Source organism: Polyodon spathula, chromosome 1 (genome assembly GCF_017654505.1).
Source record: "Polyodon spathula isolate WHYD16114869_AA chromosome 1, ASM1765450v1, whole genome shotgun sequence".
NCBI classification, from domain to species: Eukaryota; Metazoa; Chordata; class Actinopteri; order Acipenseriformes; family Polyodontidae; genus Polyodon; species Polyodon spathula.
This window is the reverse complement of record NC_054534.1, coordinates 8,706,732-8,778,820: the sequence shown is the minus strand read 5'-3', so window position 1 is coordinate 8,778,820 and position 72,089 is coordinate 8,706,732. Positions and strand designations below refer to the sequence as shown.

The 72,089-nt window shown below is 39.0% G+C and overlaps 2 protein-coding genes and 1 non-coding gene across 5 annotated transcripts in view; 1 reads left to right on the top strand and 2 right to left on the bottom strand.

Annotated features, from left to right (window-relative positions):
- LOC121313606 (high affinity cAMP-specific and IBMX-insensitive 3',5'-cyclic phosphodiesterase 8B-like) overlaps window positions 1-10,242 on the bottom strand; it is a 43,934-nt gene extending 33,692 nt beyond the window's left edge. The window contains exon 1 of the mRNA XM_041246314.1: window positions 10,196-10,242. Within this exon, the coding sequence (XP_041102248.1) occupies window positions 10,196-10,222 (27 nt within the window). The 5' untranslated portion in view covers window positions 10,223-10,242. The remainder of the gene's footprint in view (window positions 1-10,195) is intronic.
- Window positions 10,243-49,613: 39,371 nt separating this feature from the next.
- On the bottom strand, window positions 49,614-66,683 carry LOC121313588 (angiogenic factor with G patch and FHA domains 1-like). Of its 3 annotated transcripts, none has more exons than XM_041246283.1 (17): window positions 66,635-66,683; window positions 66,447-66,523; window positions 65,810-65,947; window positions 65,047-65,237; window positions 63,738-63,840; window positions 62,672-62,868; window positions 59,316-59,447; window positions 58,665-58,850; window positions 54,711-55,017; window positions 54,343-54,454; window positions 53,985-54,036; window positions 53,480-53,581; window positions 52,379-52,544; window positions 51,919-51,998; window positions 51,674-51,801; window positions 51,398-51,497; window positions 49,614-50,822 (listed from the first exon to the last, which is right to left on the bottom strand). In XM_041246283.1, exons 4-17 carry the CDS (start codon window positions 65,221-65,223, stop codon window positions 50,619-50,621), a joined length of 2,046 nt encoding a protein of 681 aa, XP_041102217.1. In that variant the 5' UTR covers window positions 65,224-65,237; window positions 65,810-65,947; window positions 66,447-66,523; window positions 66,635-66,683; the 3' UTR covers window positions 49,614-50,618. The 3 variants fall into 3 exon arrangements, with proteins under 3 accessions (XP_041102217.1, XP_041102234.1, XP_041102227.1); XM_041246300.1 differs by having other exon boundaries at window positions 65,810-65,944; XM_041246293.1 differs by lacking the exon at window positions 65,810-65,947 and having other exon boundaries at window positions 66,447-66,677.
- LOC121326037 lies at window positions 49,783-49,914 on the top strand. The gene has a single exon (XR_005951412.1). It is a non-coding gene; the product is annotated as a small nucleolar RNA SNORA47 (small nucleolar RNA).
- Window positions 66,684-72,089: the final 5,406 nt, after the last annotated feature.

The window sequence follows — 72,089 nt, the reverse complement described above, 5'->3', positions numbered from 1 at the left end:
TAAAATAGACATGTGATTCCCAGCTGCTGTGTCAGAAGCTGCTCTACTTGCCAGTGCTTTGAAATATGTTGATTCACATGAGAAGTGAAAGTGGCAGTGAAACTGACGGGATGTAGTTTCTCATTTATTTAAAATCTTTACAGATTTGTCACAGATCTCCACCAGCAAACTGGAAATTATTGTCCTTGTTTCTTTTTAAACACTCTTGGGTAGTGTTGGTGTTGAGAGTCCCCTACCCACTTTGTACTTCTATTTGAATCACACTAAATGTATTCAGCATAGCCGGGGGGCTGTCTATGTCATGGGACATGATATTGATGTTCTCCCTAGTGAAAACCGATATAAGAGTATTCATTTGTTTTTGCCTTATCAGCCTCAATGGTTCCCCTGTTGGTTTTCCTCATATATGACCCCAATATCAGAGACAGGTGTCTGCACAAAGCCTGAACAGCTACACTTAGTGTATGGTTTTATCTAACCTGAATCCCGGGTTATGCATATTCATGTTTCTAGAAAACACAAGGAGAGAGAGGAGAGAGCCTTTCTGAAAAGACTGGCGCGAATGTAAATACAACTTCATGACATAGTTCAGTAACTTCTAGGATTTTTTGTTTGCTTGTGTTTGTTTATTTAGTAAAAATGCATGTTCCATTTGATCCACTATGCTTTGCGTGGATCAAACGTTTTACAAATAGAACACACTGTCCGTTTGCCAGCTGGGTCATGCATGAGTATAAAGCACCAGCTACAGACTACATCCTGTGGATTATAAATGTTACAATACAAGTAAACCCCAATAATTATAAAGTGATTGAGTGCTGTCAGCCAGGCTTCTTCAGGACGGTAGAAGCTGTGATGCCAGCACACCAGCTGTGATTCAAATTAAAATTAAGCATGCCAAAGAATCTGCTTTTTTATTTTCACTTTCCTGCTCCTCAAGCCCACAAGGGAAATGGCTTCCATATGATACCGCAATAGAAGCACAATAACAACTCAGCTGTTGGGAAGAGAAAACAGTAAAAACTTCACCCAAAAATATAAAGAGAAAACAAAAAGATCTTCTGTAAATGACAAGGGACTTTCCAGGTCGTTGACATAACGTTACCTTTAATTAAAAATTAACAATTTTGCCGTATAAACAAATAATGCACATTTAATCCCTTACAAGTGACTTTAAAAAGCATAAAAATAAGTATAATGTTTCCCTGTGAAAACAACCTTTCCAATGAATACATATCTTATGTGTACTCAGTCCTTCTTAATATCATTTGTATGATGACTATTGTGCTCTAATGTTCTGTGTATACTGGAACTGTTTATCCATCTATCCATCTTTTGTAACAGACTGTGCCAGGGAATTCTCTCTATACTAAACGAAGGAATGCGATACCCAATGCTTATTCAATAACAAGGTTTGAACCTGTACTGGCACGGCTACCTGTTTAGAGAAAGCAGTTCCTTATTTGCCGGGGTGCGTTCCTGCTGAGAGAATGCTAGTGTGCGATTTCGATTTTAAACATGCATCTTGATAAAACTTTGCAGTGGGATAGCGAATGCCTTATCACTTTTTTGTTTGCACCAATCTCTTACTTGCAGGTGGCACAGCCACTTTGATTAAGCAAGTTCAACAGGGTTGAAACGGATCAAAAAAAATGTCTCACTGAAGACCGTGAAGTTGCTTGTCTGGCTAACTCAATTATCCCAGTTTTTACTCTTCAGTTTAGAATGTCCAATTGTGTACACACATGATATTACAAGCCGATTGCCTCTTTACACCCAGAGACAATGTCGAGCTACTGCCCCCTACAGGACAGGTGAGTTGACGATTCTGCCACGCTAGTCCTCTGTATTACCAAAGCCAGTAAGACGCTCCCTCTCTTAAAACTGTTCAGGACAGTGTGACTGCTATGTTTGCTGTAATTTAATAGTTTGCCTCAGTTTTGTGGTTTCACAAGCCCAGATTGGTGCCTTAGGCAAGGTAATCATTAGTGGTGATCAGGGTTTGCGAAACTAGACATTAGTGTCTGAAAGTTATGGAGGATCAATTAACAGAGCAAATAGCTTCAGATAGCATTGCCATGGTTCTTTTTCTCGTCCTTTAAACTTTTTAAGATGTTTGCAATCATGCTGAGTGGTACTTAATGCAATTACTCAAATACTGCATCGTGTTTTCACTGTGTATAAGAACTGCTCTTCAATTCTACTTTCCTGTCATAGACTTTAGTCACTCAAGCTTCTGTACAGCCGATCAGTCAAAGTGTTGTTCTTTTTTGTAAGTGGCAGCAGCTTTTGTTGTACAGCTATAGGGTAACACTTTAGTTTAGAAATACGGTGTAAGTGATTATAAATAAAGCTACGATTTTGTCAAGGTGGTCACGGAAATTGTGAAAATCGTGAATCTGAAAAATGTCTGAAATTTTAGAAATGGGTGTTAAAACACTTGATTAGGTGCATTCTTTATTTCCTTTAAAAAATGCATTATGCCATCACTGAAAATACAAATCTGCGAGTATCTGTACATTGTTTGGTTGTGAACAGACGCAGCACTAACGTGTAGCTATGCAGGTCAGCGGCTGAGACAGAAGCAAGCATGTCAATCGGCGAGAGCTAAAATGCCAAAAAAATTGTGAGTGAGCTGTTTTCTGTAAAGACAGAAGAACAAATGCATCGGAGGACAGAAGTTTACCAACTTACAGAGGCTTTCATTACAACATGCTGCTTGTTTCCAAGTCGTGGAAAACTATATTGAAGCTTAGTTTGGTACAGAGAATCTGCAATATGGATGATTTAAATTGCAATTGAACAAACAAATTAATGATGATAAGGAATCTGTCCAGAGACCTTATCATGGGTGCTGACGCTATCTGCAATGTAGAAAAAACACGATGACATCAGGTAGCCTTGTGCCACGGATAGAAGCAAGTGGCTCGTAGGCGACATCAATGCAAACCACAGAGTTTTTATGACGCTTGGATATGATGAGTTGATTAGTGGGCAGATTCTCCTTCCAGAAATAGAACCAAGTTTTTCCATTCATACAGTACTTATGTCGCAGATGAATGTGATACATCAAGCAGTGATGGCTCAAGATTTATGCACAGGGCTTTTGTCCTGTGTAGTTAAATAATTAATTTCGGGGAGGGGGTTCAAATCCCTAAAACCACCCCCTAGCTACGTCACTGTCTGAACTACAGAGTTACCAGCTACAGTATGTATTGGAGGCAAAGCGAAGGGAAAGTTGATCCAAAGTCTCTGATCACTCGATGGCGCTGGATCTTACTCATATAACTACTGCACAGTTATGGCTAATCTAGAGCAGCTGGGTTAGAGCAGTGAATTGCAGGTACATAGAACTAGAATGCTTAGATCATTAGAATACTGTAAGTCCCTTTTTCAGAGTGCGATGGGATGACTGTGCGAATACATATATTTAAATATAAATATCTGTATCTTTAATACATTTGTGTATTGCGTGCATACACGTGTGTATATGTATGTTTTTACTGATATTGCTTGGATGTATAATTGTTGTATGGTTTATTATTGAGTATGGTCTACTTAGGTCTTTGTATTAGTAATGCACTACTGAGGTGTACCTGTGCTGGCCCAGTGGGCACAAAGTGAAGAAACTAAACTAAACAGTTCTGTAGCTATAATCAGACTTGATTTAAAGTATACTGGTTACCATTTCAATCCTTTCTTCTTAAAGAAAATCCAGTAGTTTATTTCAGTTGAGTGATCGTGTATTAATAATCACTAATATCAGCCATAAGCTTCCGTTTCCATAAGCATGACAGCACCAATAACCAGAAGTAGCGAGAAAGATCTGTAATCCTAAAGCACTAAAGAAGCTTGCAATGTCTGCTACTTTTTAACTGATCAGTTACAACTACAAACTCCTAAAAGCACACAGGGGCCAATTCATAAAGCTTTAAAAATGTGTTTAATGTAATGGATGAAATAAGTTCTTGTAGGTTTTGAAAGTGTTCTAAACTAGTGTTAAAGAAACTGACAATAGTAGAACAGTTCCAGGCATGTGTTTATCTTTATTTAATCTATTAAACAGACTTGTATTAAATAGCATCTTAAGCTTTGGGCCCATTGCAACAACAGGGATGGAAATATGAGTCCAGGATTGAGAATGCAATGCATGTAGTGCTGAGGGTTTCAATGGTGCAAGATATTCACACCAAAAGTTCACAGGTTGAATAGTACATTTCATAACATTAACGCAAAGGAAAAGAATCTCAGCAAATTCAAACCTCTGGCTTCAACAGTGGTCTCGTTTCTACTATCAGTATCTGTTTTCTTTTAGGCCTGAAGAGAAGGAATGCATATGGAACCCCATAACCACCTCACTATTTCATGTGAATGAATCTTGAAGCACATGTAACCCACAGGCTTTCCTGCGTGTGATAAGCTTTAATCTCAATTACACCAGCTCCCAGGGCATTAGTCTAAAGCACCTTTAAGACCAGGGATGTGGCACCACTGCACCCTGAACTAGGATTTCTGAAGCCACAGTCCACAATGTTACTTTAGTGATGTTGAAGTGACTTTTCCTCTGAAGTATACCCTTTTCAGATGGTAACACACTGTCAGTGCTGCATTTCTTTTAAGAAAATCAGATGATGAAAAAGGTTATCCAATACCTGGCATTAGTGTAAATTGCTCTGATGACTACAAATCTGTCATATACTGAGCTTCAGCATAGCATCACTGATTTTGGCTCTGATGACTACAAAACTGTGAGTGTTATTTATATTCAGAAACGATTGTGAATGCAGTATTTTTTTTCATTTCGTTTATTTTTCTTCCAACAGACATTCATGGAAAATACTGCTTGGGTTTTTAGAGAGGTAATTGAGTTCCTATGCATTCGGAAACATGTTTCTTTAAGTGCACCTGATTGGACAAACAGACAGACTGACAGCATCTATTTAGACCCTGTGACAGAGATCTCCCTCTCGACCTGCGAGGGCACTGTGTAAAGGGAACAGAGTACCCTGGACTAAATGGCATGACAGTTTATTCTCAGGGTTAGGTAGAAAGGGGGCAAAGTTATGGCGCATGAACTCAATGACCCGCCGGGAAACGGTGTGGCATCAACGGACTGGAGGAGCAGATGTGTTCGTTGACCAAGGGGTCATGGGTGACATTATAAAAAGGGGACGTGCTAATGTGATCTGTTCCTTTGTGAATGGTTATATTAAATTACCAGAAGGAGAACCTGTGTTGTGATGTGAGTATTTTGTTTGTTTTTGTTTGTCATTAATTATACTGTTTGTAATTATCTGGACGGCTAACACGATCCAGAACTGTCACCAAAGGCCAGCACTAAACCCGGATCAACAACACTGCACTTTTGTTTACACTAAAGAACTGTATTCACCACAAGCACTAGAGCACGCACTGTGGACTGGTGTTTGTGTTTGTGTTTGTGTATGTGTTACGTGTGGGTGAACTACAAATTGGACTGTTATAATTTTGGGGCCAACCCGTGGATTACCAATAAGCAATACACGCCGCTCTATTGCTTCATTACCATTGTTATTATTTACTGTCGTTTTGCCATCAGGCCACTGGATTTAAAAACCATTAAACAACATTGCACCTGGATTATAATTGTCTGTCTGTTTATTAATCACTGCTGCATTACCTTCACCTGCACAAAGTTAACCCCTTTGCCACAGACCCATATTCTGATCTATCGATAACTTGAGTGCAAAAGGGTGGACATGCCTCATTAGTAACAGAGGAGATTTACACAGCAGGTAATGTATACTAGATTACTGTAACAGCTAAACATATACCTGTTCAGCACTGAACACTTTCCATGGTACTGATTCCCACAGACACCTAGCAAACGCACAGCTAGACCAGGACACACAGACCAGACACACAGCCAAACCACGACACACAACCAAACCAGGACACACAGATCAGGCACACAGCCAGACCAGGACACATAGCAAGACACACAGCCAGACCAGGACACACAGACCAGACACACAGCCAGACCAGGACACACAGGCAAACCAGAACACACAGACCAGACACACAGACCAGAACACACAGCCAAACCACGACACACAGCCAAACCAGGACACACAGATCAGGCACACAGCCAGACCAGGACACACAGCAAGACACACAGCCAGACCAGGACACACAGACCAGACACACAGCAAGACACACAGGCAAACCAGAACACACAGACCAGACACACAGCCAGATCAGGACACATAGACCAGACCAGGACACACAGACCAGGACACACAGCCAAACCACGACACAGCCAAACCAGGACACACAGATCAGGCACACAGCCAGACCAGGACACACAGCAAGACACACAGCCAGACCAGAACACACAGACCAGACACACAGCCAGAACACACAGCCAAACAAGGACACACAGACCAGACACACAGCCAGACCAGGACACACAGACCCGACACACAGCCAGAAACTCAGACCAGACAAGGAAACACAGCAAGACACACAGGCAAACCAGGACACACAGACCAGACACACAGCCAGACCAGGACACACAGCCAAACCAGGACACACAGACATGACCAGACACACAGACCAGGACACACAGACCAGAACACACAGCCAAACACACAGGCAAACCAGAACATACAGACCAGACACACAGACCAGAACACACAGCCAAACCAGGACACACAGACATGACCAGACACACAGACCAGGACACACAGACCAGACACACAGCAAGACACACAGGCAAACCAGAACACACAGACCAGACACACAGCCAGACCAGGACACACAGACCAGACACAAAGCCAAACCAGGACACACAGACCCGACACACAACCAGACACTCAGACCAGACAAGGAAACACAGCAAGACACACAGGCAAACCAGAACACACAGACCAGACACACAGCCAGACCAGGACACACAGACCAGAACACACAGCCAAACCAGGACACACAGACATGACCAGACACACAGACCAGGACACACAGACCAGAACACACAGCCAAACCAGGACACACAGCCAGACTAGGACACACAGCCAAACGAGGACACACAGCCAGAACACACAGACCAGACCAGGACACACAGCCAGAACACACAGCCAAACCGGACACACAGACCAGACACACAGACCAGACACACAGCAGGCCAGGACACACAGCCAGACCAGGAGACATCCAGCCACCAGCCTCCACATCCTTAGCAAATTATATGCAGCCATCTGTCTTAATAAATTATAAATCTTGAGCCCATTTAAGATTTGTTGTTGTTGTTGTTGTTTGTTGTTTCAGTGTGACAGTTGCTACAAAACCTAATCTACTGTATAACTTTGAACCCCAAATTATGAAATCTGACTAAAATGGAAGAAGATGTCCAATGTCTGAAAACAACACTGGTCTGTCTACTAGATCAGCTATAAATAAACTACGAAACCATTGTAAAAGGTATCCTCTTTTAAAATCCTGCACAGGATGAAGTGTAAATCTGCCCGCTCTTTATAAAAGCATTCTAATGTTACCTGACCCCGTATAAAACAGCTGCTGAACTGAAGAAGTCCATGTCATTTCTGAGGCCAAAAAAAACGATGTAAATCAAAATATTAAGGCTGAGCGAGTTGTAAATTGCCCCAAACTTGGCTAATTCGGCTAATAAATTGTCTCAAATAGCAGACGGGGCAAGATATAAAGTGTGGTTGTGTGACAGGCTGGCGAGTGGATAGAGGCCCAGTGACAGACTGCAGTTCAAAAAAATAATACTTTTATTATAAATAAACACAAAATAAAAGAGCACAAGGGCAAAAACAAAGATATTTAAACACAAATAACAAAACACAAAAGCAAAATTACAAAAATAAAGGTTCCCAGGCTGGGCAATGCCTTCACTGGATTAGAAAATTCAAAAACCCACAAAACCAAAAACAGAAAGCACAACCATCTGCTTGTTTCCCCAGCTCCCTTCTCTCCTAATGGGAAGCTGAGGCCTCCTTTTATGTCAGGTAGCTGGGTGCTGATTGATCGTTAATTACTCCAATCAACCCCAGCCACCTGAACACAATAAACCCAGGCAGGTAGGGGTATTTAACCCCATAACTGCCAATTTATAAAGGGCAGAGCTCTGCTCTGCCACAAGTTGGTTTTGTTGTGTTTGAATACCATCTCCACAGGACCTTTGGAGCCTCATATTTTACACTTTCCTAAAATGAACACATTCCATAGCTTGTATTCTGCTATAGCTAGCATAGGTCCTTGCACTTGTAGGTCCCCACAAGCACAGACACATAATAAATACAAGCACATACTGTAGCCAATATCAATATCATGCTATGGGGATGCTTCTCTGCATCAGGGCCTAGAAAGCTCATAAAGATAGAGGGCAAAATGGATGCAGCAAAGTACAGAGAAATCCTGCAGGAAAACCTGCTGAAGTCTGCAAGAGAACTGGGACTTGGGAAAAGATTCATCTTCCAGCAGGACAATGACCCCAGACACACAGCCAAAGCCACACTGGAGTGGCTTAAAAACAAAAAGGTCAATGTCCTGGAGTGGACCAGTCAAAGCCTGGACCTCAATCCAATTGAGAATATGTGGAAAGAGTTGAAAATTGCTGATCACCCAACTTGATGGAGCTTGAGCAATTTTGCAAAGAAGAATGGGCAAAAACTGTAGTGTCCAGATGTGCAAAGCTGGTAGAGACTTATCCAAATAGACGCATGGCTGTAATTGCTGCCAAAGGTGCCTCTAACAAATATTAACTCAAGGGGGTGAATACTTATGCAATCAATTATTTTCTGTTTTGTATTTGTAATTAATTTAGAACAATTTGTAGATTTTATTTTTCACATTGACATTATGGACTTTTTTTGTGTTGATCAGTGGCAAAAACTCCTAATTAAATCCATTTTGATTCCATGTTGTAACAAAATAAAATGTGGAAAAGTCCAAGGGGGGTGAATACTTTTGAGAGCCACTGTAGTTCCCTGTGAAAATTCCCATATCTGAAAGAATGCATAAGCTGCATAATTTCTTTAAAATCTCTTAAAAATAGAGACCAGCTGTTCCGAAGATAATAAATATTTCTGCTAAAGATCGTTCTGTGCAGGGGACAATGTTTTTTAATAATGACTTTACATTTTTTCAATGGGCTCATCCAGTTGCTATTTCCCATAATAACTGCCCAATTATTGCAAGAAACACATGCTCTTTAACATTAGCAACAGAGCGTGACCCAGCCGAGAGTCTAACTGAAAGCAATTCCAACTCTACCTCACATAGCTGAACTCTGAAAAAGAAATTCTCACCAGAGATTATACAAAAACTGCATGGGGTAGTGCGAGATAAGTGTGGCAACATTTATTTGTATGTAAATCTGCTCAGCAGTAAAAAATGAAAACCACATTCTACAGATGGAATTCAGAATGTGTGAAGTTACAAATTGTTAATTACAGAAAGTACATAATGTTCAGAAAACTACTGACTTAGGTATTGCTGAAAACATTCAGTATACATATTACTGTCTCAATTGTGGAGAAACATGACCGAAGTATGACTTCAAACATACAGTACTATATATATATATATATATATATATAGATATATATATATATATATATATATGATGGGAAACTTTCAAGTTAATCCTGTGTTTAAATTTTAAAATCATCTTGCCAGAATGTCACTTAACATGAGGGCTATTTAGTAGGGGCAGGTGATCTTGTGAGTCCATGTTATACAAACAAGATTATGAGATACTGGCTAGCAGCCAAAATACACAAACAAAGATGGTCTTCACAGAGGTAGGGAGGGGTTTCAATGTGATATGCAAACCAGTTGCTAGTCATCTCCATGCTTATTTTGCATATCCCCATGCCTGTACAATGTTTATACCAAGGGATTTTACCAGGCTTTATCATTCTGGGGATATCACAAGCTTGCCTGTGTTTTCAGTATGCTATATAATACGTTGCTATGATTTCACTACATTATACTGCAGTAAACATTTACAAAAACAAACATTGCATCTTTGATATTCAAGGTAGCATTTCTAATTTCCATAACCCTGAAATAGACAAAAACATTCTGCTACAAACATACTGGCTGGGAGGAGATACTCTGAAAAAGAAGGCGTGCCACATCTCATGTAGCACCTTCACTACCAAATGTACACAGAAGAGCTTTTGCTTACCTGAACAGGTTCTTGTGTCAGTTTCATGGGTCCAAAACGTACTTCTGTTGCTGAAACCTGTAAACAAGATCAAAAACACGTAAGAGTTCAGTGTCCATACCAAGATCCAGACTGGTCTGAATAAAAAGTGTAACATTGAATATCTTGATCAGTTCCCGTCACCTGAGACACCTCCACCAACATTGCTGGACATACTACTGCAGACTCACCACTGCTCAAATCCCTTCAGGGTTTTTCCCTGTTCATTTGTACCAAGTACTTACTATAGTTGGCTATAGCGCAACCCATTAGACACATTAAAAAGACATTCAATCCAGTGAAAGGGATGCGAAGTCAAGAGATTTGTGTTTTACAGGTTTCACTCCCTACACTGTAACATTTAGCCTTATTTCAATGATGAGTCAAGAAAGGTCCTATTATTCTGCACTTCTTGTCCCGTACACGTGAGGCAGCATGGCTAGCAGGCTGACGCACATTCTCTAATGTGAAGACTGATGCGTTTGTCTTAACTGACATTCTGTAATGTGAAGACTGACGCAGAAGTCTTTACTAACATGCATCACTGAACATCTGTTTAATTTCCTCAACAGGGGATCCAGGAATGTCACAAAGAGGTCACAGCGCACCGCTACACCACCGCTATGAATCCTGTCATCGGAGACTAGGTTGCATTGCTGTTACGCTGATAAAAATATAGCATGAGGTGGATGGGAATAATATGAAAAGCATAAATACTGGGATTTCTTCATGTAATGTATTTAGAGGCTTTCTATTAATTTAAATCATAGGCCAGCCTTTTGACCTTTTTGAAAAATTCTCTCTAACCTTATAGAATGTTGACAAGCATAAGTTAAAAAAATATATTTTAATGCAGGTTAGCAGTTGTGCATTCAGGTGAAAAATATGAACGATATTGGATAGGGAAAGCCAGGATCATGCTTTTCCTTTTGAACTCCTAAACAATGAACCTGTGGATGGTACAAGAAAAATAAATTAAATCCTAAATGGGGGAACTCCTTTGCAATACATCTAATGTTAACTGTCATTTAGAATCCATCAGGGTGCTTTAAGTGACAGCTTTGTTTCAACAACTGGATTCAACTGTCCTGCAAAATATGAAATAATTCAGGGGTGCATTGGTAAAATGCTTATAGACTTAAAATGGGCTATAGCACATTAATAATGCATGAAGCTATGTAAGGAATGCTTTGATGTTTATGAAAAGGCTGGAATTTGAAGGTTAATAAAAGCACAGATTAAACTCCCTTCAAAATCACAAGACGAAGGGGACAGCACAATCCTGCACAGGTGTAAAGCACTTTGCCTTTATGTTTAACTGTGTTTCACCAAAACTGACCCTATAGGTATAGTGAGTTCCATGATAATTAGAATGTATTGCACTTTTTTAGAATACTCTGAAAAAACTCACCAAACTGACATTGCATGCTATATGGAAAAGACTTAAATATTCACAAGTATGGATGAAAATAATGAAAATAATAGCCTTATATTAAGGCTAACGTGTGAAACATGCCTAATCATTCAGATAACAAACAGTGATTCTCAGGACACACCATTTCAGCAGCTTTTAGCAGCATTTCTTCAAAAACTCTCCATCAGAAAATGGTTTTGAAGAAACATCTATTTTGTGAACAATCACATAGCTCACCTTAACAGCAGCATCACATGCTACAAGCATTAATAAACATTGATTGATGCTTTTTCAATTCAGAATATTTATCTTCACGTAACTTTCCCACATATTTATCGCCATGATTTGCTTCATTGTGTCTTTTAATCTTGTATTATTTCACAAGAGACATGTTGCTTACAAATTAAGCACATTGGCTTTTCCGTTCATGTTCACAAAGAAATACAAAATTCCCCATTTCCCGTGAAACACACAGCACTCTTGTTCCATTTTTCTCTTCATGGATAAAGATATGATAACACTTGTCACCACAGAACTTACAAATTAGAACTGAAAACCTTTTTCTGGTATCACTGGTATTATAACTCAAATCAGCTGAGGTACTGCCGTCACACCCACGTGATTGAGATTGACAGCAATCACAGCAACATGACAATGTGTTGTTCATGCGAAGGAACTCGCTGGAGGCATGTATGCACATGTTTACAATAATAAATATGTGCTATTTAGGGGAATGTAAATATGCTAAGTATTATAATTTTTGTTAAATACCATAATTTTGAGGTTTTGGGTTCGTCTTTGTATTTTTATAACTGTCACTGGGCCCGCACAAAGCACCAGGGAATCGGATCAGGCCCGCGAAAAGAAACGAGTTTGACACCCCTGATTTATAGGCACCTGGCTGTGTTCTATCATTTACTTTTTTATTTTTCAGAGTGGATAATTATTATTTTTATTTATATTTATATATTATGTTTTTTCTCCTCACTGTAGTGAGTCCCTACACAGCACAGACGTTCTGATGGTGTGTGAGTGTCCTCCGATCTCACAAGCCTAAAGCCACAGTCACTTTTTTTACACCGAGCAATCCAGAGCAGAGGTGGCGGGCTACCGATCCCGGAGAACAGAGATCAGCCCTGTTTTTTTATCCACTCTGAATGCGCTTGCTGTCTGGCCAGTAGGGTTCGCTGTTGCACGATGAGGAGAAGCAATCTCTGCCAGTTTCCCATCTACCACCCCAGGAGTGTCAGAGACAATGTGACGCCCCCTTCGGGGATCCCCAGCAAAGTGTGGCCTCTTTGCATAGCCTGGATGCGAACTGGCTCTGTCCAAGCTGTGTGACTCATCCTGTGCTCTCAGCAGCTGCGCTTTAAGTGGATAAGCCACTCGGGGACTGGCTGTGTTCTATCTTGACATTGGAAGTAATAGGTTGGTATGGTGCGATACTGCTCTGCTAGTGCGTCTATTGGCGCAGCTAGTGAATGCCATTCTGAATGCCCCACCTCCCAAACAGATAATCTGCCCTTTAAGGGTTTCTTGGTTGTAGCAAACACATTATTCAAATTGCTTTTCAAAGAAATCGCTGCTAGCCAATGTACTAAAGAATCATTTTTTTGAGTAATGAGTGTTTATCAAAGTAAATAAAGATGTTATTTTGAGTACCCCAACTAACCTCCTGCTATATATTAAACACAAAATAATGTTTTTGCAATTCAATTGTCCATTATACTTGACACAGAACAGTGGTACAGTGTATGTGCTTAATCATCGACAGATGCACTCTGATAAAAGGTGATAGGGCTCCAGTGATGCTCTCTGATAAAAGGTGATAGGGCTCCAGTGATGCTCTCTGATAAAAGGTTAGTGTTCCAGTGATGCTCTCTGATAAAAGGTTATAGTGTTCCAATGATGCTCTCTGATAAAAGCTTATAGTGTTCCAATGATGCTCTCTGATAAAAGACTATAGGGCTCCAGCGATGCTCTCTGATAAAAGGTTACAGTGCACATTTTTATTAAGTTACTCTTAATTTTGTTGTTGTTGTTGTTGTTTTACCCTGAAACCTATATAAACTGCAGTGTTATAATATTTGACACAGTAAAGGTTACATTGCATGCAAACCAACAGAAGAGAACACTGAATGCAGCCAATTCTCTCAAGTATGTCAACTGAATGGCTTCCAGGCTCACTCAAGGTCGTAATTAAAAACAAGGCTGCTAGAATAAGATTTATTATTATTATTATTTATTTATTTATTTATTTATTAGCAGACGCCCTTACCCTAGGTGATTTACATAAAATACATATTAAGAAAATACAATTAAGAGCAAAATACAAAATACATTGACTTCAGTCCTAATAAAAGCAAATACAAAACACAGTACAATCTGATATAAGGGCAATTCAAGAGCAGACAACGGTTGATAGTTACATCAGGGTAAGACATAAGTGCAAGTGAAATACAAAATACTACAGATTGGGTTAAGTGCAGGATTAAATACAGTAAAATGGGGAGCAGATAAGTGCAAGTTAAAGTGCATTAAAGGCAGAGTGCTGTATTGTCCAGAAGAGAAGAGTTGAGTTTTCCAGGTGTTCTCTGAAGTGTGTATTGAGGAGGCGTCGGAAGGTGGTCAGGGACTGGGTAGTCTTGACATCCATAGGAAGGTCATCCACCACTGTGGGGCGAGGGTGGAGAAGGACCGGGCTCTGCAGGCAGGGGAGCGTAGAGGAGGTACAGTCAGTCTTCTTGTGCAGGCAGAGTGGAGAGGTCGGGTGGGGGTGTAGGGAGAGATGGGGGTCTGGAAGTAGCTGGTTGCAGTCTGGTCAAGGCATCAGTACAGAAAGTTTGTCATAAACTAGCAAATGTCTGTATGGCTCAATATTCACATGTTACACTGCCTTCCAAGAACTGGGACAGTACTGTATGTGACTATATACAGTATGAGAAGATCATAGTGGATAGTTACAATGGGCCAGCCCTAACCCTATATGAAAACAAATACTGTTTAAATGTAAAATTAGAAAAACTAAAATAAAAAGCCAGTTTGTAAAAACAGAACAATTCAAACAGTCTATTAAACAAAAAACATTAATCAAATAAATTAAATAAAAGTCCTAATGGAGAAGTAGCCTGCTGCATGTCTCCTCGGCCGCTCCAATATGAATTGATGTTTACGGTTCACTCAGTGTTTGTGCATTCTGTGGTTTTTGTGTGTATTGAGCGATACCTTTCAGATATCATAATCCTAATGCAGCTGACACTTTTCTCTATCAGTCACCAGTAGCTTCCGACCACACACAGGCAGATCAGATGTTGCTGGGACATTTGCCATTTATTAAATACATGGCTGTTGATTTTATGGTCACAGCTGCAGTCTGGGATGCAGGTGCTCAAAGCAATCCAGCATCCACTAGCATGCAACTCCAGGCAATCTTTTGCTTTATTCGTTTACTACAATTGTTTGAAATCTGCACAATGGAGTGGAAATATTTGCACTTTATATGGGGATTTCACATTATTCAAGCTGAATGTATTCAAGCCAACAAATTTCTGAAAAACAATACATTCATATTGCTTAACTTATCTTTTAGATCATAAACCGTTAATAGTGAAGCTTTTAAAGTAAAAGTCAAACCCCAAACCGACCATACTGACCGAGTGCGGTGTTCACTTGTACTTTTAAGTTAGGACATAACCAGATTTTGCAAAGCTTTTTTTAAAGTTTCTCAATTGTGGTGTAAGAATAACATACAATGCACTTAATGGTAAAGTAGAATAAATCTCAATAAACAAAAATATGATCAGTAAATTAATGGATCAATGAATAATTATCATGTGTGGCAAAGTGGTTAGAGTGCGCAGGTATAGGGGTGATGCAGTGCTCAAGACAATGACAGACAACAAGTACTGGTGAAATGGAGGTTTATTTATAATCCAAAATCTGATGGCAAAAACAGTAAACAATAACGATAACAGACAATACAATGGGTTGCATATTGCTCTGTTGTAATCCGCAGGTTGGTCCCGATATTTAAACACCCACACATAACACAAACATGATCACAAGTCCACAGTGAGTGCTATAGTGCTCGTGGTGCAAATACAGTTAAGCGTGACACAAGTGCAATATTGTACGGGTTTGGTGCTGGCCTTTAGTGACAGCTCTGGATCGTGTTAGCCGTCTAATAACAACAGACAGTTTTTAGACACGACAAAAAAAAACCCACTCACGATTACAATATGGATCTCCTTCCGGTTTAGCGTTAACCATAACAAAGGAACTGATCACCTCGCTACGCCGTCTTATATACCATCAATCATGCCCCCTTGGTTAATGATTCAAACGGCTCCTTCAATCTGGGGCTGCCACATCGTTTCCCTTCCGGGTCGATGATGTAGTGTACCGTAGCTCCACCCCCTTTCTAGATGGTCGACTTACGTCTAACCCTGGGAATGAATTGTCTGGCCATCCAGTCCAGGGCACTCTGTTCCCTTTACACAGCGCTCCCACATGTTGGGAGGGAAATTTATCACCAAGAAGCATTCTGTTTCTGTTACTCATGCCATTTGTCATAAGCCTTTGTTGTTGCTCATATTGACACGGACGCACTTGCTGACCAGTATGATGTTTTATTTTGACAAAAATAAATACAATTGTGTTATTCTTTTTGTTTGTGTTTCATTTACACAAATAGGTGCATTCACTTTCTTAGAAAACAAAACAATCTATTAGAATTCCAAAATGATCTGTTAGAATTCCAAAATGATCTGTTAGAATTCCAATAACAATCTATTAGAATTCCAATAACAATCTATTAGAATTCCAAAATGATCTGTTAGAAATCCAATAATGACCTGTTAAAACTCCAATAAATTTGTGAAACCCACTGTCATGGACCATCTAAAATGCTATTGTAACATCCCACAGCAGGGTTTCACAGATGCAGACATCGCTCCCAAGAGCTCCTATATCCAGGTTACGGAAGCAGAACTAATAGAATCTGTCAGTATAGAAACAAATGTCTTAAGGACGTTTCCATTTGTGCGGAAAGTACAAAAAGCACACGCTGTTCTTCTTAAAATAGACACTGCTTGCTGAACTGCAGGTTTCTTGTGTGACCTTTCACTGCACTTAGTCAATGGTTACCAGAAATATGTTATCATTGACACACCTGAGGGGATCAAAGTGAGCTCTAATTGGTCCTGCAGCACACAAGCTCAGGTAAGTCAGTGGGCTTGTAAATCAAAAAAATTGTTCTGAAATATACAACAGCATCCAGTAGCATTTTTCATTAGTAATCACTATACTGACAGAAAAAGAGGAATACTACATCCTACTGACAAGCTCCATGCACTCCGGATCAGTGCTGACCTGGCTGCCTAGGCTTGTCCTACATCCTATTGACAAGCTCCACGCACTCCGGATCGGTGCTGACCTGGCTGTCCTACATCCTACTGACAAGCTCCATGAACTCCGGATCAGTGCTGACCTGGCTATCTGAGGCTATCCTACATCTTACTGACAAGCTCTGTGCACTCCGGATCGGTGCTGACCTGGCTGTCCTGCATCCTACTGACATAAGAACATAAGAACATAAGAAAGTTTACAAACGAGAGGAGGCCATTCGGCCCATCTTGCTCGTTTGGTTGTTAGTAGCTTATTGATCCCAAAATCTCATCAAGCAGCTTCTTGAAGGATCCCAGGGTGTCAGCTTCAACAACATTACTGGGGAGTTGATTCCAGACCCTCACAATTCTCTGTGTAAAAAAGTGTCTCCTATTTTCTGTTCTGAATGCCCCTTTTTCTAAACTCCATTTGTGACCCCTGGTCCTTGTTTCTTTTTTCAGGCTGAAAAAGTCCCTTGCGTCGACACTGTCAATACCTTTTAGAATTTTGAATGCTTGAATTAGGTCGCCACGTAGTCTTCTTTGTTCAAGACTGAACAGTTTCAATTCTTTTAGCCTGTCTGCATATGACATGCCTTTTAAGCCCGGAATAATTCTGGTCGCTCTTCTTTGCACTCTTTCTAGAGCAGCAATATCTTTTTTATAGCGAGGTGACCAGAACTGCACACAATATTCAAGATGAGGTCTTACAAGTGCATTGTACAGTTTTAACATTACTTCCCTTGATTTAAATTCAACACTTTTCACAATGTATCCGAGTATCTTGTTAGCCTTTTTTATAGCTTCCCCACATTGCCTAGATGAAGACATTTCTGAGTCAACAAAAACTCCTAGGTCTTTTTCATAGATTCCTTCTCCAATTTCAATATCTCCCATATGATATTTATAATGTACATTTTTATTTCCTGTGTGCAGTACCTTACACTTTTCTCTATTAAATGTCATTTGCCATGTGTCTGCCCAGTTCTGAATCTTGTCTAGATAATTTTGAATGACCTTTGCTGCTGCAACAGTGTTTGCCACTCCTCCTACTTTTGTGTCGTCTGCAAATTTAACAAGTTTGCTTACTATACCAGAATCTAAATCATTAATGTAGATTAGGAATAGCAGAGGACCTAATACTGATCCCTGTGGTACACCGCTGGTTACCACACTCCATTCTGAGGTTTTTCCTCTAATCAGTACTTTCTGTTTTCTACATGTTAACCACTCCCTAATCCATGTACATGTGTTTCCTTGAATCCCAACTGCATTCAGTTTGAGAATTAATCTTTTGTGCGGGACTTTGTCAAAAGCTTTCTGGAAATCTAAATAAACCATGTCATATGCTTTGCAATTATCCATTATCGATGTTGCATCCTCAAAAAAATCAAGCAAGTTAGTTAGGCACGATCTCCCTTTCCTAAAACCATGTTGACTGTCTCCCAGTACCCTGTTACCATATAGGTAATTTTCCATTTTGGATCTTATTATAGTTTCCATAAGTTTGCATATAATAGAAGTCAGGCTTACTGGTCTGTAGTTACCTGGTTCAGTTTTGTTTCCCTTTTTGTGGATCGGTATTACGTTTGCAATTTTCCAGTCTGTCGGTACCACCCCTGTGTCAAGAGACTGCTGCATGATCTTGGTTAGCGGTTTGTAAATTACTTCTTTCATTTCTTTGAGTACTACTGGGAGGATCTCATCCTGCCCAGGGGATTTGTTTATTTTAAGAGCTCCTAGTCCCTTTAACACTTCTGCCTCAGTTATGCTAAAGTTATTTAAAACTGGACAGGAACTGGATGACATGTGGGGCATGTTGTCAGTATCTTCCTTTGTAAAAACTTGCTCCATGCACTCCGGATCGGTGCTGACCTGGCTATCTGAGGCTGTCCTACATCCTACTGACAAGCTCCATGCACTCCGGATCGGTGCTGACCTGGCTGTCCTACATCCTACTGACAAGCTCCATGAACTCCGGATCAGTGCTGACCTGGCTATCTGAGGCTGTCCTACATCCTACTGACAAGCTCCATGGCAGCTGTTTCTATGTTTTTTCTCCATACATGTTTTCAGAGGATAAAAGGTCTTTCATTTAGCCTTTTCTAGTACCAATGAGTTTTAAAAGCCATGGGGTGCTGATTTTAGGCTAACCCTTATAAAAGTGTCACACAGTGCAAGCATAGTAAAGTTTAATAAAGCACAGTGAAAGCATGGTAAACCATGCAGGTAAGCCTTGTAACATACAGAGAGCGATAGTAAACTATATTAAAAAAAAACATGGGCAATCCATGATAAATGCATAGTATAAAGGAAAGGCATAGGAAAACTGCAACATGACAATGGAGATTTACTGATGATACAGTGAGATGATATTTTAAAAACATATTTTGAAGAAAAAAAAAATCAGTAAAGATATTACTTTCACATAAAAATCAGAAGACCAATACTAGCCCTATATCATTTGTAAAACATAAGTTACTATAGATTAGTTTAAGAGTGACCTAAAACTTAACAGCTTCTCTCTTGCACAATTAAAAATAGTTTCTTATTGCAAATCAATAAAGCTAAATTCAATGTTTACAGTTCTGTTACACAACACACACTGTTAAATATTGTATGTACAATACAGTGATGAATTAGTAAAAAATATTTCAATCCGAACTGACCAACGAAGGGTTTTTTAAACAATGATTTATACTGTTTCTGGGAGTTGTAACAGAATATTGCAGTGTATATTTGACCATGTGCAATGCATACAGCTGTTTTGATTACTTTCTGGGGTGAAGGACAACAGTAGCTGGTAAAGCCCCATTAGTCTTAATTGCAGCTGCCAGGTAGTTCTAATTGCATTGCTAATTCACACAGGATGGCAGGAGCATTCCCTTGCCTGGGTAACTAGAGCTGTGACTTCAGAGTGCCGAATGCATTGCCTTGTCTGAGGAAGCATTAAGGATGCACTCAAGAAATCATAAATCCCAGCAGTACAGAACACTGCAACTGTTTAAGAATGCTGCTTCTGTAATAATACAAAATATTTAAATATGTTTAAAATTTGATCAAATATATCAAAAAATGGCAAAATGCATGTACAAGTGCTGATTTGCACGATATATTATTTCAATTAATTTTTTTAGCTTATAACGTGTGGCGTCATTCTGGAGTGGTTTTCTCCTTCAAAGGTTGTTGTATTGAAGCAGCAGCAGGTTAAAAATCACTGTATTTCAACTCACTACAAGTGATCAAGGAAACAAACTTGACTGTTTCTGTTCCTTTATAAGAGATGAATCTCACTCTAAACAGCTGATCTGTCGAGAATCCAAGAAAGCACATTGCAAGGCAGCAATTTCCTGTAACACTGTACTTAACTCTTTACTGTATAATATATTGTATTAGGACACAATGAACCAAAAGCCATATCAGAAATCTGATTAAAACTGAGCTAGTACCCACCTGAAAAATCAACAATGCAACTCACACTGCATTACACAGATAGCTATATACAGGGACTGTATCAATCAGGAACTAAAAGCAGAGCGCTGACATCCCTTATGTAAAAGAGTAACAATGTGCATGGTCATTTTACTGATTAGAATTTTTACACTACACATTCAATCTTGTCACTTAATAACAATGGCATAACTCTGTTTCCTCCTTAACAGCGTTTGCACCGCTAACAAGCAGGTCACCATGACATGCAGTACTGGTCAAAAGTCAGATTCCAAAATTAAAATAAATGTTGCTATAAAATCCCTTCGAGGATGGGAACTTCTGGTGCCAAAGCAATACAGCAAAAGAAACTGTTGCAACAAAACTAGGTTTCAGTCGCCTTGAGTTTCTGTTTCTGCTCATCGTCCTCCATATGTACAAGTACAAATGTAAGCATTTCATATTTACAGACAGACATGTTCTCCCATATAACCCCAATGCTGATACCCTTAATAACTTATGGTAAAGATTGACACAACCAGGAGATCTAACTGATTACAATTGCATAAGCAGTTTTCTAGATTTCAGTAAAAATGTGAAGTACAGTACGGATAAATGTAAAGACAGACAGCCTATGCTAGAGTATGTCTAAACCAAATGTTATAACAACTATATAAGCCAGTGGTTCTCAACCTATTTCCATTTGTGGGCCGCATATCCAGCTATCTATGTGTTATGTGGGCCGCCCCCACACAATATACTTACTACCTGTATATCTATAAAAAATATGTTTTGTGTCTGTTATCTGATAGCAATGCCATACAAATCAATATAATACCTTCCATTTTAAATGAACAAAACAAGTAAAAACATAACTCTTAAAATTAATTTGGTTTTAAATTTACATTAGTGGGAGATCTGGCAACTTCCTTTGTTTGAAGCAGTAACTGCTTCACAGTCTGGTTGCAGATGGGTGCCAGCACACCGCAGCTCTGCATGAAGGTTTGCATCAGTCAAGCGAGCGCGATAGCGGGACTTATTCTGGCACAAATGCAAGTCGATCCAAACATAGACTGTATTTTTGGCACTCAGAAGAGGAAAATTTTGTCCAGCAACACATTTCCATTATTCCTGGTCAGAACTTGCATGCTGTGCTGGGTAAGTTGCTCCCTGCCCCTGCAAATCTGACAGCTCTTCTTCCAGTTCATGCCTGTGAACATAAAACACTGTGGCAAGGTGTTTAAGTTGTAAAATGGGAAAGGTGTAAGGATCCCGTAGAAAAGCACTAGCAGACTATACTTTAACGAAATCAGCAAAATGTGACGAAAACTCTTCTTGCAGCTGCTGTACCGTAGAACAAATTGTTCTCTTTTGTCACTTTCCAGAGAACCTTCACCTGCTTCATTTAACATTGGGAAATGTGTGAGGTCTCCTTTAATTTGACCGATGAACATTTGCTCTTAAAACTGGCAACAGCGCACATTAACTCGTCAATTGCTTTTCCTTCTCACTGCAGTTGCAAATTCAGCTTATTTAGATGCCCAGTGAGATCGGCAAGAAATGCCACGTCTTCCTTCCAGCTGGCATCTTTTAATTCAGGATATTTATCCTCCTCACCAATTTCACAAAGAAACCGCACAATTTCTGGAAGTAATGCAGCAAATCTTTGAAGAACCTTACCACGACTTAGCCATCTTACTTCTGTGTGTAACAGGATATCGCAAGATGGCTTCCCATCTCTTTCTGTAACTGCAAACATTTCTTTCCAGTCAACTTGTACCTTTCTGCCTTCTACTGCCAAACTGCGATGCTTCTTTCCTTCACCTGCCTTTTTACTTTCACTGCTTTCTGAAGTCAAGCAAGATCGTTTCCCTCCGCGAACAACAAACCGATCCATTTTCTCTCTCATCTACGCAACTCAACTGCTCCGTTCTAACAAACTGTCAAGAATTTTATTTTAATTTTTTTTGCCAGGATCACATGGGCCGCAGCTGTGTGCTGATTGGGCCGCAAGCGCCCCACGAGCCGCGGGTTGAGAACCACTGACATAAGCAAACATCTGAAGTGTGACATAAGAGGCCCCCAGTATGGTATGGTGGGTATCCCATCAATTTGTCATGCACTTTTCATCATCAACAATTCATTACCAACAGTTAATGACCAGCGACAATTCATCTCGGACAATAACTCATCGATTAAGGCCACAATATATCATAAAAGCTGTGCTAAAAACAAATAGAGCTAAAATAAATCATAAATAACAGATACAGTACGTATTCACTTACAAATTACATAAATAAAACACATAATGTACTAACTTTTACTAGTTCGTGACCGCCCAACTAACAAACAAACTAGCAAAAAAACTAAACAAAAATAACAAGTTTGCTTTTCAAACCTTTATTTTAACACTAGACACGCCGAAATTTCGAACTACCTACAAGCGCCGCACTGGTCATTTTCACCTGTAGCATTTTAAACAGCTGTGATATGATAACGTATTCTCCATGATGACTTGTCGCTGGTGATGAATTGTACCGGTGATGAACTGCTGGTGATGAATTATTGGTAATAAATTGTTGGTGATAAATTGTCGTTGATCCGGTATGGTGTGGTTGAGTCTAGGTGTACTGGCTAGGCAATGAACTTTAGTCCTGACCAGAATAATCCAAACAGTATTTTTAGTTTTAAGTGTCTCTATAGCCGTCACCATGATACCGCTGACAATGTTACTGCAATAACGAGTTCACATTTACAAAACAACCTTAAATTTGGTAATAATTCTGGTACAAGCAAGGTCGGAAAATGTATTTCAAATTAGATGAGTCAAGTAAAAAAAAGACTAAGCCACAGCAAGTGGCCCTCTGTAGTTTTTATTTATTTAAAAAAATACATTGACCAAGACAGCTCTTTGAATAAAACCAAAGCTTCTCAAAAGTGCAAAGTGTGCCAAGAGTACAATTCAATATTCAGCACAGGCAAAAGTATATTTATGATATAAATAATAATTATACCGGTAATAATAAAAAATACATGGAAAATAAAAAAGTTTTTTATTTTATTTTTTATTTATGACAAGTATTTGATTTATTTATATTAAAAACAACTATGTCGGAGGCTCTGTCTGCAGAAATGATCTATTTAGTAGTGTGTAGTACGTGTTATATTTAATAAGCAGAATAAGGTGAACAACATGGTCTGTAATGCCTATAAAAGGCAGGAGATGTCAATGCCATCCTAGCAGGAGACACATGGCTTGTGTTCTTTGCAAGAATCATGATAGATATGATTTCTCTGAGTCTTAATTAGGAAGGAGTTCCACCAGCGGTGTTGCAGTCCCTGTCCTGTCAGCAAGATCACAGACAGCGCACACGCACCCTTTACACAGCACCTCATTAAAATGAAATCGCTGCAGGGCCTCTTCTCTGCCACTGTCTTTGATGCCCTGTGAAAGGGACACAAGCAGGTCTTTGTTTGATATCTTTTTGTCTGTTTATTTCCTCTTGGGGTGATAGCAGGGTTACAACCGAATTTATAAACACCAAATTCAGTGTTGCTGTTACCGTCTTTCCAGATATCCCAAGGGGTGTACACCCATGTACTGTATTTCATCTTCATCTATATTTAGACGGCCCATGATAGCTTGGAGAGAAAGCATTTACTAATAAAGCATTCAAATGACTACTGCCCTCATTTAATTTAGGAATAATGAACCTTTAACCAGCAGAATTGCAGCCTGCTGACCTGCTTTACTATACTGTGCTGCAGATGAGTGTCCCATGAGTCCTTATCATGGTGCCCTCTCATACTATTAAAAAAATAGAAAGACAGATTGTGGGGAAGTGAGATGAGACATTTCAGACAGTCCTCTGTTATGCTTCCCAATGATCAGCCTTCAGGAGTCTTTCCAGAAGCCATTTTTGCTGGCTTGGCTAGTAAGAATAAATAATAATAATAATAAATAATAATAATAATAATAATAATATAATAATAATAATAATAATAATAATAATAATAATATCTTTATATAGCACCTTTCATAGTGGACCACCATCACAAAGCACTTTAGAGTTGTAGGATGTGAACAGTACATTATATGCAGAGTCACTTACAATAGGATATTGATTGAACATCTCATCTGCAGGAAGAAGCACAAGGAGGTTAAGTGAATTGTTCAGGGTCACACAGTGAATCAGTGAGGGGCAGAGGTGGGATTTAAACCATTGACCTTCTGGTTATAAGCTCTGAACGTTAACCACTGGATCACACTGCCACCTAAATGGCAAACATTGATCTGAGCAGCTGCTTATGAGATACTTATATCAGCCACATTTACATATTTAAAATGTCTTACATGTTTAATTATCATTACGGGCTTTACTGTCAAGGCTATTTACTCCAAACTGTCACCAGTTCATTATTTTCTGAAGGAGAATTTACACTATAAAATGTATAAAAACTTAAATGGTATAGATAAAGTTAACCAAGACACTACATATTCAGCACAGAGAGATGAACACAGGTAGAAATGACAAGGTAGAAATGAACAAAGGTAGAAATCACTTTACACAGAGAGTTTTAAATTAATGGACTTGCCTACCAGGTAACGTAGTAAGTTCTAAAATACTGGGAACATTAGATCCCACCTAGTAGGTGAGAATGGTGTGCTAACGAGGGACAAGTCTTCTCATTTGCAAACTTTTCTTATGTTAAGAACATAAGAACATAAGAAAGTTTACAAACGAGAGGAGGCCATTCGGCCCATCTTGCTCGTTTGGTTGTTAGTAGCTTATTGATCCCAAAATCTCATCAAGCAGCTTCTTGAAGGATCCCAGGGTGTCAGCTTCAACAACATTACTGGGGAGTTGATTCCAGACCCTCACAATTCTCTGTGTAAAAAAGTGTCTCCTATTTTCTGTTCTGAATGCCCCTTTTTCTAAACTCCATTTGTGACCCCTGGTCCTTGTTTCTTTTTTCAGGCTGAAAAAGTCCCTTGCGTCGACACTGTCAATACCTTTTAGAATTTTGAATGCTTGAATTAGGTCGCCACGTAGTCTTCTTTGTTCAAGACTGAACAGATTCAATTCTTTTAGCCTGTCTGCATATGACATGCCTTTTAAGCCCGGAATAATTCTGGTCGCTCTTCTTTGCACTCTTTCTAGAGCAGCAATATCTTTTTTATAGCGAGGTGACCAGAACTGCACACAATATTCAAGATGAGGTCTTACTAGTGCATTGTACAGTTTTAACATTACTTCCCTTGATTTAAATTCAACACTTTTCACAATGTATCCGAGCATCTTGTTAGCCTTTTTTATAGCTTCCCCACATTGCCTAGATGAAGACATTTCTGAGTCAACAAAAACTCCTAGGTCTTTTTCATAGATTCCTTCTCCAATTTCAATATCTCCCATATGATATTTATAATGTACATTTTTATTTCCTGTGTGCAGTACCTTACACTTTTCTCTATTAAATGTCATTTGCCATGTGTCTGCCCAGTTCTGAATCTTGTCTAGATCATTTTGAATGACCTTTGCTGCTGCAACAGTGTTTGCCACTCCTCCTACTTTTGTGTCGTCTGCAAATTTAACAAGTTTGCTTACTATACCAGAATCTAAATCATTAATGTAGATTAGGAATAGCAGAGGACCTAATACTGATCCCTGTGGTACACCGCTGGTTACCACACTCCATTCTGAGGTTTTTCCTCTAATCAGTACTTTCTGTTTTCTACATGTTAACCACTCCCTAATCCATGTACATGTGTTTCCTTGAATCCCAACTGCGTTCAGTTTGAGAATTAATCTTTTGTGCGGGACTTTGTCAAAAGCTTTCTGGAAATCTAAATAAACCATGTCATATGCTTTGCAATTATCCATTATCGATGTTGCATCCTCAAAAAAATCAAGCAAGTTAGTTAGGCACGATCTCCCTTTCCTAAAACCATGTTGACTGTCTCCCAGTACCCTGTTACCATATAGGTAATTTTCCATTTTGGCTCTTATTATAGTTTCCATAAGTTTGCATATAATAGAAGTCAGGCTTACTGGTCTGTAGTTACCTGGTTCAGTTTTGTTTCCCTTTTTGTGGATCGGTATTACGTTTGCAATTTTCCAGTCTGTCGGTACCACCCCTGTGTCAAGAGACTGCTGCATGAACTTGGTTAGCGGTTTGTAAATTACTTCTTTCATTTCTTTGAGTACTACTGGGAGGATCTCATCCGGCCCAGGGGATTTGTTTATTTTAAGAGCTCCTAGTCCCTTTAACACTTCTGCCTCAGTTATGCTAAAGTTATTTAAAACTGGATAGGAACTGGATGACATGTGGGGCATGTTGTCAGTATCTTCCTTTGTAAAAACTTGTGAAAAGTAATCATTTAACATATTTGCTATTTTTTTTTCTTCCTCTACGATTTTGCCATTTGTATCTCTTAAACATTTATGTTCTCACTTAAGACTCCTTGCAAGCCCTTGTATTAGATTAGATCAAATACAATGTGCTAATGATAGTTTAGAGTAAATAGCTTTGAGAAAGTAATCACTAATATTGTATTGAACTGGTAAAAGAATAGGGAAAGAGGATCTATAAGTAAAAGATATAAGTATATAAGAGATATCTCATGAGGGACAACATGTCAAACAGCTCTGATAGCTGCAAACAAGGTATAGTATATCAGTAATACTCAGCTAAGGATATAAACAGCACATTAAGTGTGACATACACTGTGTCTTGTTGCCAGGGGAGAACAGAGAGCAAAAAATTAAATTGCAAATGGATAGGCTGAGCAACAAATGACACTGAACTCATCATGCAAACAGTTTGATTATAATACAATGAATCCTATTTGGAAAGTTCAAATTATTTTTGTATATTTGTATTTATTATATTTCTAGTTCCAATTGAACTCACCCGGAACGCTAATCTACAGCTTTTTAAAATAGATTCAGGAGAACAGAAAAGGACGTAACTAGTACCCGTAGCAACAGCCCTAAAAAAACAAAAAGGGTACCAGTGCATCAAGAACTCTTCACATTCAGTCACCTAGCAACCACTTAGGTACACAGCGATCCAAGCCTTTCATCTGAGCAGCCCTTGAAATCACTATAGATAGATTACTACCCTTATAACCAATGCATGCTGTCCAGCTGACATTTCTGTTTTTTGAATGAATGAGTGATTTTTTTTCAAGTCCTAGAAGCTGAAGATCCCTGTTTTATTGAAGAATTTCTGGACCACAGTGCACTCTACTTGATCAAAAAGATCTTGTTGATTCATCAATGTATTTACATTTCCTAAAGACAGTTCCAGTATCTCTCCAGACACACATACAGTACTTCCACCCTGCTACTCTGATACACTCTGCTCCTGCCACTACAGTAGAACCGCACAGTAACAGGAGGAATGGGAGATGTTCGTTCTCTGCATCGTTAACATTAAGAGTTATCTTAAGATTACAAGTTGGTTGACTGGTCAGCTGGTAAGCGTGGGCTCGTCAACATTGAGATTCTACTGTACCTGCAGCCACAGCAGGTTATGAATGTGATCTTCAAGTTCCACTGAGCTTGATGATCCAGAAATGTTAACTAATTTAAATATTGTTGTTAAATTTCAATCTTAAAGTTTTATCACATATACAGAGTTGGTTTTAAATTGACCACCATTGTTGTTTCATATGAAACATTGGCCACCCTTGCGGTTTTCGCAGAACCTTCCTTGCATCTGCCCATCATGACTGAAGCTGTCACGCAGAAGGATCAGTTATCTGAGAAGCAGCCCATTTACATAACAGTATGTCCGCAAAATAAAAATAAAAAAAACTGCTGCTGTGAGATCAACGTCATCTCATCTGTCTGAAACACACTAAGAACAGCTTAGAATGGCTTTTAGAATGAGAAACACATAGAACAGCTCTTCAGAATGGCTTTTAGAATGAGAAACACACAGAACAGCTCTTCGGAATGTCTTTTAGAATAAGAAACACACAGAACAGCTCTTCACAATGGCTTTTAGAATGAGAAACACACAGAACACCTCCTCTTAAAATGGCTATTAGCATGAGAAACACAGAACAGCTCCTCTTAAAATGGCTATTAGAATGAGAAACACAGAACAGATCCTCTTAAAATGGCTTTTAGAATGAGAAACACGTAGACTAAAGCAGATAACTGCATATCCTCTGAATCCTTGAAGTGTCTTGTCACTACAAGGAGTAGAAACAGGTGATATGCTCCGCTGTCCGCCAAAAAGTAAATCATAGATGTATCACTTATCAGTCACACAGATCACAAGCCCATGAGACTGAGCAGCAGACCTGACCCTGAACCACGAGAGACGGGGAAGATGGCTGTGTGATTCATCTTTATAATGCTTCCCGTGCACCCCTTCTACCAATCTCTGGTAACTGTTTACTCATTACTCAGCTGGACAAATATTATTGTCCTTCAGAATACCCTACAGTACAGACCTGCATGACTTATCCTCTGCTAGACACATAGAACTATGTGAGGGTTAGGCACAAGCAGTCAGGCAAAAAAGTTAGAAAATCTGGCAGCGTTGAAATAGAGTCTACTAAGCATGTTTATTTAACAAAAATATCTTTAACTAAGTAATACAAATATTATTAACCATATTAAAACCATGATTAAACTTGAGATAGTTTACAGTAAAAAGCTCATTACAATCAGTTCACTTTACCAGGCAACAAGGGCAGTGCTGCAAGGTGTATGTTCAGCATAATTATTCAGAAAATGTTCTGTGCAACTACCATACATTTCTGCAAAACTAAACCAAATACTCTCCAAAACAAGCAGTATCAGTCTTCTTTACTGTCTAAAAATAAAGGAATATTGATCTTCCAATGCAAATAACCAGAGAACAACCAAATTCAGTCACATCCACATTCTTCAAATAAACTGGTACTGTTACACAACAATAGAGAACAGGACCTACTACAAGAGTCTCCCCAGCCCACGAAGAACAAAACACACACACCACTAAATTCATACTTTTATGAAAGTGTGGTTGTTGAAATGCATTGACAACCTACACTTAGTTTTAACTGAAGACTTAATGATTGAGTTTTTTAACTGGATGAACAACATTTTTTGTAGTTGAGTAAAAAAGTTTTTTTTTTTTTTCTTCTTCCCCATGAAATGAGTTCTATGTATTTGCTAGAGCAGGGCTGGTTACTTTCAAAGGCTCTGTGTTGGTGGGGAAACTTGCCAGCGTGACATGAAGGACAATTACATGGTTAAATAAAACAAGCATTCTTATTTAAACAAATACTTTATCTGGTTATCACGGTGGCCCATTACAAAGTAATGGAATTGTGAAAAATATACAACTGGCAGTCTTGATAAGATAAGAAACAAAGAACCTGACATTTAGATTGAAGTGTGTTGATAAACTCAAGAATGTGCCTCCCCAGACATAAGCCATATAACCCCCAAGGGCATTTCCACTTCACGGTGTCTTCCACTCACTGGCTGGCTGCAACTGTGTGTATCAAGCAATCAACCAATCAATCTTTATTTTATATAGCGCCTTTCATAGTGGACCACCATCACATATAAAAATATGTGAGTAGGGGATTTTTCCTTACCCGAGTGCTGAGCGGTTCGTATTTTGTTCTACGGGGTAGTGGTCAGGTTCGAGAGGCTGGGCTCTCTCCCCCTGCGCAGTCATGCTCTGGGGGACGGTCTGTGTCTTAGCTGCTGATTTTCATTAAATTCAATATCTGGGGGATAGGTGGCAGGGCGCCACTGTGGAGTGCATTCATTATTTATTATTATTCATTCATGGTTTGGTGGCCTCGTCTTTTCGGGGGAAGGTGGCCACAGTCACTACCTATCTGCAGCACTGGGATACATGTAACTGTTCATGTCTTTCCAGCCAGCCTCACTCAGGTAGCCGTCAGGCACTCATGGACGAGGCCTCCGCCCAAATTCATCTTTCACTCGGACCCTGAGTCACCCTCATAGTTCATAAATCATCTGCAATTGCAATCATCATCATTCATTCATTGCGAATTCTGAGTGCTGAAATGCATAAAGCATGCTATACAGTAAAAAAATGCATAATACATTAAATACAGTGGAAAGTGCATAATACATGGTAGTAGCACAATACATGAAATATTACATTGAATGCAGTGGAAAGCAACAACACAGCAGCTAATAGCAAATTTCAGGCTTAAAGAGCATGGAAAGCAAGAGAGAACAGGTGGGTCTTGAGAGTTGATTTAAAGTGAGCGGGAGCATCACGCACCAAAGCTGGGAGAGAGTTCCAAAGAGTCGGAGCCGTGAAGCTAAATGAGCATTCTCCAAGTGTGGTGCACTTTTGATTAGGGATAACAAGCAGGTCAGAGTCGTAGGACCTCAGCTTGCGGGCAGGGACATAGCGAATCAGCAGGTTGAGGAGGTACTCGGGACCTGTGTGATGAAAGGCATTGTAGGTGAAAATAATCCTGAACTCTACAGGTAGCCAGTGCAGCTGGGCAAGACGGGGGGGTGATGTGATCACGTTTTTTACATCTGGTAAGGATCCTGGCAGCGACATTCTGAACTAGCTGCAATCGGTTCATGGTGCATGCCGGAAGACCACCATACAGAGAGCTGCAGTAGGCGAGTCGAGAGGAGGTGAATGCATGACAATGTATCTCCGCATCCGGGAGGGAAAGGTAGGGATGCACTTTGGAGATGTTTCAAAGATGATAGAGGGAAGATTTGACCACGGAGGAGATGTGGGCTTCAAAGGAGAGGTTGCTGTCAAGAAGTACACCAAGGCTTTGTACCGGAGGAGCATCAAGGTGGTCAAGTAGTAAACTGGGTTTGTGGTGAGAGCGTAGACATTGACATATGAAAAATACCTGCTGTCAAACTGCAGTGACAATGCACAGAATTTGGCCAAATGTCTTTAACGTGTTGTTAGACTGTATGTGAGAATGGGGATAGAATGGAGGAAACTGTAGCTATTGACTGGCAGGTCAATCAATCAATTACATGTTTAATTTGGTTTCAGTGATGCAACTACATAGCCTAGTATGGGTAGAGGCTGGGGCTTAGGAAGGAGCTCTGGTGGGTTACCACAAAGAAGCCCCCAATTTTTTTTTTTTTTGTTCGAATGAGACGTAAAACTGAGGTCCTATTGTAAGTGACTCTGCAGCAGCAGTTGTGATGCACAGTTCACCCCCTACTCTCTGTAAGTCGCTTTGGATAAAAGTATCTGCTATATAGCATAATAATAATAATAATAATAATAATAATAATAATAATAATAATAATAATAATAATAACAGCTTGATGGTTTTTGCCTAACCCTTACACTTTGTTACGACTATTACACTGCTTCCTCAACTTCAAGTCAATTCCATCCCAGTGCTTTAACTGCAATGCCCTACAACACAGAAAGTGATTAAGAACCAGGAAGAAGCAGTTTCAATGTATTTTTTTTATCTATATCATTGCATTTGAAATAAGTGTACCTTATCCAGGGTAGTGCCTCGATGTGAACGTGCCGATGTCCACTGGGCAGTGTGATAGTGGCTGTTAAACATAACTAGACCCACACATGAACAATAAGTCGAACTGTGTTTCAAAAGGCCCTAGGCAAGTCCAACACAGACAATCAGCAGGAATTTACTAACTACTCACAACTGCATTCTCATGTGAAAACAGATCAACCTGTGACTGTTCACGTGGACACTGGCTCCTTAATATTGACTCACACATTAACAAATATTAGCCAACCATTACCCGCATGCATTTCTTCTCGTTTCTAGAGGGGAAGGCACTTGTTTATGGGAGGGGTAGCTGTCGCATGCTGTACATTGGCACTGCCTATTTCAGAAAAAAATATTCTCAGCAAATTCTGCATCTAGGTGCTATGTAAACTTTAAGACACAAAAACACACCTTAGTGAAGTACCACATTTTACTAACAGGTAAAATAAGACATAAAAAGCACTACTTATTTTCTAGACCATAGTTCTCACCTTGCTTGCCATGTACAGTACTAAGAAATCTTGGCACTAGAGAGCAGTCTCTTAATGGAAATCACTTCACTGCAAGCATGTTTGATGACTTTAATTGGTTTGCTTTAACATCATGTAGTTAAACAGAGCATTGCTGAGGTGCAAAAACTCAGTACAGCCCGCTGCACACACCAGGAAACACACACAACATTATTGATAATTATAGGTCACCTACTGGCTTAATGCACTGCAATGGGAAAATACCATGCTTTATTCCAATATCACAGCAGAGAAGAACATATCAGGATTTCAAAAAGCAGGGATGGAAATAAGACTCCCACTACAAGTCCTTGTTTTACTATGAGTTAAATAAGACACACCTGTTACCTATACATTGTGGCTGATAAAGATTGTAGTAAAACCTGGAGTGGGTAAACTTCTATGCAATAGGAGTCTTATTTCCATCCCTGAGAAGTCAGAGCCAGCAGTATTGCCCTTGCATTTCCTCTACCAACAACCTAAGTGTAATTTATTATTACCTACACCAGGTTTTACTGGAAGCAAGCACCAGGTCGTGTGGTAAACAAAAATTATTTAGACCTACAGATAAAATTGAAATAGTGCTGAAATCCCTACTCCAAAAAAAGCATGGAAAGGTAGCTACTACTAGTCCTTTAGCTGATCATTTTGGAAAGCATACCCATGAATAATCAGCCAACAAAGATCAGTGGCTTCAGCAGATTCTGTAATTAAATTTGAAAGATGACACTGTGCTGTAATCGCATTATGGGCCTGATGTACAGATAGGTGTAGTACAGACAATTGTGGACGCAAAATCCAAATTGCCTCGCGGCCAGGCAATTATTTTGCACTGCAGCCTATGTGAGCTTAAAGCTATGAAATTACTCAACACACACAAATAATGAGCTGCAATCATGCGCCACCTGTGCATCAGGCTGTTTAGCAGCCACACTTACAGTCTAGAGGTGAGGTGAGGTGAGTCAAGTACAAAGAGCAGTAAGCGCTGTATGAAATTTGAGGAGCACGAAAACCAACCCAAACAAAAAAATGTAAAACGAAGGTCAGCAAAGTCCTCTTGATGCGCGGAAAAGAAAAAATACGTTTTCTGAGGAGCTGAGTGTCCTTATGGCTGAGGTCACTCGGCATGAAATTAAGTTATTTGGAAAAGCCTCAGCCAGCATCAGTTATGTAACCGAAGACGTCCCATGATCCTCTATAGTGGAGAGCATGTTACCAGGAGGACAGTCAACCAGGTGACAAAAAGGTGAAATTCAGCTATTAGGTCTAGGATGACATGTGGAGTAAGACTATAACGCCTTACCACTGCATCCACAGACATCCCAAACAAAGTGACCCTGGGTTTGACTATGCAGGGTCTTCTCCATCTTACCCTTCTCCTTCGAAGGTTTTCCTGTCTGTCCTCAACAAGAGTCAAGCGTCACCGCATCAGGAAGTGTACCACAGCTGCCATCCTGAGGCCAATGACAGGTCTCTGAAGGTGTGTGGTTTTATAAAGCTCTTAATTACTCGCTTCTACAATGGTTTGCACCTTGTAAGAGGAGGTGCAAAGTATTTGGAGGGTCAGCAATTGCCCAACTGCAAGGCAAAATGATTACATCTCATTACAATGTTCGTGCCCACTTGGTATTCCAGATTCCCACCCAATTCCATGCTCTTTTCTTCATTTGAATACATTTTAATATAATTTAAATGGATAAATGATGGCAAAGTGTACTAATTTGATAACAGGTCCAGAACGCCAGATGAAAACCATTCTTTACATACAGCGCATTTTTAGTGGCTGCTTAAAGTCCCACTTTACGCTGCTCAACGCAGTTTATTTGCGCAAAGCGCTGATTTTGGCTACAATATGGGTGTTTTGCAGCCACAAATCACTTTGCACGTATCCTTACATCAGCCCCTATGTGTGCAATTGAAATAATATATGTTTTATCTGTAAGAAAATAACAAAAACTGCTGGAAGTATGTTTACAAACACTGCAAGCCATCTAAACGGACTAATCTCTCAGATAAGCATTACAGTACTAACACATTTATTGCTTTTACAGTAAATTTCATTAAGCAAAATCAAACACCTAAAGCCTACAGTCTAGCAGACAATGCAGTTCATTATGCATTTTCTCAATGGCTCTCCTTTTCTTTACATGTATTTCCTTTTTCAATAACAGAAAAACAAAAACAAAAGCCAGTAAGGAGAAATTGTGAATTGTTTTTCTATGAAGCAAAAAAATAATAAGAAATTATGTCAACTTATAGTGTGGATTAACACAGAGAGATGTGTTCAACACAACCCTTAGTCATGTAGTACTCATGCTTTATATAACTTCAATTTCAGTATGCTATATGAAAAAGCATTCATGTACATAGTTTCCCATTTCAGAGAAAACAGGCTGTGCAGTCTTCATTTCTGTCTCTGGCCTAACAAAAGATTTCTAAATAAGCCTTTTTATACCTAACTGTGGTGACATCATTCTTGAACAATTCTTTCTTTTTGTAATAGTATAGCTTGATATGATCTTGGTCCTTCTAATAAACATACTCACAATTCATGCATTTGAAACACACACACTACTAATAACAGAGATTACTACAAGAGATTACAAGACACAGAAGAGTACAGGACGCTGACACCCTCCATATATCATACTCAAATAAGGAATGTATCCTTATCAGCAACTTTGTACAAGCGTGCCTTTACATTGAGAACACAATTTGAATGGAACAAAAAGAAAATACACAGGCAAAACACAGCAACATATAAAACAGAAACACACGATCAAAACATCAGCTTATCTCCTAACTCTCCAGTCACAGACATGTATTTACAATTGCAGGTTTCTAAAGGAAGAATATGTTACCTCTGAGTTTGCAAAGCATTGCTTCTTTTGTATCTGTTTTTTTTTTTTTTCCCATGATAGTGTTGAAAATCGTTTATTACTGGGTCTGTACTTGAGCAAGAGCTAATTTCTGTAGTGAGGTATAAAAATGGCCTAAGGGTTATGTACCAGTAATAAAACAGAGATTTTTCATTTAAATATATAACAATTGAAATCACCCTTGCTCACCCTTAGTGGTCATTTCTATACTCGTGCCATTACTTGCTCCGACTTACTCCTGGAATTTGAAGTGCAAATCTTTAAGAACAGCCCCACTTCCCCACCTCCCCCTTGTATCCTTGTAAACCTGTAATAAAATATGGTGCCCTCCCCCTTTCCGACATTGAAAACTGGTCTCAGATATCTTTTCACAATGCACAGCAACAGAACATTCATGAAGTCCAAAATGTGGGTGTGGCAATTGACTACAGAAACAACAGGTTGTAGCTTCAACTAGTAGGGCTGTAAGTTAAACTGCAGTGGACAACGTTAGCTCAGGGATGGAAATAAGACTCCATTGATCCATTCCTGATTTTACTGAGAGTTTAATAAGACTCACCTGAGCTTGTTACCTATACACTATGCTAACCAAGCTCATATTAAATCCAGATGTGTGTGGAACTGCTATGCAATATGAGTCTTATTTCCATCCCTGAGCTACAGTAACATTGTCCACTGTAGTTTAACTTTCAGCTAGACTTTAACAGTTTTCTTTCCTAGGTCATTTCACCTCAGCAGTGTCTTCAGGCTCAAATCACATCAGTCAATAGGGGAAGCAGTCTACAGAAAAGAGGGTGTTGAAGGGGTGGAGACAATTCAACTCTCTGGGTGAAATGCCCAAGGATTGGAATATTGTCTGAAAATAAGAAAAGCATGCAAGCAAAGCGTTCTGTATCCTAGTATGGTATCAGATTTCACTGATATCACTGCTTCAATGACTTAAAGTCAATAATGTAATCAGACATCTCCTCTAATAATGCACGCACTTCCAGACGTCATGATTGTCCTGTCAGTCAATAACCCTGATAACATGGCACAGGCAACAGCTTCTGTGTGTTTGGGTGTTTCACTTGACTAAATAAACAGCACTCAACATATTTCTACTTTCATGCAACAACTTTCAAAGTTGCTGCAAAATTGCAATGTATAGCCAATAGTGCTATTTGCATATCAGATTAATCAGTCTTTTAAGGGGCAGACCTGTTTTTTTGGCCCTTCTCCATTTAAAAGTCTGTGTTAGGATCTGCATGTACCTCAATTAATCCTATTTTCATATGAATCAGGCACTTTTCTAACAGCGTGTTGCATATTCCATGTTTAAGTTATGAGTAACTGAAAAAAAAAAACACCTTTCAGTTTTGTCACTTTTACTTGACAAGAAGGGTAGACACTTTTAAATTCTGTAGAAAGCAGGTCTACAGTGGTCCTACATGCTATTCTTGTTGTACTCTGACACAAAAGCAGCTGATCATTTTGAAAGCTCCATTTAAACTCTTTCAAGCATTCAAAAGCCCAATCAATCAATTGAAACAGTAAAATGGGGAGGTCATTTGCCTGCAAAGTTCACTGAACAAATGTAATTAATGAATACCAATGGGAAAGCAAAACTGGAAACCTGTGCAAGCCAGGAGGATCAGGCTCCAGATCACAGAACTGCATCAAAGGTGCCTTTCGACTCAAAGGTGCAGTCAATACTACAACTAATACTACTAACATTAAACACTACCATTTACAGCAGTAAGGTTCTCTAAAAAGAAGTACATTGCAGTAAACTGTAGTGTACTGCTGTTATGTGCTGTAAGTACCACTAGGTGGTTATGGTTTAATACAGTATGCTACAGTTTTTACAGTAGAACACTGTAATAAATCAAAGTAACCATAGTACATAGTGACACTGTACTAGCTTGCAGCACTTACAGCACACAGGGCTGCAATGTATTGCAATGTACCGCCATTTATTACTGTGATTCTCAGCATTTACTGTAGAGTAATAGAATACTGTGGAACTTATGAAGCTTCAGTCCATCGAAGGTCTGGTGATATCAAAGCTCAACCTTCTAAGCCATCTCATTCAAAATGCTCCTGGAACTGTTTGTCTTTTTAGTAGTGAATACAAAGTATAATTCAATCCAATGCTATATTGTAACTCAAACCGTTAATAGCCCTTGATCATGTGATAATCCAGCTGACAAAATGCTATAGATCCCCCTCACATTTTCATGCCGTTATATTTTGTCAAAACTGTGTTATCAGGCAACACAAAGGTGCATTTTGGTGTACCAGTTTTTAATTGATATTCAGCTAATGGAGTACTTTACTTTATTTTCTGTTAGCAGCATTTTGCTCATGGTAAATTAGTAATGATTAACAATGATGATGACAATAAACTTTAATTAACCATTGCCGCAAAACACTACAGAATGGCAGCCTACTATACCACTGGAAATAATGCCTGTATCATTGAGAGTGAAAGGATGTCCCATTTGGTGGACACTGCTCCTCCCTGAAGTAATTCACCCCTTTAAAAATGTACTTGCTGTCCATGTTATGGACCAGAACACTATGTCCCCATCAAGCTATAATACAGCATTACAACAGAAAGAACCGTTTGGTGTATCCATTCAATATTGAACATTATATGGATGAATCAGTGGGTACCCAGTAGATAACTACACTATAACAGGCGGTGGAGAACATTGAATTACATGTCTTTTTTACGCGTTATGTTGAAAATTATTATAAACCAAGCATTGCTTTGTATTTATCTTTTTGGGGAGAACGGGGGACGGGGGACGAGGGGGTGGGTACCTTGACACTGGTGTGGCTCGTCTGAGTCTCGGCCTCAATGCAGCACTGTCCTCCGCTGTTGTCCCTCCGGTCACGGCGAGAATTGGTACGTGTGTGTCGGCTCTGGTAGGCGAGGACAGAGGGGATGGTGTCAGCTGCGTCGGTCTTGATAAAGAGGCCGTGAAGGGTGGCCGCGGTGCCCTGGGAGATGGTGGTTGTCTGGTGCGGGGAGTTCGACTCGTCCGAGTCCCTACAGTAGATAACCCCGCTTTGAGAGACATGGATACTGGGAGCGCAGCCCATACCTCACACCGCTCCGCAGCCCGGTGCTAAGAAATCCAAATGCCGCACACTGCTCTCTAGCTTTCTCGCTCTTTTCACAGCCACGAGCCTCTCTCTTCGCTAATCAGTCCTCTTCGTAGTCCCGTCACATCACTCTCTCTACACCACCACATTTAGTGAAATAAAACAAAGCATCGAAATCGTCTTTCTGTTATTTCACCTCCACTTTGTTTTTGACAATTAGCAATTCTATTCTACGATCCTTATATTTTCCCTTTCAGCGCCTGCTTTCCTTCTCACGCTGTATTTACATTATACTGTCATCTCCGTAACACACACACACACACACTATTTAGTAGTAATAGTACAGTCAATCACTGCGGGATTGTAGATCGTGTGTTAGTTGACCCGCGATGAAAATATTTTTGGAATCACGAAATTAATTATTGCTCTCATTGTCTTGGCATCTTCGTGCATAAACGGGTTCATTTTTGCATAACTGTCCAATATGAAAACACATTCCCCTGAGAAAATCGTCGGTTTCCAGCCCTTTATTCTTCAATTCACCCACACTCACCAGCCCAAATGCACGACTCGCCTGTGTGTGCAGGCAGCTCAGCGCAGATCTGTAGCGTAACAAGGACCTGCGACTGACTCCTATCCACACCTGCAATACGGTACCGGCTAATTCATTAGAGATTTCTACTTTTGGGAACATATTCCACTAGCCATTAATTATTTTTCATTTCTTCATATTATGGGATGGCTGTTCTACTGCTTCTTATCGGTATGATCCCTCAACGTCAAACGAGTCTTTGAACACCACCACTTTATGGTTGAACTTTGCTGACCTCATTGCCGCTTCTCCACTAACATTGTAACAGTACCTTTCTATGGTTTCAGTGGTATCAATACTGCCAGTGCCTATCCACACATAACAACACACAACCAAAAACAGTTATGCATATACTGTACTGTATTTAAACCCCTTCACGTTGTATATAAGCAGCACTGGAAATATATTGAATAAATGTATTATTATTATTATAATTATTATTATTATTATTATTATTATTATTATTGATGCACTGAGATATTTCTCTTGCTCACCATTTTCTAGTTTCACATTCTGATCATCTTATGAGGCCATCTTACCATCTCATCATGTGTTTGTATAATCAGTCTAGCATGGCTTGATAAAAGACTTTTACACACATAATGTATTACCAAATTACCAAATAAAAGTCTAATAAAAATACTAACAATTACCTTAAAAAGGTACCAAAGACAAATATCTGAGTAACTACAAATAATGTTCCCAGTGGAAGGTACTGAAGGAAAGATGCTTTGAGCAATAATGAGCTGCAAGTTACTGAAGACATACCCTGGTGCTGTTATTACCGCCCTTGAGCTTGCTCAATGCAGCACCTGACCTAAACAGTAGCCCTGCAACGTGACGCACTACTCGTATTATTCAACAGATACAATCTGTTTACTTAACCATTTTATTTACATTGTTTTTATGCATACAGCTATGGCCAAAAGTTTTGCTTCATACAGGTCGAAGGAAACCTGCTGAATAATGTTACGTCAAACATATTGAATTACATACCGCTTTGTAGTTTATCATATACTTAATGTAAAACTGATAAAAATAGAAAAATGTGACATTTGAAAATCTAACACGAAATACCAACTGTACTACTATTATGGCTTCCGCTAGACTTTTGCAATGTTATTTAGTAGTTTCTTTGATTACATGATGTTAAATAAAATATCTAAATAATGTTAATATAGTTTTTTTTTTTTATTATTATGTCAATCTTAAAATTCTAGATAATGCTAAACTTTTGGCCTTAGCTGTACACATTTCTGTAAAACATTTCTATGCCTGCAATATGTTTGCTGTTTCTACACAGAAGGGATGTGCACGTGCTTCACATTTTGGCAGTTGTTTTGTTAGGCCACATTAGGTCTGAGGATTAGTGTGCACTACTTTGGATAGCAGATCCCTTTGAACAGGACATGTTCACTGAAACACACCATGTGCATTGAAACACACACACACACAGAATCTTAATACAGCAATGCTACTTTGAAACGTAATTGTACAACCCTTGATTTGTTTCAAACAAAACATGTGACATTCCAAAACAAGCAATACAACCACATGCTTACTAAATCCTAGGAGCATGTGTGCCTGTTTTGCATATCAGGTTATCACCTTAGGGCTAAGATCTAGAGAAGATAAGTTGTTCAAAACATTATTTGTCAAAGTGCGTGTTGTTAAAGCTGCAGAGTCCCAAAAGAATGTTCTTGAAACACTTGACATGGTTAAGACTTTAAAATGCTGTGACAGGGTAGCGTCACGGTCAAGCTGTTCTACACAGCAGTACACAAAAACAAAACACATTAACAAAATAAACAGGCACAAGGGCAAAAAAAGGGTCACACAAAAACAGACACACAGCAACACACAGAAAAACACAACACACAGAAACACACAGCAACACTCAACAACAAACAGGAACACACAACAACATACAGCAGCACACAACAACACACAACAACACACAACACACAGCAACAGGTACCTTCACCAACATCAACACCAACCTCTCACACCCGCGATTCTCAAACACCTGTGGCAGGAGACTCATTACCATATTTCCACGTGTTTTCCACACACACACACAAACACACGCACACACACACACACACACACACACACACACACCGGCAGGGCTTCTGCCCTGTCACAAATGCCCATGGAATTCCAAAAACCCAGCTTCATTTTAACATTATTGTGATCACGATCTTACGGGAATGCCATAACAAGAGGTGGTAAAACCAATGTGTCAGTGAAATGATTTATTATGTATGAGCACAACCATGGTGACTAACACATTTAGCACACCGATATGAAGTCCTTGCCTCTGGGATGTGCAGTTTTGACACTATGTTCCCCCAAGTAGGGGAGATTGATGTGCTACAAGGGATGAGCCGTGATGGGCCAAAGTATCTCTTCTTGTTCCCACACTTTTGTTATGTACTGTGTGAAACTCTTCATACAGAACTAAACATTAATTATTATATTGGTTTCAATGCAGTTCATCAATACTTGGAATAAAATTTTTATTCTAGTCCTTTAATAAATACAAAAAAAAAGAAAAGGATTATCGGTTCAAAACTGAGCAGCAATGTGTGTAATTGGCAGAAATTGCGGGCTAGAAGCAGGAAGCATGTAAAGGGTGGTGTTTTGGGTCATGGTTTGGCACAAGATGAGCTGAGAGAGGCCAGCATGTCCACCACAGCCTGTCTCTGTACACTACTCCTTTGTTTTGCTTTGCATTCTAGTGCTTGTCCAGAAGGCATTTTGAGTAGTTGTACAAATTGTATCCTGTTGTTCATGCCAGCATGTTTACTCTGTCTATCACTGGATTAACACTTTGTATTCCAAATTGCCACTAACAATAACAATAATAATAATAATAATAATAATAATAATAATAATAATAATAATAAGCACATTCAGGGAGAAGCTCGGTTGTTGCCAAAGTGAAAGGGAGAAGCGCAGAGGGCGGTGGAGTCTACAGGACACGTCTGCATTCAAAGTGCCCGGCGCCGCCCCCCGAAGGTCCGGTCCACCCATCGCCTCTCGAGGGTCCGCTCCAACTGTCGCCCCCCGAGGATCCGGTCCAGCCATCGCCTCCTGAAGGTCTGGTCCAGCTGTCACCCCCCCCGAGGGTCCACTGCAGCCGTCACCTCCCGAGGATCCGCCCAGGGTTGCCTTTCACGTACCCCCCACGGTTGCCTTTCACGTACTGCTCAGGGCTGCCTGCCCCGCCCTGCCTGGGGTTACCTGCCCTGCCCCACTGCCAGCATCTCCACTGCCAGTGTTGTCATTGCAGGCCACATGTTCAGAGGAAGCAGCTTTTCTGCTGCCAGGATTGCCCCAGCTGGAGGAGCCAGCCAGTGCACCGTCAGCATGGCCACTGACAGAATTGGCGCTGTCAGCATTACAGCTGCCAACCTGGCCACTGAGAACATTGCCTGGGGGGCACCTGGATGCCTCCCCTTGTGGCACTGGGCAAGGGACAAGACTTTTTGAACTTTAAAGGGGGAGGTGGTCATGGAGGCCATGTGTGCTAAAAACAAGGTTAATGTCTCTGCCAGCATCCACAGGTGTGGCCGCTTTCCAGTTAGTACAGATTGGTGCTAATGGGGAAGTGGCCAGCTGCATAAAAGCAGCCAGAAATCCTATGTCTGGGAGAGGAACGTGCGTGCGCGCGCATGCGCGTGCGTGCGTGTGTGTGTGTGTGCGTGCAGGTATTATTATTAATGTGGATACAAAATTTGAGCAAATGTCCCCACAAAGATAGTAACTCCTGAAAAAACGACATTGTGGGGACGTCCCCACTTTGTAAACACCTTTTTAAGAACTAAATATGCCTTTAAAAAAAAAAAAAACTAAAAGTGCCCAAATATTTAGTTTGTTGTTGACTTTCACCCTGTGTGGAGTTTTGTCTGACTGGAGTTAGAAATAGTAAATAAAAATATAGAGCAAGTCAGTGAGAAGTCCCCACAAGTATAGGAATACAAACATGTGTGTATGTGTGTCTCTGATGCATTGAGCGTGTGTGCTTGTGCTTGTGTGTGTGTTATCACGGTGTCTCCATATCTTGTGTTTGTTTTTTTTTGTTAAATAGTAAAGCCTATGTTTTTGTATATTAAACACATGTTTAAAGCACCACCTTGGCCTCAACAGAGCTCTAAACATGTGAAACTCCCCCTGCTCAAACTCCCAACAAAGAGTAGCAAAGAATGTTATGGCACTTCATTATTTTCCTTACTAACTATTACAGAACAAACAGGTTCTGATGAGACTGCTCAAGGTTGACTGTGGGGAAGCCCATAGGCATTGCACTGTGCGCTGAAGCACAGAAATGATTTAATCTACCCTAAAACCAGTGCAATACTAATATGCTTTGCCACAATCAGACTAGCAAATGCATTTTATTCTGGAATAGTCCACACGGCATAAAGAGATCTATGCAATAACAAAACAACAGAAGATAATCATGCAGAACATAGTTTATAAGATTCTAAGAAAATAAACATCAGGACAATTTAGGTAATGTAAAGTAGGCCTATACACCTACTATCAACTAATTCTCACAAATAGAAGTATTAATAAATAATTGTAATTGATTTGGCTGAAGAAAACATAGGGTGTAAGTAAGCTGCACTGACTCTACCTGGAAAAAGCATTCTAGATCATTGATGACTTCACCTCTAGGAAATGATCAGGTCATCGATCAATCAATGAAACAAACCAGCCATCTCTTTAACACTTTATACGCCCCTTTTTTCATGTGAACTACTTTCTCTTATGCTTTGCAAACTATTATCTTTGAATGGAAAAGTACACTCATTTCACCTACAAAGTAGTAGTACATCGCTGTCATTGAAGTTCAGCATTTATGCAAATAAAGGGCTGCTTATCTTACCTCCCTATTCAACTTCTTTGTAATACAGCTTTCTAGATTGCACACTGTAAATGTGAGGGAATAACATTTTGACTGTAACTGCAATGTGTGTATGTATGTATGTATGTGTATATATATATATATATATATATATATATATATATATATATATATATATATATATATATATATATATATATATATACACATACATACATACACACACACACACACACACACAGCTTGCCCTGGAAGCATACTCAAAACTGCTGGATAAGCAGTTGTGCATGTCACCAAGACCCTAGAGCAGCAACCAAATTACTGATACTTTCAAACATTAAGCTGCCCTAAAGAATTTTTGCAAATAGCTCTGGAACTGTCTCTATAGCGGAACGCGTGTGCAGATGAGGGTCAAGAGCATAAAAGCTTCATTATCATAGTATTTATTTCTCGAGTTGTCTCCGAATTTCCTATCTGCCGGCAGGGTCTATTTCAGTTCAGATTGTATTGATACAGAAAAGGTGTTCTTTCAGCAACACGAAACTGACCTTGACAAAGTGATAATTAATACTGTCTTGGTCTGGAACCATCAACATTTATTTAAATGCTTGAATGGTAATTATTTGGGATATTTGGACTGTGGGGAGGGATCTTGCATGTACTTTATAGTGTACTTCACAAAATATAAGAACTACATAAACTACACGCAATAATATACACGGACGAATTTAGCCTACTGTAAATTAAATTACTGTATTACAAAGTGCAAGATCGTATTAAGTTATGAGCCTGATAATATAGCTAAAACCATCTGAGATGCGCATTTAAAACGAGCAAGACACTGTAACCTTGCGCTTTATAACCCAGTGTCAGTGTTTACATTTCGTCGAATTAAACATCCAGAACAGTGTAGTCTATTACTCTTTGAAATGTGGGCTCCGTATCTGCACGACACGCATCCACTATTGAGGATCTTTCCCAACCCTGAGTTCATAGAAGATTCTTTATAAACTTTCCTCTCACCTCACATGGGGGTCCGTTTCTGAAACCCGTCTCACTCTTCTTTCTTTCATTCATTTTAATGTCACTTCTACAAAAGAAAAACGTTTTCAACGGACGTTATTTCCTCATTGTGTGTTTTTTTATATTCCCTTAAAGAAAAAAAAAAAAGAAAAGAAACTTTACGCAAGAATACTTCTGAATCAACCCTTCCAAATTCGCTGAGGTTCACTTCGACCACACTTTACAGCTCTGGAGATTTGTTTAAACTGGTCACCAAGTCTGGCTTTCTTTTACTTTCAAGACCAACGCGCCCAAGTTAGATCTTCGTGCCAATCAATATAGAACGCAGACATACACCCACGTGCGCGCGCGCGCACACACACACACACACACACACACACACACACCAGCAGCGAAGTAGAGTTTTGATTTGTCATTAAAAAAGCTGCAACGCAAAGTACTGCTTTGGCACCTAGTTGATTTGTATCTGACAAGACTCCGCGCTATTCAACGCAAGGACAGAAAACGAAGCGGTGCAGTTGAGACTGTATTCTATTCTCAGTCGCTTTGTTTGTGGCTTGTATTTATAGTTTCTCATCCTCCCTGTTAAAAGTTAATTTAATTGGACTTTTGATCAGTTCACAAAAAATGTTGTATACCACCGGTCTGAACTGTACTTCATCAGCAACCAGACTTATTGTCTTTATAGTTTGTTTACAGTCTCTAGATATTTCAGATGCGCCACACACCCATCGCCCCTTTGCCTGAAGCCTTCTTACCGCTCTATGAACTAAACTGATAAATTCTGCTGTAAACAAATAATGTTGTTTGAATATCTGACTTGATTAATGATTCAAAACAGACTTTGAACAAACAGTATTTTACTATATTCCCTCGTGAAATGTATCACCATCTTAAAAATGGCTCTGTTTTAGATTCCTACCAGTATAGACTAACAGATGGGCTGCGGTGAATTACAAGAATTTAATTCCATTGAGGGGTTCTGTGGGATCACAAACTACAAGAGCAAATTATTGTCTTGCACTTCTACAGCCCATGCATTTTCTTTTTTTCTTTTCTTTTTTTTATAGTACATGGATTTTACATGTGGGAAACATGTGTTTTTGTGTTTATTAACTGTAAATGAATTGTATTAATACGTTGATTTATTTGTCTGAGCTGTGAATATTACAGGGTTTTTTTTACAATTGCTTTGACACATTTTTTGAAACACAGTTCCAAAGTGCAAAACTCCTAATACAAAAAACCAAACAGAGTTGTAAAATTCTGACCTTAAGTCACATAATTACTTAATTATTTGAGCATCTGGCAACAATTAGTGCTCACGGTTGCAAATTACCTCATGCAAGGACGCTTAATTGATAATCATTACATCACTGCATAAAAACAGAGGACACAGCAGCCGTTTGTAACAAAATGGAGCCACTGGATGAAGTTGATGGACATGGACATGTTGTCTCAAATGAAATTAGAGTAACAGGGGTTTGACAATGAGAGAAGCTGGTGGTGTTGTCCAACCAAATTTGAAGACGTCTACTGCCAGTTCAATTATCAGGACATTTCGGACTGAGAATCGGTAAGTGTGCAATATTAGAATGGCATGTACAGTATTGCAGAGACAGTGATTCCATTACTGCAGTGTTGGATTGAAATTGCTGGATTTCAGAACTGAAAGGAAAGACGCCAGTGGCGGATGTGGCTGTATTCTTACTGCAGAGCGTGAGGTGGCCACAGTGGACACTGTGCTGACAAAAAAATGACATTCACCTAAAGGACATCCAGCAAAACATCATTGCAGATGTTGAAATGTTTGAAGGGGTTCATGCCATAAGTACAACCACTATTGGACGATGTGGCAAAGTGCCCGACCCCAATGCATATAGTATATGTGTGCTATTACTTATTTTAGTATGATTTATTGTATTGTTGTAGCGCTGACGAAAGCCGTCATCATTACATATTATTGTTTTTGTGGGTTTTTAGAACCTCGTGAAGATGCGGGACCTGTCCGCTACTGAGTATTTAATCAGCTGACCGTGGCACATCATTATTAAACTCGCGCAGACTCTGGCCGGGGGTAATAAGATAATAACTAGCTTGTTAACCCTTCGGCCAGAATGTAAAAGACGGAGTGGAGAGTAAGAGCAAAAGCAAAAATAAGGATCAATAAAGGCAATTGCTCAGCCTGACTTGAGTTTTTGATGTGATTTGTTTTGTAGTTGTTGTGTTTGTCAGGCTATCACTATAGTCATTATCCATGCACTTGTTAAACAAATGCATGCATTGCAAGACAGAAATCAAACAATAAACAGGCCTAGTTTATTTAGACACTCCTGCTCCAATTTAAAGGTTTCCACAGCAACCCCGCTACCATCTACAAGTCATTGTTGTCATTCAGTCTTTATTGGTTTCCATGTGAGCCTCTGAGAGCCACAGCCAATATTAAGTCCCAATTGCTGTACAGGTATATGACCCAAACTACTTCACAGATCTCTGTTTGCCTGATTTAGACTGCCAGACAAAGTCCTGAATCAGTTGACAACCAGTAGGCAAAAGTTCAACATTGTACAAAGTGATTATACGGCTTTAACTTTGTAGCTCAATCCCCAGTCACAGATCAATTCTGTGAATGATGGGAAATCATGACATGCATAGCAACTTTTATATGTTCAGTCAAATCCTGTTTACTTCTGTTTATCAAAAGTCTTGTTTTTGTAAGGACATGCCTTCCCATAATAAACACTGAAACAAAAAAATGACACTTACGCAATTTAAAGGGCTTCCCTTTTCCAGAAGCTGACTTGTCATACCTATGCCATCCCATCAGTTAAATTTGTAAGCCAGGTGACTCGCAGCAGCTCCTAGCAAAGTTTAATGTATGGTGGGATCATTATTGTTACAATACAGCCAAACACCACCACATGAATTCAGCCACATGATTTGAATGTAATTATGCATTGTATGTGAATCAAGCACGTCTGACCATATCATTGCTGCTCAGTCAAGTGGGATGTATTTTATTTGGTCATTGAAACGTCATTATGCAACAGCTTGCAGCTGGTCTTTTGTGTCTGTTAGATTAGATTACAATTATTACTGTGCTGTTCTGTTCCATGTATACAGCTATGAAGAAAGGATTTGTATGCTGTTATTGCCTGGGGATTTAGATGGCACACTGGAATTGCCATGTATATTTGTAAAAACATAAGCAGTCCTTGTTAGAGTAAATGGATGTTTCTATGAATTACATTAACAATTCTCCGACAGTTAATGCTCCATGATGTGCTGTACCCTAACTGGGGTGCCTTCCTAGCCTAGTATAAGGTCAGTATTTTCAAAGAACTAAAACTAAGAGGGGGGGGGGGGGGGGGGAATAAATAAAATAAATGGTACTCGTGAAATACCGAGCAAAATAAATCAAGCTGTGAATTTTGCTTTTGTTGATGGTTGTATATTAAAATCTTTTTTTATTGAAGACAAATTATAAATGTACTTTTATACATAAATGACAAAGAAATGCGATATAAAAGTGGAAAGACCTCACTTAGTGTGTTTACGAGTCCATGGAAGTGACGTAAAAGCATGTAAAGTAGCATTTCCGCTTCCACAGGACTTGATGCACGCTTGCGGCAGTGTTTACGAGCACATGAACTAAGAAATGTAATTATGTAATAAGATGTGCAATTTAAGGGTTATATTACAGCTGAGAGAGAGAGAGAGAGAGAGAGAGAGAGAGAGAGAGAGAGAGAGAGAGAGAGAGAGAGAGAGGTGTATTTAAAGATACAGGAGTCAAAATGTGTGTCACTGTTCATGGCGAGCTTGTGGGGTAGCAAATAGTTATTTTGGATAAAAGGACAAAGGCGTTATCAGTAGTTCACATACCTGTCTTGGGAGTCCAAACTAGTTCATTTTGAGGCTGGGACAGCGAAACTGCGCTGACCGCAATATGTCTTTTTTTTTTTTTGTAAATTGTATGAAAGACATTAAGTTAATGTTTTCATGAAATTAAAACAAATCCTATGTTTTTCTTTTAAAATGACAATGTTTTGTCGGAGAACCACGTATTCTGAATATTAATACTTTACTGTTTGTTCCAATTTTCAGGCGCGCAGTGGAAGCATAAAATGAGGGGGAGACCAGGTAAACAAATCACCCGAATGTTAATCACGTATTGACTTGGCTGAGCTAAACTTGAAATCCCTGCTCTGTGAAGCGCCCTGGTGACGTAACGGCACAGGGGTAGCACATGGAGATTCTCAATGCTCTCTTAGTACGCAACGTTATTAACTGCAGTGCAGTGCGCATTGTGATATTGAAGTCTCGCTATGAAGAACATGAAGCACACATTACAGGTTTACATAGCAGCGTAGTGTGGAGGATTGAGGTTTGGCAGTCGAACTTGTGCTGCATGAACTGGTTGTAACCTAGAAGAACCCCACAGTTCAGTAGCAACAGCGAGCTCCATGGAATCGCAGGGGGCAGTGTTACTTCTGAATACAAGTCTTCTCTTATGGGCATGTTAATTGCATTTCTTTTACTTAATGTGTAAACTCGCAGAACTATTCTCTTTTGCAGATACAAATCCAGTGTCTGACTACTTCACTTGCACTCCAGATGATGTAATCTGAGCTCTGCTGATGAGACTGCCACTAACATTTTTATTATTATTTGAGAATCATTTGTTTAACAGAGAATAGCATGGGTAAGTACAATGGATTAATGTATTGATATTAACTAATTAAGCTATCATTAATAAACTAATGTTTGAAATAAACACCTTGTATTTTTTTTTCTTGGTCATTTTAATATTGTGTATCCTGAAACTGCAAGTAGGACCTTGACCATAAAAGTAACCTTTGATATTTAGATTTGGAGGATTGAGAAGGTTTGGCAGCTGACACTGCTGTTTTAACTGGTTATAACCTCCTACATTGAAACAGTGCAGTAGCAGTGGTGCGCTCCATGCGATTACAGGGAGCAGTGCTGCTTCTGCATACATGTCCATTCTTCACTAGTGCTAGCAGTACAGTAAATATGTTGGTGTGTAGAGGATACTGAATAACTGTGTGGGATACGATTTATGATTTACTGGGCCATCCTCCTGCAGCAAAAGAGCTATACAAAATGGAATCTGCCGGGACAAGCAGACATTCTATACGGGTTTGACTGTATAGGATGATTGATAATCAACACACCATCTGTAATGTTTGAATTGAGATCCTCCATTGGCCTCAGTCATAGTAACACAGTGCGTCACTGTTACATGACGTGGCACTGATGTTGCACCATTAGCATTATTTTACTTCCATTGAGCACTGCATTCAAATGCTAATATATTACTGATTTATTGTCTGTCATTGGGAAACTGAGTATGGGTGTTTTAGTATATTTTACCACTTACATTTGATATTATAACATACTTATTTCAGGTTCTAATTATTCCACTGATTTTTAATACAAATGTGAAAATAAATGTAAGGAGCATCTACACACAATGAAAATGATCTCAAGCACAGGCTGATACTGCACTGTTAGATACCAACATGTAACACTATCACACTCAGAACACAATCAGTGCATGTCCACTTTCCTTTTACTGCTACTTATTGGAAGGCTTATTTGAAAATATAACAAAAAAAAAAAAAAAGATAAAAGCAACTTGCTTAAAAAATAATCTATACCAGTCCATCGTAGGACCTGGCTTTTCTATACTGCTTCACTTCGCACCCAGGATTTCACTTTGGGTTTTTCTTTCTTCTTGGTACCAATAGTTTGGCATGTGTCTGCAAACCTCTCCCTGGCCTTCTCCCAGTTCTGCTGGTTCTTGGTTTTGAGGGTTAGAGCTTCTTCCACAGACAATGAAGCATTGGTGCCCAGACCAGCCTGGGACTTCCGGATTTTCAGCTGCACCTGTGAAATTCAAAGCAAACCTCGGTCAGCAATGCAGTGAATTTAAAACACATTAGTAATACCAGCAGGGCACCACATTACATGTTCACAGTACTGGTGGCAGAGTAGAAGCAACCCTTGTGAATTCATACCCACCCCAAAATTTATATTACTGAAGTAAAACAAAGATTGTAAATTCTAATATTAACATAAAGGATAAAGCCAGGACAAAAGGCATGAACTGGGGAAAAAAGATAACACGCATGTTTCATAACTGTATACCGGTCCACCCCACAATTCTGCAAACAAATTATGAAATAAGAGATTAGAGATACTGCAGACGTATACTTTTTAAAAATGTGTAGCCGTTAAAAAATATATTGCAAGTGAAGCACCGCCTTACTAAAAACAGTACAGAAAAAATTATAAAGAGTCGGTTTGATTCTAATGTTTACTTTAACACCACAATGCCTCATTCATTACAGACACTTGCTCATATTTAGATTTACTAATTCACTTTATTTGGTTGTTTCTAAAAACCTTAAACACTTTTTACACCCACACACATATATATAATTCCCATATGCAGTACTTACTGGTTCCTTCCTTCCTAAACCATCCTTGCCCAATCCATCCCCTTTCTTCCATCCCATCTTCTCAAGCATTTTCCGTCCTTTGTTACTATTGTCGATTTCACTGAAAAGAAAAAAAAAGTGGTATTTTTCTCTTCTTGGGTCCAGTATGTACTAAATACAGATTTTACTGATTCACTACACAAATCTGTTCAAAAACAACATTTACTCAGATGAGGTTTCGTGAAGTTTTTATGCAAATGTAGGAAAGAAAATAGAAGTTGTAAATGTTTCACTTACACGTTAACTGAAGCCGGAGCATCATCCCTTTGAAAAGTCCCTTCGCTGCCGACCGTCTGTCTTCTTTTCTGTGCCCGGTCTTTGTACTTTGAGTTTTTCAGAGCTTTAGCACCTTCATAATCACTGTTCTAAACAGATTCAACAGGACAGAAAGTATAGCATTTCAGAAACCATTTCAAATCCAAAAACGCATTTAAAATCATGACTGGAGCATTCAAAAACAGGAAACAGGGTTGTGCCCTTACTTTCAGTCCATACTTGACTTTAATGTGTTTAAGCTCTTTCTGTCGCAGTACCTCCTTCTCTTCTTTGTTTAGCACTGGTCCTGTAAAACAATTGAAACATGCAGCTACAGAAAACAACTTGGGAAGCAATAACAATGAACAAAAGCATGGTGTGCAAGGTTAATGAATGGTTGTTTTGCAGTGAAAATGAAATGCCTAATAAATGCAATGCACAATCAACCCAGTCACTGAATAGATGCATCATGTGAGCACGTACATTCACATTTCAGACAGCAGTCTAATTTCACTTATACTCTCCAACTTTGTGACCAGCCTGTGTACACCTGGCTGGTGGATAATACACATTATTTCACAAGTACAATTAAATAAAATAACAAAAACTCCTCATGTTTCTAATTGTATTATGACGTAATCCAATTCACTAAATCTAATTCTCACATTAAGAGAGGCGAATACATACCAGACCATTCTTCCTTCTTGTTAAGCCTCAGGTGTGCTAGAACCTGACCGGGCTCACACCCATCACACGTGTCATTGCCAGTGTGGATGTGAAAAGATAAGACTGTTTCTCCCATCTTTATTTCATCCCCGTGTTCCAATATGCACGGGTCACATTTAGTTTTGGGCTGAAACCAAGCAGATTTACAAACTGGCCGTTAATCAGAGAATCTTAGTACAGTAGACAGGCATTTCTTCAATGTAAAAGGTGTTGCTCCTCCCAGTTATCAGTTCTTTGCCTAACAAGAGAAACTATGCCAGTGTGGGCTTGCAATGCTAATAGATCCAGTTACAGCCAGTGGTAGGTGTTGCAAGTGTGCACATTTCATCCCCCCACTATAATTAAGACATACACAGATTTTTAAGAAACAAACACACAAACAAACATGTGAACACCCAAACAGGACAAGTTATGAAAACAGTATGTGCGCTGCAAGCCCTCACACATAAATAATCTATATGCCACCTGACACAAACTGTGCCTGTCTTGGTGCAGTACCCTATTGCATATTTCCATGTAAAGAATTATATTAAAGTTAATTGAGTGAAACTACAAAAAATAATACTGTTTATGTATCTTTAAGACTTTTTCCTCCACAGATCAAAACACAGTAAACCAGCATGGGCATGGCCACAGTCTGTAATGATTGATTATTAAAATATATGTAAACAGAAGTATTTTTAGAAGACATGCTGGTTTCCACAGTGGCCATGTGCCAGTGCAAGGGTGGGAAAAACTACTTTATGAGCAGCTCTCCGGTGGACTGCTTTGTGTAGACAGCAGAGTTCACCAGTGGCAAAAACTGGAGCCTGTGATTTCACGGGCACAGAGATGAGAATAAGCCACCAACACTTAAGTTTAAGGTCTCATGATCCAGCTGAGCTAATACAGATTAGGAACCAATCGATTCGATTCCATATTTTGTACAGTTTGGGTCTGGATTGTTAGTTGTTCTGTCAGTCCCTTCAAGGTTGAATTCTTCTTTTCTTATTTTTTTTTTTGCCATGGGGCTGGATATCGCGGATTGTTAAATAACATAGATCTTTTTATGTAAATCCTTACCTGTAAAATTCTGTTTCCATTGACGACTGTACCATTCTGGCTCCCCTGGTCTACCAGTACATAGCTTTGTAACTCTACGTCAAAGTATACTTCAGCATGGAACTAATTTGAAAAGAAGCAAATTATTTTAAGATAGTTGTAAAACAAAACATATATGGAACAGTGTAAGACTTTCTTTTAACATCCAACGTACAATTCTTATTTTCTGACAGGCCCGTAAAATGCCAGTGAACTAGAAGTTCTCAGAATAAAAGGACCGTTCAAGAGGTGGACAATTAGTACGCAAGTTAGTAACAATCACTTTCACAAGCACTGGTAAAGATTCACAAGCACTGGTAAAAGATTCACAAGCACTGCTAAAAGATTCACAAGCACTGTTAAAGATTGTTGCTTGTTAGTTTAAACATGTACGCACTAGATGATTGCTTTCATAAGCATTCCAGCACAATGTAATATGCTCTTGTTTACAGAACTGTTCCCCGACCTCTTTCCTTAAAAAGCTTACCTTACTAACACCAAGTTCAGGTATTCGTATTGCATGCTGCATGTCCTTCTCCCTGTAGATGAAATGTGGACAAACATACAGTAGAATACTGTTTACATTTGTAAAACATCTTTCACTCAGGCACAGTGCGATTACCTACAACAGGACAGCTCAACACACATTTCTTAATAGATTAAAATGTATAATTGAGCTGGTGCTACAAGTGTCCTTAGGAATCAAGTTCCATAATGTAGGTGCATATTAATTGAAAGCCTGTTCTCAACCAAGCTGTTGAAAGTACAGGAATACATTAAATATACAAGCTAGCAAATAAAGAATCTAAGTGTAAAAATACATATGAATAGCTATGCATTGTTACCTCCCAATGGAAGCAGGATTATCTGCAGTGATAATAAAGAGTGTTCCTGTCTGCAGCACTGGGGAGCGAACCACAATCACCCTGACACATGGAGGCCATGCTTCTTCTGAGTCTGCAGCACAAAATGAACAAAACAGAAAAAAAAATACATTTAAAAAAACTTCCAATCCACCCTTCTGGGATATGCACGTAGACGTAATATGACCTGGTTACCTGGGATATGCAGGTAGATGTAATATAACCTGGTTACCTGGGATATGCAGGTAGATGTAATATGTCCCGATACAAAGCCAGCAGTGCATGCAGCCAGGGTGCTGTGTTTGCACTAGTGACCCCTGACCCCATTCAAATATCTGTCTGGAGCTCACCTTCCTCTTCCTCCAGCTCACTGCTTTCACTGCCTGTCGTCTCAACAGCAGAACCATCCTCTTTTTCAGACTCTGTGATTTCTCCCTCTTCTGGCTCACTTTCGCTGTTCACATTGTCTCTCTGTACATTTTCCTTGGAGAATGCTGCCATTTCAACATCGTCCTCTACAGTGGCCGCAGACCTGACAGTCTCCAGCTTAGTTCCAGAATCCATCATGGCTCTCTTTCGCTTCTGTTCACACTTCTTTTCATCAGTAGCTTCTTCTCGAGAAGAACCAGGTGCCTTTTGATGGTCTGCTTTGTGGTCCTTTTAAAGAATATTATACAGTTTAGAATAAAAAAAAAAACTTCTCCAGCTTGGTTTCAGAACTTGAAAAATGCATCAAATACTATTTTTTTTTTTTTTTTTTACTAATTAAGAAAACTTGTTTCTTGCAGTTCTGAGAATCCTTCACTATTGCTAGTGTCTCTTTTTTCAAAATGTACAATGTCTTAAATTCTCACGTGCACATGAAAAAAACAACATGGCAACCTTTCCAAAACGCCTGTATTTAAAAATTGAAAAATCTAAACAAACAAAAAAAACACACCATTAGACTGCTTTCTTTCTGTATCTCTGCATTTGAAATTGGAAATCACAGCTTGTATTTCACTTTCTGGATCTGAAATGATGCCGCAGTATGTCGATCATACCTAGCAGTAGTGTAACACCATACAGAGTAAACCGTATACAACACCAAAGCCAGCATTGTACATGCTATCTTACAAACGGTTGCAAATCTGAAATGAATGATCTGCGTTGCCAGTTTAGAGAAGAAAAACAAAATGTTACTCCCAGGTTTATAAAATGAGCACATTTAACTGCTACATAAAGGTTTTTTTTTATCATCTTGGTTGCTGCTGGCTCTGTTGCAAACTGCACAAAAGCCATATCCTAATCAGTTGCAAAACACATCCTCACATAATTTCTTAAGAGACATTTATAGCCTTACTGCTACCACACAGAAACAATGGCAACTATCTACCACACTACAAGACAATACCATACTACAGATACCATAAATAGCATTGTTTTTAAATGGAGGCAATCTGTTAACACAGCCATTCAGCTTTATTAAGTTCTTCCAATGTCTTATTACTAGATCCACTTGGGGTGTAACCACATCAGAAGAGAAGCAGTGCCAATTCCTTTGCAAAACGTACAGTGCTGTTGAATGTGTGGTATCCAGATGTCAGCTGAGATTTAATGGCAATTTCCAAGAGATGTTAACCTTTAGGTCTTCATTCAGCCACCTGCCATATGTGGGGTCTACCAATACTCCTATGTCTAGGTAATCAGTGGTGCAAGATTAGTGCGTAGCAGAACGAGAGAGAGAAAGCTTGGGCTCACTTTTTGAGGTACTCGGTGCTTGATTTGTGGGAGTTCACTCCCTGGTCCAAACTTTGTTTTGACTTTTGTTGATGGTAACAAGGATTTGAGAGCAGATTTCCATCCCAAACCTTCTTGAATTACTCTGAGATAGCAATTTATCTTTCAGTCCTGGTTTTGTGGATTCCATATACATGGGACCCACAAGCAATATGCTCATCAGTTTTGTCAAGAAGCTCAATGTTTTCGGTTCACACTATGTACACGTGCATGCATGAAAGACTCTTGGGTGGGTTGGGAAAACTTTTCCAAACACTGATTATGTGTGCAAAGTTTTAAATTAAAATGAAAATCTAAATATAAGAGATGCAAATGTCAACATGGGTAACCTAGGGCGGATTCATTCATAAAAGTAAAGCGTTGCTGTATTACCCTAGCCATCTCCCTGTTCCAATAGTGCTTTTCAATCCAACTTCCATTCACACAATAGGCAAACTCACCACTGCATACAAATTGCAAAAATGGTCGTCTAATGGTTAGACGGAGGCCTGGAGAGGCCTACAAGCCACAGCGTCTCGCACCCACTGTGAAATGTGGTGGAGGATCGGTGACGATCTGGGGGTGCTTCAGCAAAGCTGGAATCGGGCAGATTTGTCTTTGTGAAGGACACATGAATCAAGCCAAGTACAAGGTTGTCCTGGAAGAAAACTTGCTTCCTTCTGCTCTGACAATGTTCCCCAACTCTGAGGATTGGTTTTTCCAGCAGGACAATGCTCCATGCCACACAGCCAGGTCAATCAAGGTGTGGATGGAGGACCACCAGATCAAGACCCTGTCATGGCCAGCCCAATCTCCAGACCTGAACCCCAGTGAAAACCTCTGGAATGTGATCAAGAGGAAGATGGATGGTCACAAGCCATCAAACAAAGCTGAGCTGCTTGAATTTTTGCGCCAGGAGTGGCATAAAGTCACCCAACATCAATGTGAAAGACTGGTGGAGAGCATGCCAAGACGCATGAAAGCTGTGCTTGAAAATCAGGGTTATTCCACCAAATATTGATTTCTGAACTCTTCAAGTTAAAACATTAGTATTGTGTTGTTTAAAAATGAATATGAACTTATTTTCTTTGCATTATTCGAGGTCTGACAACACTGCATCTTTTTTGTTATTTTGACCAGTTGTCATTTTCTGCAAATAAATGCTCTAAATGACAATATTTTTATTTGGAATTTGGGAGAAATGTTGTCAGTAGTTTATAGAATAAAACAAAAATGTTCATTTTACCCAAACACATACCTATAAATAGTAAAACCAGAGAAACTGATAATTTTGCAGTGGTCTCTTAATTTTTTCCAGAGCTGTGTGTGTGTGTGTGTGTATGTATATATATATATATATATATATATATATATATATATATATATTATATATATATATATATATATATATATATATTATATATTATATAAAAATTAAATAAGTGTCAAAATGTCAAGGAAGGTATTCCAGACACTCTTTATATTCGGGGTTGTAAGCCCCAACATTTCATGCAAAACATAAAAATAGATAGATAGATAGATAGATAGATAGATAGATAGATAGAGTTACATTTTATTAGGGCAATGCACACTCTGTATTTTTTCAGGAGACTCATCAGTTTTGTATTCACCCTAAGGACATGTGTGTGCTTTATGGATCAAGTCTTGCAGAAAGCTGTGAAATCATAACATCCACATTCGTTTCTGTAACACTCAACAGGGTTTTTTTTATTTTATTTTTTATATAAATACGCTGATCAAAATAAGCCAGGCCGAACTTGTTATTCTACTGTGTAACAGTTTGCACACTATACAAAATAAACTTCCTGTTGTGATCTCTTTGGAAAGTTGAAATCTTATGAGATATGGAGACTGCTTTAAAATATGTGCAAGTTTGAGGATTATATTCCAGCAATCTAAAAAAACAGTGCCATTTGAAAACCAAGTCACTAACAAATAATTAGAGAACAAGAGACATGTCATAAAACACAGACTAGCTCACCATGAGAACTGCTTTAAATTATTTGAACTGACATCACTTTTTAGACACAATATCATACCCAATAGCCTGGAATCTGCAATCTCATACTTGGCGGTCCAGATAAGATGCGTAGCACCACTTTTTATGCACTAAATTAAAATGCAATGCGTAAAAATACACATAGCAATTTTGCTGCACAGCTTGACTGCCTCCCCTAAAACAGAATACAATGTCTTCAGTTACTAGGAAACTGTACACAAGAAAAACCAATCTAACAAAACATTATCCAATCTCTGGCTAGCTGTTGTCTTTGCAGCCAATCACAGACACGGGTTGAAGCTACAAATCCAACTGGAACCATAGTCAGCGGTTCATTTCATTGACAGCAGAGAAGTCTTTCTGCCACCAACACTTGATGTTGTTAAATAAATGGCTCCAAAAGAGTAGCTTTTTCAACACTACACACAGGTCAGGGAAAGAACTACCTATGCCCGTGTAATCATAACATTTTTACACTACCGGACACAAGATTTAAGCACTTGGCACAATAGTAATGAGCAGGTACCTTGTCCTCTAGTGTTGCTGTTTTTTTTGCCCCTTTTCTTCTCTTTTTTCCCTTCTTGTCCTGGCTCGGGTCGTTGTTAGCTGGATAGGCCTGCACATCCACTCGAGAGTGAAACTGATACCGGCCGCTCTCACTGTCGTAGTAATAATACATTCCTGTGTTGGCGTCGTAATACAGCTGACTTGACTGGAAGAAAATCATTGTACAATCATTCTTATTTATTTACAGCTTTCAAAAAATAAACAAGTGTATGAAGAAAAGAAAAAAGGTCACCTATTGTAGATGTGAACCTGTTCTAGGGCAGAACTGAAAGATGCTTAATCTTATACTAAAACTGGCTTTAAGTGGGGGACAGATTTTAAAGATACACCCCTCCAGTTGCCAATTTCCAAACCACATCCCTCCTTAAATTTTGCTTTTACAAGTGGTTGAAAATGCCATTTTTGCTGGATTAGTTTACATGGTAAATAATGATCAATGAGTCAGAAGCAATAGAGAATTCTAGAGAACACACACAATATTAAACAACTGCATACTAGAAAGAAATACATGCATTCACCTTCGATAAATCTACTGAACATAGTCTACTTATCAGAATTCAACATTAAAAACAAAACAATATGCTTTTTGTTATAAATGGAGGGTTTTTACCGAGTCGTAGTAGAAGCCTGTGCTGTGATCATAATACATCCCTGAATTTTCATCAAAGACAAATCCAGTCTGTGACACTACTGCTTCAGCTGTGGCTCTCAAAAGATCTGCAATGGAGGTGCCGTCTGACTCCTGCTTTAAACAAACAGTACAATTATATGAAATGCTCAATCGTAAAATGATTATAGCCTATTTGTTTCTTTTTAAATACTTCATCAATATATAACAATGTGATACTCCACAGGTAAGCAGATCCATGAATTTACCAAAACCAGTTTACAAAAACCCATCACATGCTTCACTTCTCTTTATTCAGCACCTCACCTTTTCAGATAGAGGTCAAATTAAATAACACAAATCAACAGTTAGATTTGGTTTAGGGTACCCAGTATACTGTATACACAAACACACACATAATGGGGAAAGTGTTTACACTAGTACTTGATAAACTGAAAAATAAAACACAAGCGTTGCTTTCCAATTACTTAGAAGACAGTGGCATCAGATGCTATATTCGTGGTTTAAAATGTAAGCAGAATATACCTTTGAAGAAGTACAAAAATAAACGAATAACACAGCAACACACAGTGTATAGCTAAAGGTACTCCTCTTAGATTTATGATCAAGTGAAGATTGAACCTATTCAAATAGCAAACAATGTTACACTAATTAACTAAAGTGAAATATGAAGACAGTTTCATATGTAATAATAATAATAAATAAAACAAATAAAAACGTGTTGGGTGCTTTATTTTCTACTTTATGACTTTCAAAAAACACCAAAGTATATCTTGCTCCCACAGTCAGACACGGACAGTCACATGTATTTATCTGTTTATGGGTAGCCATCTGGCTCTGGTAACCGGCTTCAACTGTAGAAAGCAGCATTCCCTCTTAAGGGTAAAATGCGCGCATTTTCGCAGTAACTGGCAACCTTCGCACTCAGTTTACTAACGTTCACAAGTTATTATCATAAATATCAACCTCAATCGAGACTCCAGCCTGTCAAAGTTAACCTATTATTTTGAGAGCATTCTTACAAAGCATATCTGTGTCTGTCTTGCAACTGATTCTCTGATTTCCCTCTGTAAAAATGCATGCCACATTTGTTCAGAGCTCGCTCGGGCACCAGCGAATCAACTACTGATACAGGGCGGGCGAAGCAGGCGTCTGGCAATTCTGACTATAGAGTGCTGCTCGGTGCTGCTCATGAACTTTACATTTTGAACTTGTCATATAATTGGATACTAAAATCAGTGAAGCACAATCTTCCTGCATTATTTTGAAGAATAAATACTCTGGTAAACAAATAAAAAAATCACAACACTCACACTTTGCTGGCTTTTGTTTTATTTCCCTTTTAAAAAAATGACCATTTCAGAAATCATCTCAAGTGTTTTGAAACTGGTAAAAATGTAATCAGAACACTAGTTGAAAATACACATTTAAGTGTATAGTAATTGAAGACATACCATGTCCATTATTTTTATTTTTTTGTTTATTCATCATGTGACTTAACTCCATGTCTCTGCTGAAACTCAACATGGCAGCTGCACCAACGAAGAAAAAAAAAAGCATGTTTCAGTAAGATAGAGCTAAAAGAAACCCGATTATCTATGAGGATGGTGCGATAGTACTAAAGTTTTGCTGTAATTCGCATGATCAAGTACGAGTCAATACCATTAAATATCATAATGCCAGTTGTAAACATGTAAAGAATGAGAAAGCAAATAAGACGTCAACAATGGCAAAGCACTACATTCTATGCTGAAAAACTTAGACCTACGGTACTGCGCTCAAGGCGAAGCTGACCCGATGTAAGTAAGCTAAATTAATTGCGTGCTTTCATTATTGTTTAGTTTATTTCTTTTCACGCTACCTGCCTTTAATGAAGCTATAATTAGCCATTTAAACCAGTCGTTTCTTAATTGAATTATATTTTCTGACGACGAAAAAATGAGATCAAAACAATTTTTCTAGCTATAAAATCCTAAAAGGAAATTGATCACTTTACTGTGTAAAGGATGTAGTCACTACACTACACACCGTTGGTTTCATAAAGACCTTCTGTCTGGAGACACGCCTCTTCTTAAATCATGCTAATAACACTGCAGAATTAGGAAAGAAACAGTTGAGAGAATCAATTATGCATTTACATTAAGAGAGGCGCTATTTAAATTACAATCGGGTAATACACAGCAGTGAACCTGTTTTAGAGCAACGAGTCAGTCAACACGCCTTTATCAGTGTTTCATATTTTATCCTGGTTATTATTATAATGCCAGTAAAACGCTAAACTTAATGTGTGGAGTACTGTACATAGGATTACTCTCACATGACATTGCTGGACTGTTACTAAACTGTTTCATATTTTTGTTATTGTAAATGCCAGCAATAAGGTAAACATGTCTTTTCAAAACACATTTATTTGTAGACTTATGGTTCTCACAACTGTGCTGGACATTTGGTTTTCAGAACTCTTGTAATATAATTCTTAGGTTTTCCTGCATATTTTAATGCCAGCAATGAGCAAAGTGATGACTATAAACATTATGACAGGTTTCAGGTGCTTTACTTACTATTACAGCAACAAGAGTCTGATTGAAAAAAAAAGAAAAAAAAAAAGAATTGTGGTAATTGTTATTATATTTACTTATTTTATCTAGCAACAGTATATTTATATTCAAATACCATATTTCATTATTAATAAGTTGACAGAAAGTGGGAACAAATGGAAATTGCCATTTGTGAAAAACAGAATTTGGTATTCAAGAATGGAACAATTAGTAGCCCTAAAGATGGTTAGAATTGAAGGCAGTGCTGATGCCAGTGTTTTGTGCAATACTATAAAGCAATTTTATGCAGGCCACCAGTTAAGCATGCAGTCTATCTATGAGAACAACCTGCAGGCTGCACAGAATCAGAAGATGATTCAAAATCAGAGGGATAGCCACAACAAATGTCATGTTTAAATGTAAAGTTAACTGTAAAATTGTTGAGATACTTGCGTTGGAATATTGTTTCAAAATTGCATATAATGCAACACAAATATATTAAAAGAGTTAATGCGTGGCCGAAGGTTTCTGACTGATAATTTACCCTGTCACAGTCAAAATGGCAAGTTTCTCAGCATGTAAAAAGCTTACAGGGAATGCTGGTAGAGACAGAACAGAAGCTTCACAGCACTCAGATCAGCATTTATAAATCAGAAGCAGATCAAAACCTGTAAAATCTTACTACAATCACTCAGTAACAATGGGACTTACAAAGTATCATGCTCTAATGAGCTCAACAGGCAGGCTCTATTCCCAGCCTAGCCCATGCTATTGAAAGCTACTCCAGTAGACTGTACTTGCCTCCTGGTTCAGAACTGTGCCCTCACTATTGCGTACGTTGGCTTCTTCAAGACCTCCCTCTGTAGCAGAGTGCTGGAAACCATCTACACAGCCTGGATTCTGTGCATCAGATTCAAAGTGTCCATGCGTCTGCGGACTGGGCTCTGTATCATCCGTATTTGTGCTTTGATAATAACTTTCATAGTAGTGGTAATAATCTGTTACATGGAAAAATACAGCAAAACAACATGGTTATTAGCAGTACTGTAGTAAACACGTATTTTGATTATAAAACAGGTTATCTGCTACAACACTTAAAAATATTTGTTTGCAAGCCATGCTGTCAGTTAGTTTTGAACTTGCTTGATCATTTCACATGGAGGGTGAAATCATCTCCATCCCCTTTAAATGGCTTCATTAAACAACCGATTCCCCTACTGACTGACATGCTTTTGACCCAGAAGACAATACAGATGTGAAATTTCAAAACTGCATATTTGCGACCTATGTAGTTAATGGAAGTGGAAAACAACATTCAGTCAAATATTTTGTGAGCTACAATTATTTTAAATAGACTCTTGTTCCACACAAGTTGGAAGATATTTTTTGGGGGTGGCAGATCTAAATACTACAGTCCTTAAAATAGTGCCCTCTCGGAGAATTGACGTGTATTTTAAAGAAAAAAATACACCAAACAAACAATGCATTTTTAATTACTGTGGTGCAAAAACAATACTGATTTGTTCTACAAGTTACCTTTGGCACAGTTTTAGCTCAAACTTTAGTACTGGGGTAAATGTTACCACACTACCGTGCCATTAGGTTCAGTGTCCAAAAGTTACAACGCTAGCTTTGCATGGACTTGGGGTACCTTTATATTATCAAGCTTCCAGCCAATGAACAGGTTTCACTGGAATAGCATGCTCAGAGAATAGTGTTCAGAACAGGTTTGTGGCAGTGGAATGGCAGACAGAAGGCTCACCACTCTATTACACAATGAAACCTTGTAAGGTTTTGAACAAGTTCTACTACAAAACAGTTTTATCTTCTGCACTGCTGTGGTCATTATCACAAACACAAAAGCCACCTGATTGAGCACATGAAGATGAATCTTCTGTTTGAACTTCTGCATCTGCTTTGTTTTTTTCTCTCTTCTTACGGTCATGAATTTCCTTACTGAGTTTATCTACCTACATAAAGAAGAATTTGGCAATAAACATATTCACTTTTAATATTAAAAACAACAAATAACAAATCAATTTACACAACCAAGTTTTTATTTTAATTCTGTGTTTAACTTAATTATGCAGGGGGCTCCCAAGTGGCGCATCTGGTAAAGGCGCTCAGTGTGGAGTGCAGGATGCGTCTTATAACCTAGAAGTCACCAATTCTACTGCCGACCGTGGATGGGAGCTCCCAGGGGGTGGCGCACCATTGCTCGAGCACCGGGGGTGGGGGACTTATGTCGACCAGCGACCCCTGTAGACTGTCAGGGCGTCTGTGGGCTTGCCTGTAAGCTGTCCAGAGCTGCATTGTCCTCCGACGCTGTAGCTCTGGGTTAGCTGCACAGTGGGCCAGCAAAGTGAAAATAAGCAGTTGCCTGACAGCACACGCTTTGAGGGACAGCGTGTGTTAGTCTTTGCCGCTCCCGAGTCAGCGCAGGGGTGGTAGCTCTGAGCTGAGCCTAAAATACAATTGGGCGTTTTAAATTGGGAGAAAAACTGGGTAAAAATCACTTGGCGGCTACTAAATTTATAACAAAAAATATATAAATGTAATTATGCAAATATTTTAACTACAGTAGATAAAGGTACCAGGAAAATGCCATTTACAATCAAGAGCATTATATTTTAAATATTTGTAGTTCAATGCAAAACAAACCTTTAAAAAAAAAAAAAAAAAAACTAAAACATTCTCAGCATTTGGGGGTCCTGTGATAATGTTAATAAAAATAATGAGGTGTAAAAAATAAATAAATAAAAACACAAAAAAGCTGATTTTAAATCCTCAGGAAGGCATGGAGTAGGCATAGATTCTGGATGTATTAGTGCAACCTAACAGTAATTAATTTGATTAGGAGAAACTTTGTAGGACTCTTCATTTACTTTTAAATACAGTAGTCTCCACGTACAGAAACACCTCCTAAGAGAATGCTTAACCTAAGTGAACACCCTTGTGGTGAAATTGATTTTCCTTCCATTGTAAATACTCCACCTAACAGAACAGGAACTTTGCTTAAAAGAACATCTTCTTGGCACCGATAGCGATTCGCTCACAACAGATACCGTACTGTTTCATAACTCGCTAACTCGCCATTATCAAACTTTTCTCTGGCTAACTCTGGACACTACTGTATACATCCTCAATGAATGTTCTTGAAATAACTTGTTAAATACCTGTTTTCGTAAGTCCTCATTGTAGCTCTCTGTGTTTTTACAGATCCGCTCCGTCTGATTCAATTGCTTCTGCAGCGTGTGGAGCTCACTTTTGCAAGCCTTCAGCTCACCCTCCAGAGTCTCTACTTTTAACCGAAGTGCTGAAAGCTCAGACTCCGTGTCTCCATTTGACTCCATGCTGCAGACTGGAGCTGTGAAAATGTAAAAGCACTTCACTAGATTTAATTCCTACCGATATTATGGTCAATCCTAACACCTACAAAACCCTTTGGTATAAGGGGCACATGCATTCCACAAACAAAATGGTGCTCTTATTTCTGCAACAAGGTGCACGAAACAAGGGTTAAAATGTACTGTCTAGGTTGGATCTGGTCATTCATACTGTCAGTTTCCTCATGATACTTGAATCACTCTCAGATGTATTTTAAGAAGAAATCTTTTAAACAGCCGCTCAATTCCTTGTGTAGCTTAAGGGGTTACACTTTTCAATGTTCGATTAAACACAGGAAGTACACAGGGTCTGGACAACAATTTGAAACTATAGTCAATGGGGTGTTGGGCCACAATGTGCAGCCAAGATGACATTCAGTAGATATGACACATTTACAAGCCACTACATTGGTAAGGAGGATACAGTATACTATTGATTAGTCATTTAGCAGATGCTTTTATGCAAAGCGATTTACAGAGACGGGGGGGGGGGGGGGGGGGTAGGTGGTGGTGGTGAACTATACATCACAACTGCTGCTGCAGAGTCACTTACAATAGGACCTCGGTTTCACGTCTCATCCGAAGGACAGAGAACAAGGCGGTTCAGTGACTTGCTCGGGGCCACACGAGTCAGTGGCTTAGCTGGGATTGAACCTGGAACCTCCTGTTAACGAGCTCCTTTCTGTAACTACTGAATACATAACAGAAGTGTGCTGAGTTTCTGAGTGGTTACAACAGACTTGTAGTCTTGCAAATCTAATTTATTTAGGGCCCCTTTAGCCACTTTTACTGTAACCAGAAAAATTAAATGCATACTAAAAACAAAAAACGTTTACTAAAAACCAAGTACATTTTAGGGCCATTTTATCGACGTGTGGTTAAGTGAATATCTCACGAACTCCAACCAAAGATTTACTTAAATACTGTAGTTATTACTGGAAATACGCGTCTACTGACAGGTATATAGTATACCCGCTACCAGTATGCTATGCTGCACAGTTCCTGCAGTGTAGTGTGCGGTACAGCAAATATGAGGTTGAAAAAAAGTTCGTATTTATTATACTTCCAATAACAAATTAGACTGCATAGCCCTTTAAACCAACACACTTTACCTAATTATATTACACTGTACACATTTTTAAATGCATAACGCAACCTAGTAGTAATGCAAAAAAAATCCTTCTCCAAACCTCAGCTGTCTTTTACGACTTCCTCATCATAGGCTCTCCATCATCTGTGCGCGCTCGATTTGTAATCCCGTATTAACCTGTAACATGAAAAGAAACATCGCATAACTACCTTACATCATTCGCTTCCTTTGACAGGTGTGCTGTTTTAGTATAATCAAAAATAATTTTTGCAAAGTGAAGATGTTTACAATTCGCACAAACTGCAACGGTGGCCGCCATATTGGTGTCTAGTGTTGCTAATGCTACGTAATAAGACGTCAGTTCCTTTGTTGAAAAAAAAACAAAAAAAAAAACACGTGTGTTCCGACACAGTTGGCAAGTCCGCTTATAATAGATGGGATTGGGCTTGTTTTTTATTGAGAGTATTTAATTTTTTGATTTTTTCACTGGTGCTCGAGCTACACTGCTTTGTTTGTATTTGACCGTAGAAGTTGGTGTTGGTATTATTGGTATGACAACTGCGTTGTTTACACTTTAAATCAATACCTATGTCTTATCAATACCTAATCAACTATGCATGTTTGTGGACAGACCAGACCATTGTGTAAACTAAAGTATACACAGCTAAAACTAATAATAATAACAATAGTAATAATAATAATAATAATAATAATAATAAAATAATAATAATAATAATAATAATAATTGAAATTAAGTTACAAAGCCATTATTAATTATTAATACAATGTCAGCATATTTTTTTATTCAATTTATTAATCTTTTTCTATTCAGTTCTTTTTACTTTTTTTTAAAAACACCTACCCTCAACCCCCACTAAGATTCTCATGTTATTGCCTAGGAAACATTTTCCATGTACTTAATCATAGTTGACACAGTTGCAGAGGGTGCAGAATTGTAGTGTCACTGAGTAGTGATTTCTGAGCTTTTGCTGTGTCTTGCAGATCAGTTGAAATAATGATGATTGACATTGGCTGTCTGTCTGAAACAGAAAGGTTTGTCATGTGTTCTTGTATATCATTAACAGAGTGCATTGACGTGCAGAATCTTCCGCTGTGTAATGTGCATTTACAAGGAAGACACGTGCACTGTAAACATGACAAAGAAGATACATTAAAACAATTATCAAACATTTCCCCTGAATGTCTTGCTAAAAAGAAAGAAAGAAAGAAAGAAAGAAAGAAAGAAAGAAAGAAAGAAAGAAAGAAAGAAAGAAAGAAAGTGCTCAGTCACCAGCAGATGGCATGCAAGGCTTGCTAGTCACCTCTAGCAAACAGCAATCAAAAATGTCAAATCCTAAAAGAAAAACACCTTGCAGTTACCATCCAAATGTCTGAGGGGAAAAGGCATTACTAACACTGCAACTGTTTTCATATGAATATTGGTAAGATACTCAGGTGCTCTTGTTGTTTCTGTCGTGTAACAACCCAAGACCTTTTATGTGCTGCTGGCTGTTCATCACATCTCCAGAAAAGATGCCGAAACGAGCCGAGCATGAAAACCCTCTCTGAGGAGCACGGCCCCCAGCCCTGCTAACCCATACACTTCATAGTGGGGGCTGTTCTGTGTTAACAGGTTTTGAAAAACAAATATCTGAAATAGCTCTTTACTTTCAGTTCATCTGTATAATGGTCTGTAGGGTTTGCCTCTATAAACGCCTACAGTGCCATCAATAGGAAATTAGAGAAGGGAAGAGTGAATGCTTTTACTTACATTTTAAACAATAAAGACCATTTGTGTACATTTTAGAGATTCATTGTTTGCCTCTCTTTTTACTTATTGGACCAGGGGCTGTGACATAAGTGTGTTCGGTAATTTTAAACCTTCAACATTTAATATGTCATTTATTCATTCAACTTAAACATCAAAGCTGGATAAAACTATATAATAGAAATGTATGAGGTAGCTTGTGCTGAAGGGAGGCTGGACAATGTCAAGCCTTGGTCATTTCAAGACTGCAGTCTCAATTGCAAAGTGATGTGTTTAAAGCCCCATTCAAGGTATTGTATTGCTTTAAAACTGCTAATTGCATTCACAGTATCTTCTGTAGGGGACATTGACTGAATAATATGAAGAATGAAAGAGTGAGCATTTTGGTGTCTTTTGTAAAGTGCAGTGCTCAATTACCTGCTGGGTGATTTGAGCACATTCAGTGAAAGACTTTAATTACAGTTGCATTGCTTTTGCAAGTGGTGGGGTATCTTTGTTGCTTAGCCTTATGTACTCTTCTTTTAAAATACACATAATTGCTACTCAGTTCTGTATTCACTAGGCTTCTTGAGAGTGCGTTGAGAGAAAGAACGAGATGTATTTTGAAGATTAACTTCATATATCTGCAATCTGATGACTCGCTTAGAAGGAGGAAAGGAAGCCTGGATGATGTGATTAAGAATGTGCAAATGAGGAATGTGGAAATGAGTAGTAAAGCACAGGATTGGGTTACTTGGAACAAACCAGCATGGGGCTGAACATACATGTACCCCCTGCAAGTCAGGGCATCCAAGTGTGAACAGAAAATCAGTCGCATTGTAAGCACAGCAGGGTCTTCTCCTTTCCTTACTAGCCACTTGTGTGTCATGAACATCTTCAGCAATGGAAGAACATCCATCCATCCATCCATTAATCAATCCTTTACAGGGTCGCGGTGAGCCTAAACCGGCAGACATAGGGCACAAGGCAGGACTACACCCTGGACGGGACGCCAGTCCATTGCAGGGCACCACACACACAAACACACTCGGCAATTTAGAGTGACCAATCAACCTGAACAGCATGTCTTTGGAGTGTGGGAATAAACCGGAGTACCCGGAGAAAACCCACGCGAACACGAGGAGAACATGCAAACTCCACACAGAGACCTCTACGCCGGAATCAAACCTAGGACCCTGGCGCTGTGAGGCAGCAGCGCTAACCAACACACCACCGTGCCACCCATGCAATGGAAGAACACATCCTCTTAAATGTATGACTGCATCTGGAGAACTGCTCATCCTGTTGTGATGGAGCATGCACAGTAATGGCTGTTTCTCAGCACAAATGATCAGAATCCAGTTTTAGGAAAGCAAATTGTTCTTTTTTGTAAGCTGAACATATTGCTTTGTTGATAGATAGAGAATTTCATTTACGCTGTTGTTTTTTAAAAAAATATTTCTGTTTCTTTAGAATAGTGTTGATGTTTTAATTTGTAATAATTATACGACAAAATAATACATGATTCAACCAAACATGAGAAAATACTGCATTATAACTGGTTGAAATTATTGTCACACAAGTTCAGTTTAGTAAACAGTGTACCTCTAGAACAACTTACTCAGCAAAACCTAAGAATTATAGACCCAAATTATGTAACTCAATTACAAAATTTTTACAGTATGTGGAACGTTGCAATACATTTTCAATATGGCTGATAATGTTTCTGCACAGTGTGAGGTTAATGAGAATTAATATGAAGTGTGTAGCCCTGAGTACCTCATATTGAGCAGACGTGTTCTACATCAGTGTGCACATTATTACAACACCCTATTGCTTTTGTAGTTTTTATTTGTTGTGCAGATGAAATCAAACCACTGGAACTGAAAATCATGAAACATTTTTAGAAGTTGTTTAAGATGCCTAATTAAAGCACAAAGTGGTCTAGCATTTATACACATGAGTACCTAGTGTTTCTATATCACTGATTACTGACCGGTAATTAAAATTCTCACACCCAGAGGTTTTAATGCAGGTTGGTATATAACGGGTATACATGACGAATCTTGAGGTGTTCTAATAACCTTGCACACTACTGTATGACATCATCATTAAAGCTTGTCAGAGAGCTTCTCGGAAGTCTACATGACAGCAGAGAGAAAGGCTAGTCAGTCACATCAGTCCAAGGCTAATGTAAACAACGCCAAAGCTTGGAGGAGGCTCGTCCACCTCAGATTAACCTTGGAGGGTAAGCCTAGTGTACATTGCTCAACCTTGATAGATGGGGGGCAGCCAAAAGCAAGGAAATAATGACAGATGAGCAGGATTGGATTACTAACTGTTTCCACTGGATCATTTATTTTTCTCTGTTGATTTAACTTGGAGTGTTAACATCATACTATTGTCTTGTATGGAAGGTACTGAGATCTTTTGAAATGAAAACTACAAACAGGAGACAGTGTGACATTTGACAGGTATATAATCTGTGAATGAACCAGGGAAATAGAAAATTACTTGAACTCCTGAAACTGCTTTTTCTGTTGTCAAGTCGGTCATTCTCTGTCTGATGTAACGTCTAAAACAGCTCTGATGAATGGAATTGAAAGGTACTGCAGATCTGGTACTGTATACATTATGAAAAGGCTCCCTTTGATCATATCTGTGGGGCTTTATGTATATGACACATGCATAACCACAAGGGATGTGTCAGCAAAAGAATTTCAAACTACAATGTATGGATTTATATGTGAATCCAAAATGTGATTGTTCATAGAAGTCATTTTCTTATGAAACATTTGTTTGGACAGAAATTTGGTTACAACTTTAGCATCCTTAAAGCAGAGAGCAGCCCAAATCAAAATTTAGTGAGAGCCCTAGCCTAATATAACTCCATATAGCTGGAATTTAAAGATACATTAAGTATTCAAGATTAATTCAAATGTACCAGCTGTGCTAGCTGTGTTCCCTGCAGGATGCATTGCAGAATTAGCTGCATTTCATTCTTCTGGCTCAACTCCAGTGTCAGCACTGAAACGATACACAGCTGTTTGAGTCTCTGTAAAGAGACCATCTCCAGAGCTGCTGCTCCTAACTTACTTACAAAGAGGGGGTCGTCAGTCTCTACCTTAAACAAGCCAATTATAGCCATGCTCTGCACAAAGACAAATCAATATCTACCCTCTGAGTTGTCACTATGAAGTTATTAATAAAGCTAATAATAATGCTAATAATAATAATAATAATAATAATAATAATAATAATAATAATAATAATAATAATACACTGATGGAAAGACATCACAGCCCCTGAAATATAATGCTCTTTAAGTGAAGAATGGCTGATATTGTTACATTCCTATAATTACCTGGGGAAATGACCTCTAACATAGTTCAGCATTTATGCAATGACACAACATAACAAAAAACCTATCAACTAATATATTGAAGTCATTCACTAATCTACAGGCACTGATCTGTGTTTCATGAGAAGCGCACACTCGAGGATGCTGTACAATTGCCACAATCAGACAGACACTGGAAATCAGCTAGTGTGTTAAGCCCTTCTTGATTAAGTGGTAAAGAAAGAACGCTCTATCAAAGAGTTTTCTCACACAGTGTTTGGCAAGGTAAGTCAAAACGAATTGGGGCCATGCATAGTCGTTATAGAAGATGACAATCATAGTTGTACTGTGCTATTCAGGCTTCAGTAATGTCAAGTTCAGTAAGTGTGAGATGATGTATTGCATCATCTGGTACTGGAGGTGCTTTTTCTGTGGAGCAGCAGCAACTTAGTGCCGTCTTGCAACCTCTTTAATTCCAAGAGCTAGGGACAATGTATTGATAGTCAAAGACAGCCTAGAATGTAGATTGTAATAAAAACAAGCATCTGTTTTGAATCAGTTAAACAATTATCGTTTAGTCGTGCGTCATGAGTTGAAGTAGACTGCAGCACTGACTCACAACAAATAAGGGTGCAGACAATTGAGTCATTAAAAAA

Bases quoted from the DNA above. Each gene is read 5' to 3' on its own strand.
- LOC121313588 (XM_041246283.1), bottom strand. From the start codon at position 65,223: ATGGAGTCAAATGGAGACACGGAGTCTGAGCTTTCAGCACTTCGGTTA. The intron at 51,498-51,673 runs GTAAGTGAAACA...TTTTCTTTTCAG, and splicing joins GCTCCGGCTTCAGTTAACGT to TGAAATCGACAATAGTAACA. The intron at 50,823-51,397 runs GTAAGTACTGCA...TGAATTTCACAG, and splicing joins GTTTAGGAAGGAAGGAACCA to GTGCAGCTGAAAATCCGGAA.